General features: G+C 44.4%; 2 protein-coding genes across 2 annotated transcripts; one reads left to right on the plus strand and one right to left on the minus strand.

Moving 5' to 3' along the window:
- Nucleotides 1-448: 448 nt before the first annotated feature.
- On the plus strand, nucleotides 449-15,544 carry CAPN12 (calpain 12). Its single transcript, XM_066638118.1, has 21 exons — nucleotides 449-679; nucleotides 1,970-2,048; nucleotides 4,701-4,822; nucleotides 5,226-5,359; nucleotides 5,624-5,792; nucleotides 6,424-6,507; nucleotides 7,214-7,299; nucleotides 7,730-7,804; nucleotides 7,906-8,069; nucleotides 9,869-10,065; nucleotides 10,284-10,295; nucleotides 10,749-10,957; nucleotides 11,269-11,311; nucleotides 11,523-11,591; nucleotides 11,829-11,886; nucleotides 12,029-12,093; nucleotides 13,645-13,713; nucleotides 14,097-14,175; nucleotides 14,651-14,767; nucleotides 15,059-15,117; nucleotides 15,459-15,544. The coding sequence occupies exons 1-21, from the start codon at nucleotides 449-451 to the stop codon at nucleotides 15,483-15,485; spliced, it is 2,148 nt and encodes a 715-aa protein (XP_066494215.1). The 3' UTR covers nucleotides 15,486-15,544.
- A 2,766-nt stretch (nucleotides 15,545-18,310) lies between these two features.
- Nucleotides 18,311-51,002, minus strand: BICRA (BRD4 interacting chromatin remodeling complex associated protein). The gene is made up of 14 exons (XM_066638119.1): nucleotides 50,962-51,002; nucleotides 49,890-49,932; nucleotides 48,977-49,042; nucleotides 44,757-46,757; nucleotides 42,878-43,186; nucleotides 39,995-40,702; nucleotides 38,616-38,934; nucleotides 35,329-35,456; nucleotides 33,838-33,963; nucleotides 32,544-32,605; nucleotides 31,082-31,230; nucleotides 29,001-29,092; nucleotides 28,174-28,276; nucleotides 18,311-26,269 (listed from the first exon to the last, which is right to left on the minus strand). The coding sequence occupies exons 1-14, from the start codon at nucleotides 51,000-51,002 to the stop codon at nucleotides 25,059-25,061; spliced, it is 5,358 nt and encodes a 1,785-aa protein (XP_066494216.1). The 3' UTR covers nucleotides 18,311-25,058.
- Nucleotides 51,003-71,728: the final 20,726 nt, after the last annotated feature.

Consider the following 71,728-nt stretch of genomic DNA (forward strand, 5'->3'; position numbering starts at 1 on the left):
ACGCAAAGTTGTTTCAAACCTGCACTGTCTCTGGGGTTGCCAACTTTTTAAACTTGGCTCACTCCTGTGCCATTCTCAGTAGCTTCTCCTGCAGAAATGAAGCAGGATAGATAATATTGCTTCCTCTTCTAAGCGTCTCAATCCTACTTTGGCTGCTAAACTTCTGCAAATTAGGCTGATGCTAACAGCACAGGTGCAGGGCAGGTGACAAGTGCTGGTGACTGATGGCAACATCGGAATAGGCAATCTCAGTGTTTGTTGCCAGAGTGGTTGCCAACTTTACTTCCTCCTTGGTACAATATCAGAAAGGGTTAACCCTGTGCCCAAGTCCAGTTTGCTTTGAGCTGGCAGGAACAAGCTTGTGTCAGAAAGGGTGCAGCCTCCGAGGCTTTTTTTGTGTACTATAAAATCAGCCATGTAACTGATATAGCCATAGTTTGGCTCAGCCATGGCTCCTCCAGGCATCACCGTCTGCCTCAGCAAGGACCCCGATGCTGCTGGAGCGGCCCACATCCTTTCCTACTGCGGGCAGAAGTTCAGGGACCTGAAGCTCCAGTGCTTGCAGCAGAGATGCCTGTTCACCGATACATACTTTGGAGCCCGCCCTGAATCAGTTGGGTATGGCGAACTGGGGCCCAGCTCTGCGGTCACCAAGAGGCTGGTGTGGAAGAGGCCAAAGGTGGGTGAAGATATTCTTGCTTTTCCTCCAGGTGACATGTTATCAGAGCCAGTGCACAAGCAAAGCAGGCAGCTGGCGCACCTCTGAGTATGCCATCATGGATGGCATTGTTTGGATTAGATCAGTGGTTCCCAATCTTTAGGAGCCCGCAAACACTGAGTTTGTCATGGGCTACATGCAACCTCTTCCATCCCCACCACACAAAAAATACAGTCAATTTGGTAACCCATGGGGGAGCGCTCGGTGAGACGCTGGCGATGTCAGCTGTGGGGCGTCCATTCTCCATTCTCTGATGGTCTATGGCAGGGGTGTCCAAACCCCGGCCCTGGGGCCACAGGCGGCCCTTGAGGCCTTTCAATGCGGCCCTCAGGGAGCCCCCAGTCTCTAATGAGCCTCTGGCCCTCCAGAGATTTGTTGCAGCCTGCACTGGCCCAACACAACTGCTCTCAGCGTGAAGGCAACTATTTGACCTCTTTGCATGAGCTGTGGGATGAGGGCTCCCTCCACTGCTTGATGTTTCATGTCTGTGATGCAGCAGCAGCAGCAAAGGAAAGGCCAGCCTTGCTTTGTGCAAGGCCTTTTATAGGCCTTGAGCTATTGCAAGACCTTCATTCATTCATATAAGTTCATCTTTAATATATTCATTTATGTAAACTTATGTAAATTTATTCAAATTTTAAATGTAAATTGATTCTTTCTTTCCCCGGCCCCCGAACATAGTGTCAGAGAGATGATGTGGCCCTCCTGCCAAAAACTTTGGACACCCCTGGTCTATGGGGAAGCATCTCGCCAAGTTGAGTGCTCCTCCTCAGACTACCGGAAAGGATGGAGAATGGCACTTCAGCAAGCATTGGACCACCAGAGAGGGCAGAGAATGGACTACCAACATCCACAGCTGACACTTCAGTGGTCTGTGAGGGAGCACTCACTTGACGAGCCACTGGAAGTGATCAATGGTGATTACCTTTTTTTCCTGAGACCTCAGGGACCACTTCTCAGATTCACATGGACCACCTGTGGTCCCCAGACTGGATTAGATACAGTGGCCAGGCCCAGATCTTCAAACTCACCAGGTGGCCTTGGGCCAGTCTCACCTCCCTCACAGGGTCATGTGGGGATCAAATGATCTCTTTTGAGGAAAGGTGGGATTCCAAGGCACTGCTAGATAAACAAATGAAACTGACGGCTTTTGACAGTTAAGCTTTGGTGTTAATTTCCGAGTGCAGGTATTGTAAGAATATAGATATACCACATCTGATAAAGAACCATAGCCCTTCACTGCCTCTATAGGACATCTGCAAGCCCCGGCCACCCCGGTTTATCCATGGAGGAACGACTCGGTTTGATGTTTGCCAGGGGAAATATTTAGGTAAGTGTTCCTTCTCTGTGACCTTGTGGCCTTGCTGTTTGGATTGCCCCCCCTTCTATTCATTTGAGAGCTATAAGAGGGGAAGCTTCAAGGTGAGGCTCTCACCATCCTTGCATCTCCGCTCTGGAAAAAAGCTTTACCTACTACAGTGGCGTATCTAGAAGGGGTGCAAAACACTAAGTTGTGCAGGGAGCCTCACTGCAGTGTGCAAGCCCCCCCCCCCCCGAGCCATTCCAGGCAGTGGGAGCAAAATGGAGGCGTCATACATAATCTTGCATTTGTAGATCCTCACACCAGGGTGGCCAATCCTTTTTTTTTTTTTAATTAACAGACACAAACATACAAACATATACATTTAGGAGTGCTAAATACCATATACCACTGTGTTGGCAACCTTCAGTCTCGAAAGACTCTGGTATCGTGCTCTGAAAGGTGGTTCTGGCACAGCGTCTAGTGTGGCTGAAAAGGTCGATTCGGGAGTGACAATCCCTTCCACACTGGGAGCAAGTGCAGTCTGTCCCTGGCCTGTCTCCCTGGCTATGGGCCTTCCTTCTTTGCCTCTTAGCCTCAGACTGTTGGCCAAGTGTCTCTTCAAACTGGGAAAGGCCATGCTGCACAGCCTGCCTCCACGCAGGCCACTCAGAGGCCAGGGTTTCCCACTTGTTGAGGTCCACTCCTAAGGCCTTCAGATCCCTCTTGCAGATGTTCTTGTATCACAGCTGTGGTCTACTAATTAATCATACTTTATCTCCTCAGCTACTTACTCATCTATTTCTACCTCTTATTGATTTATCCATTTATTTATATAATATACAATAAATTTTCCCTAATGCCCTATTATATTTTCTAAATATTCACTTTCTACCAAGCGTAAACTAACTTCAATTGCTCATTAATATTAAAACAAAATCATCTGATTACCAAAATTATCACCTCAGCTATTTCAACTCCAATCTAATTCTCCAATCTAATTACACTTTTTTCCTTTGACATAATAACCACATATAAAACAATTCTTCCACATGTTTACATTTCCAGCTATATTTTTTTAATACATTCTAATTCATATTTATCAATTTCATACGTATTCTTTTTTTTCTTCTTCAAATAAATTTGGGCCATTGTTATTAGCTGAATAAATCCTCCAATTTTCTTTAACCCTCAAATTACCCTCAGGGTTTTTTCTTTCTTTCCATTTTTTCTCCTGTAATATCTTTAATAATTTATCTCTATAACAGAAGCCGATAGATCCACACTTTCTTATATAGGGTGTGTTCATTCTTCCAGTTAACTGGGATATATTTTCTCCTTCTTGTTCCAACAAATTTTGTGATTTGTGCACTCCTGTTACTCTGTCCATCTTATCTTTCTTGATCTCCATCAGCGCCTCTTCTTCATCCTGTTGATTTTCCTCCTTGTCCGCTTTTTCACTCCCTTGTTTATCTTCTGCTTGTTTCTTCACATCTTCCAATTGTTCCTTACACACATCTATCTGTTGGGAAAGAGTCTCCAGACTGGCTTGAATCTGTGAGGACCAACTCAGCTGTTGTCGCTCCATAACAAGCAATCTCTCCGTATTAATCAAGATTTTCTGTATCCACATTTCTGGAACAGAATCCATTTTGCAATTTCTCTCTAGTCCACTAGATGTCCACAAGGTATTATTCTCCTTACTTCCACCACATCATTACTACTCTGCCATCCGCATTCCTTACATACCTCTTGCAGATAACAGTCCAGTGCGGTTAACGGAGAGAGAAACAAAACGTAAGAAAACAGTCTCACCATCTCTGGTGCAGACAAAACAAAGCTCTTTCAAATCTAATGAGAATTATGTTTATATCCAATTATGTCCAAGAATAATTCTGGATTTTAGTTCACACCCAAGTTATAGTTGTAATTATAATCCACCACCAATTTATTCCATGACAGAGAAAAAGAGCACTTTCAACCTCCTTAAAAAGTCTCTTGTTAATGCCTCCAATATATCCAGGGCTTTTAGCCAAATCAGTCAATCAGAGCCGGGGACAATATTAACACTTGCTTATCTTAAATTTCCAGCTTAAACTTTACACTTCACGCTTTTTCTTCTTCCTCCATATGGCATCTTGATTGCAGTTCACTGCACCCCCCAATACTGTCACAAACGGTTAGATTTCTCTAAGAAGAAAGCCCCCCCCCCAGTGGGGCTTTCAGTTTCCCAGATACCTGCACCAATGAGGTTCTTGTCTCTCCTAACAAAGATCTTCAGGTCCTCTTCAGACCTGCAGTATTTGGGGGAAAACAAACTGTCTCCCAGGAGCTCCTGGGGACATGTCTGTTTGTCCACTGTTGGCTCCTCCCCCCCCCAGGGTAGCCAATCCTAACTGCACCGCTATTTAGACTGTCCAGAAATAAATCACGAGTCTTGTAGGACACTTCCAGTTTCTAGACACGTATCTGAGACGGCAATCCTACACACCCTTTCCTAAGAGTAAGCCCAGCTGAACACAATGGGACTTCCTTCTGAGTAGACATGCCTAGGATTGTGCTGTTAACATCTTTACGAAAATCTAAGTCACAAAAGAGAGCTGTAGCTGCTGACTCCTCCAGAAATATCCACTGCTTCAAACAGTGCCGCAAAAATGGATGCCTCCCCTTTGTCCACCACAGGTGACTGCTGGTTCCTGGCCGCAGCTGCATCCCTGACCCTGCACCCTCACCTCTTGCACAGGGTGGTGCCCCAGGATCAGAGCTTTGACAGCGAGGATTATGCTGGCATCTTCCATTTCCAGGTGAGCGAGCCGCTCAACTGTGTCTCCAAGGGCAGCCCACCCGTCAAGTCAGAGCTCCTGGGCTTCTTCCCTTCTTACTTTTTCCTTTCCTTTCCATCCTATGCATTGAACCCAATGGAACTTACTTCTATGTAAACATGCTTAGGATTGCGCCTTTAGCTGCTCACGGTGACTGCCGATGGTACCTGGTCCCAGCAAAGGTGAAGTCCCCGGCAACATTTGTCCCTGTCAGTTCATATACACCGAGCCATCAGTCCATCCATAGGATCGAGAGGGAGGAGGGAGCAGAGAGCTCTCTTTCAGCTGCTCTCTCCAGCGCTCTGAAACAGTGTGGGGTTTGCCTCCAGCCTCATTGACTTGTTCTCTCTGTCACTCACCCCCTGCTTACCATCTGCCTCCCCAGTTCTGGCAATATGGGCAGTGGGTGGACGTTGTGGTGGATGACCTATTGCCCACCGTGGACGGAGAGCTCTTCTTTGTGCATTCTGCTGAAAGAGATGAGTTCTGGATGCCTTTGTTGGAGAAAGCCTATGCCAAGTGAGTGAGGCAGCCGAGTGAGTGAGGCATCGTTCCTTCCTCCGGGGAGCCCCACTTCTCCCTTTCCCAGGGCCACTGCTTCTGCAACACGCCATTGTTGCACTTCAGCCATTTATTGATTTAGGGGGCCCTGCTCTGGTAGGCCAACTGGCGGGTTGGATTTGACACCCGTTCCCTGGAGGCGCCTCTTGGTTCCTCCTCCGCCCATCTCATCGTGCTGCTCTCTTTGGGGCATGATTTCTCTACTCTTCGTTCTCTGCCCAGGCTGAATGGCTCCTACGAGGCTATGAGTGGTGGATACATGAACGAGGCCTTTGTGGACTTCACTGGTGGTATCGGGGAGGCCCTCCCTCTGAAAGCACCTAACCGAGGCCTCTTCAAATCCATTCAGGCGGCACTGAGCAGGCACTCTTTGATGGGAGCATTCATCCAGGTAGGGACTGGCACATAGAATGCCCTAACCCCGACTCCGGATTTGTACTGGTTTTTAAACAAAGGAAGCACAGTAGTAGGTTTAACATCATGGGGGACAGACGGAGGTCACCAACTGTTAAGTGAAGGGCACTTTGTACATGCTCAGAGGTACTTTTCCTTATTGTATACAGCAAGAATTCTGCAGGGAGTGAAACACAGAGCACCCACATGCAAGCCTGCAGGTTCTGGCGTAGAACTGAAGCAGCTGCTGTCAGGTGCTTAGTTAATAAAATACATTCTGAGGGTGTCATCACATATTGCTAACCCCCAATTCTCCACGAGCCTATGTATAGATTTTTGATGGCACCGGTGTTAAAACTGAGCTATGTCTCCACCCCAGGAGGTTGAGCTGCTGTCTCCTACGATGACTGATGGCTCCTGACTGATAGCTTTCCAACCCCAGACATACTGGAACCCCTCAAAAAGCAGACTTGACACTCCTTTAAGCTTTCAGGCTGACAAAGTATCAGGAGTCCAGCAGTGTCAAGAGTGGAGAATCTCCCTGTCTCAACTTCCTGGCATAATAAATCATCTCCCAGACTTGGGGGGCAATTGGTCTGACTGTGCTCTGCCCTTCTGACTGCCTTCAGGTTAGCAGCCACCAAGACAGGGAATTACAGACCGCAGAGGGACTGGTGAAGGGACATGCCTATTCCATCACTGGGATCCACAAGGTAGGTTTTGGAAAATCCCCTAACAGCTTCCTCTTTCTCAGAGGGGTATATTTCCTGGAGGGAAGCAGGGGAAAGGTGGCCAAGGGAATAAGATGACGCCAGTGCCCTGGTGAGTCCCGTGGAAAAATAGGGGCAGGTCAAGGCATTGCTTTGTTTGGAGTGAGGGGCATCTGGGGTTCCTCTGCTTTGTCTGCAGGAAGTAGCTGTGAGCATACTGGGATGACCAGAGTCAAAGGGGGCATGGGATCTTGCAAGTGTGTCTCATGGCATGTTCAGCTGGCCTTGCAAAGCTGAGAAAAACTGCACCGGTGGAAATCAGGGCTGGCCCATCCTAGAGGCCACCTGAGACAGCAATCTCAGGTGATCAATTACTAGGGGCACCTGACTGCAACTCTTCCTCTTTCCACACTCCCTGGTTTCAAAACTATAGAGAGGAACTCAGCGGAAGACAAAAACGTGGAGGGGTGGGCTAAAGCATTGGAGACACTCTAGCCCACCACTCTTCTCTCCTCCACCCTGTCTTGTTTCCTCCAAGGAGTGAGAAAAGAATTGGCAGTGGTAACCATGCTTAACTGCGTCTATCAAAAAGGTACAAGAGCTCCATCCTCCGTTGAACCTGCTCACAATCATGCACTCCTTGACTCTCTTGTTTTAAAATGCAGCAACACACACATACACACACACACACTTTTGTGCTTGCTCCTAGCTCGAGCTGGAGGGCAAGAAGGTAAGGCTGTTGAGGCTGCGGAATCCATGGGGCTTCCAGGAATGGAACGGTCGCTGGAGTGACAAGTGAGTGTGTCCGGGGGGGGGGGTAATGTTGGGGGCTGGTGCTACAACAGGGACATGGGGCATCAGGGCTGGCCCATGACCTCCTGATGCAGCATGCCAAATGCTGCCCCCCCTCACCCAATGACCATTTGCTCCAGAAATGCTTGATGGACATTTGGGTGTCTTTTCACTGCTCATCTGATTTGTTCTATCAGAGCATTGTTTTAAAGTGCATATTCCTGATATATCTGTAGGCCTCCTTGTAGCCCCTCTGGCCCAAGTGGCAGGGTAGAACTACCTCAATGAAACCAGAGAATGAGGAAGTAAATCCTTCTGTCGCCCCACTGCCTCTGATTCAGGGATGCAGGAGTGTATGTGATACCCTCACGACCCAACTCTTGCCTTGGCCTTCATTCATGCCGGTTGTTATCCCCCTTTTATCTGGCTTCAGTTCTCCGCTGTGGTCGAATCTAGATCCTGTACTGCAGACAAAGCTGTGCGCGAACAGGGAAGACGGAGAATTTTGGTGAGGGATTTTGCCTCTGCCCTTACAGAACTGTAATCACATCACACCGTTTTAGGGGTACTGACTACATCCTTCTTTTTTGGTTTGCATCCTCCATCTAGGATGCAACTGGTCGATTTTATACATTATTTTGATACCCTGGAGATCTGCCATTTGAATGCTGTTGTGCAGGAGGACGCCCCCTCTTCTTGGGACATCAACTGCTTCCAAGGGCGTTGGGTCAGAGGCCATACTGCTGGTGGACACCAGTCCTTCTACCCATGGGGTAATTTCTGGGCTAGATGGCTGAGGGTGGAACAGAAGGTCTTTGGTGGACCTGGGAGAAGCTTCGGGGCAGGGCTTAGATACCAGTGAATGTGGAATTTACAGCATAAACCAAAAACAAAGAGAAGACCAATCTCTGCCCCAATTAAGCTACAATCTCAATTTTGGCAGTGGGGGAAGAAAGGAAGAAGCAACATGGGGAGAAAGCCAACAAGTACATGTGCCTCCATATACAAGCAGTTTTAACTAACCATGGGTTCCAAGCCTGCTATGGAGGCTGCACCTGAGCTACCAAACATGACCAGAAATGTTCTGTGGTTGCATCTGGGAGCCTTTCTGAGGCCCCTTTCTGGACATGTCAAGTTGCATCCGGAGGTCATATAGTCCAGACCCGTGTGTTGGCAACCTTCAGTCTTGAAAGACTCTGGTAACGCGCTCTGAATGGTGGTCCTGGAACAGCGTCTAGTGTGGCTGAAAAGGCCGATTCGGGAGTGATGATCCCTTCCACACTGGGAACAAGTGCAGTCTGTCCCTGGCCCGTCTCCCTGGCTATGGGCCTTCCTTTTTTTTCTCTTTGCCTCAGACTGTTGGCCAAGTGTCTCTTCAAACTGGGAAAGGCCATGTTGCACAGCCTGCCTCCAAGCGGGCCGCTCAGAGGCCAGGGTTTCCCACTGTTGAGATCCACTCCGAAGGCCTTCAGATCCCTCTTGCAGATGTCCTTGTATCGCAGCTGTGGTCTACCTGTAGGGCGCTTTCCTTGCACAAGTTCTCCATAGAGGAGATCCTTTGGGATCCGGCCATCATCCATTCTCACAACATGACCGAGCCAACGCAGGCGTCTCTGTTTCAGCAGTGCATACATGCTAGGGATTCCAGCTCATTCCAGGACTGTGTTGTTTGGAACTTTGTCCTGCCAGGTGATGCAGAGAATGCATCGGAGGCAGTGCATGTGGAAAGTGTTCAAGAAGACCAGACCCATGGATTTGTTTATGCAAGGGTTTCAGTATCTGCGGGGGGGGGGTCCAGGAATGGATCCCCCAGGGATACCAAGGTCTGACTGTATTTATTCTTTGCTTCATGAAAAAGCTGCATTTTGAGGAGGGATTTGAAGGAAGGGAAGGTGTCCTGGGGAGATGATCCCAGCATAAATCATGGGCAGCTCAGGTAGAGTGTCTTTCAGCAGGAAACCCCCCCCCCTTTCTTTTTGGGTGCTATATCAGGTCCCCTACATAGGTTACTGTTCCTTTAGTAGGAATATGCCTTGCAAAAGAGTTGAATGAAGCAATATCTCCATCTGCTGGCTCTTAAGTAAATAAGCATATTTGGGGCTCGATCCTAGCCAGCTTTCCAGGACTCATGCAGCCGCAGCACAGCCCCAAGGTAAGGGAACAAACGTTCTCTTACTTGAGGAGACCTCCATGACTGCCCTCCCCCACTGCAGGATGCAGTACGTGCCCCACTGGCCTGGCTGCATCAGTGCTGGAATGCTGGATAGGATTGGGTCCCTGGTGGACTGCACTGCGCTTCCATCCTGATCACCAAACTGCAAAACACTTCCAGCTGCTGCAGGGCCATCACATAAGCACAGGGAAGGTTGGGAAGAACCCCAAGGGGTTCCCCAACTGTAACTGCCACAGGACTCCCAGCATTGCCTCGTCTCAGACCTGGGGTGATCATGGAGGGAGCAGGGAAGGTCATGGATCTAGTTCTTCTGGCTCCTTCAATCCCTAAAATCTGTGCAAATATCTGAGTGGTCTTAGACCAGCTTCTGAGAGACACACACTCCCCTCCCCCATGCAGACACCTTCTGGATGAACCCCCAGTACCATGTTTCCTTGCTGGAGCCGGATGAGGCCGAACTGAAGAAGCAACACAGGAAGGAGCGTCGAGCCCAGATTCCCACTTGCACCCTGCTTGTCTCTCTAATGCAGAGAGACCAGCGCAGGAGCAGGTGGAGAGGAAAGGACTTCCTGCTCATTGCCTTTAACGTTTTCCAGGTGGGCACACGGGGCCTGGAAGGCGGCTGCTTAACTAATATTGTGCTGGGTGTTTGCCAGAGGGCAATTTGGCCCCCAAAGGCCAGAGCCAACAGTGAAAGAGCATCTGCACTTCTGTAGCTCCAGAGCAAACAATGGAAATGTGTTAGATTTATTTGCCTTCCTAGCGATTGTTCTAAGTTGTCCTTCTCTTCTTCTACACCCCTGTCCTCTTGTAGGTGCCCAAACAGGTAACCACCACCCACATGGATTTAATTTTTTGAGAAGTCTCCTATCGTTACTGCACACAGAAGAAAAAAAAAATTGATTGCAATTTGAGTGGAATGAGAAGCACCATCACATGAGAAATTGAACAAATCAGGGAAGTGAAAGAATCACTCACATAGACTTCCATGATTCTTAGCTTTAGGTTCTGATAAGTCAGGAATGGGCAACTTCTATAATATTGGGGCTATTCCATTCTGCAGGCAGTGGTTTAGTGGAGGGAGGGCAGTCTAGGAATGGTTAGCTTCAGAATAAAATTGGCACCAAGGATCAAAGTTTTCCCAGTTCCAGAGCACAAATGAAATACTATGCATCAAGAACTAAAAATATGGACATTTGCACCTGAAAAGTAGCAGTGAGATCTTGCATTACAAAATGGCCAGGTAGAAGAACCTCATTGCACCTTTTTTTCTTACTAGTATCTAGAGCTGAAGACCACAGCCCACAGAAGGGAACTGCTCCCCAGACTCAAGGCAGTCTGCCCTCTAGTCTGGGGGTATTCCAGGGATATCACAGGACACCTCAAGCTGCCTCCTGGGGATTACCTGATCATCCCCAGCACCCAGAAGCCTATGGAAGAGGCCAGCTTCACCCTCCGCATCTTCACTGAGAAAAAACACCAATTCTTGTGAGTTCCCCCAAGTTCCAGGGCTTTTATTCTATACAACTCTATGTATTCTGGGCCCCACAATGACTTTGAACCTGCCTCTCTGCAGTGTCCTGAGAGTGCTGACGATCGTCAGCCCTATCAGGAAGGAAAGGGAGGTTTGGTTTCATGAAAGAATGGCAGATTGGCTGTTGGTCATTACGCAGTTGTGTTTTTATTCGGGGTGGGAGGGCCAAGACCAGCCCAAGGCCTCCTAGCACCAGAGGCAGCATGTCAAATGTCCTTCCCCCATGTGTGCAGCTGATGCTTAACAGTGTTAAATGGCCTTTCAGGGAAATTGATGATGAAATCAGCATGGAAGAGAAGACACTGCAGGTAACAGCTTCTTCTGTGGCTGCATTGGAATAGTCCATAGGGGAGTTTCAAGAGCTGGGCTGGGTGCATTTGTCAGCCTGAAATTTGCCACCCCTGAAAAACTTGAAAAGCTGGAATAAAATGCAGCGAAATGAGCAGCAAAGCCTGTAACGTGGTGGCAGGAAAGTAGGCAATTGAGGTCACTCTGACACTGCTCTCCTCAATCTCCCAGGTGATGGCACCACCCAGGACTGGATTAGACCAGGTGCTTGAGGAAACCTTCCTGGAGTGGGCAGGGCAGGTGAGGGAGTACAAGATGGTCACTGACCACAGTTCTCCGCCAATTCAAATATTTGTACAGTAATCAGTTTGGCTGCTGACTGATCAGCTATTGCGCAGCAGATCTGCATCATTGATGGTGCCTGATACTGAGAATGCTCAAGGAACGGCATTTGATGGTAGGCTGGTGGAAGGGCATTTGATAGCGCTATTGGTGAATAAGCCATGACCCAAGAAAGCATGCTTTGTTTCGTTTTAGGATCAGCAAGTAGGCACTATGGAACTCCAGGGCCTTCTGAACAGAACCATGAGCACTTGTGAGTATCAGCTAAAGCTGCCTTCCTGTTTGGCCACGCTGTCTTGCACCTCATTCTACTCTTGGCTATCCCCTCTAGGGCCAGTGCAAGACCTTCTAACTCCTCGACCCTGTCCAGCTCTTAACAAACTTTTCTTCTTCAGTAAGTCAGCTGAAGACGGGTGACTTCTCCACGGAGGACTGCCTGAAAATCATCCAGTGTTTCAGTGTATCCTTCAGCAGGGAAGCAGCAGTCTGCTCAATACTGAGCGGGAAAGGAATGGGACTTTCTGGCTTGGGCTACATTGTAGAATTGGGGTGCAGAGGGGAGAACTGGCCCTTCATTCTTCATCCCTGTCTGCAAAATGACTCTCTGCCTCAAAATCAGTGATGCTGAGCAGGGCATTCGAGGCACAGGAGGCCTGTCTTAGCTTGAGGTCCCCAGACTTGTGGTGGTTGGCAACCTTCAGTCTTGAAAGACTATGGTATAAGCCTACAGCACCCAATGTTCCCAGGCAGTCTCCCATCCAAGTACTAAACAGGCCTGGCCCTGCTTAGCTTCCATAAGAACATAAGAACAGCCCCACTGGATCAGGCCAAAGGCCCATCTAGTCCAGCTTCCTGTATCTCACAGCGGCCCACCAAATGCCCCAGGGAGCACACCAGATAACAAGAGACCTCATCCTGGTGCCCTCCCTTGCATCTGGCATTCTGACATAGCCCATTTCTAAAATCAGGAGGTTGCGCATACACATCATGGCTTGTACCCCGTAATGGATTTTTCCTCCAGAAACTTGTCCAATCCCCTTTTAAAGGTGTCCAGGCCAGATGCCGTCACCACATCCTGTGGCAAGGAGTTCCACAGACCAACCACACGCTGAGTAAAGAAATATTTTCTTTTGTCTGTTCTAACTCTCCCAACACTCAATTTTAGTGAATGTCCCCTGGTTCTGGTGTTATGTGAGAGTGTAAAGAGCATCTCCCTATCCACTCTGTCCATCCCCTGCATAATTTTGTATGTCTCAATCATGTCCCCCCTCAGGCGTCTCTATTCTAGGCTGAAGAGGCCCAAACGCTGTAGCCTTTCCTCGTAAGGAAGGTGTCCCAGCCCCGTAATCATTTTAGTCGCTCTCTTTTGCACCTTTTTCATTTCCAATGTCTTTTTTGAGATGCGGCGACCAGAACTGGACACAATACTCCAGCTGTGGCCTTACTATCGATTTGTACAACGGCAGTATAATACTAGCCGTTTTGTTCTCAATACCCTTCCTAATGATCCCAAGCATAGAATTGGCCTTCTTTACTGCTGCCGCACGTTGGGTCGACACTTTCATCGATCTGTCCACCACCACCCCAAGATCTCTCTCCTGATCTGCCACAGACAGCTCAGAACCCATCAGCCTATATCTAAAGTTTTGATTTTTTGCCCCAATGTGCATGACTTTACACTTACTGACATTGAAGCGCATCTGCCATTTTGTTGCCCATTCTGCCAGTCTGGAGAGATCCTTCTGGAGCTCCTCACAATCACTTCTGGCCTTCACCACTCAGAAAAGTTGGGTGTTGTCTGCAAACTTTGCATCCTCACATGTGCAGGTTAACAGTTGCTGCAGGACTGTATTCTTAGGAAGCTCCTAAAGGCATGCAGCCCAGAGCTTAAAGAGGCAGAGGACCCATAAAAGCCAGTCATGACTGGAGTTTTTTTGATGTCCCTGTCTGCAACTCCTTCCTAACTGCCAGCATTGGCTATACCATTAGCTTGCCCTTAATTTGATCACAGGACGGTGGGACAGGCAGGCTGACACTACGTGAGTTTAAGCAAGTTTGGATCAAAATGGAAGAATGGGAGGTGAGTGCATGGGGATTGGGTATAAGAGAATTCTTCCCATCCGGGGCCTGAACCACCCCTGCTGGGGATAGGACTGGGCCATGGAGGCAGCCACATCAAAACCAGACGTGTGCAGGTGAGTGTGATTTATTTCTTTATTGTGATACTCTTCCCATCTTCAACCTCCCCTCTGAAGACAGCCAGAATTATTGACTCCATTTTGCAGGTGGGAAGGATGAGGCTGGAAAAACACATGCCTTTCCTCAGGCCACCTGGTGAATATGCAGTTGGGGTGAAACTGAGACTAGGGGCTTCTCCATGTCACAACACTTGGCCACTGCACCAGTTTTGGCGTGTATCTCACGTGCCCCAAGAGGCTGACCTTTCCTATTTCCACTTCGCAGGGTATATTCGTCAAGTATGACCTGGACAGGTCTGGCACCATGAACGCGCATGAAATGCAACTAGCACTGAATGCAGCAGGTAAAAAGGGGGTGGAAGCGAGTGCAAGGGAGGACTCTTCTCTTTAAGAAATTGGACAACGACAAAACATTGATCTGTAGAATTCACAAGGACCCTTCCAAAAAGTTCTCCCGGGGGGGGGGGGAGAAAATAGATCTCCAACTCATAGTGCCATCATGTGGCTTCCTCTTCCAACAGTGGCTGCAGTATACACGACTGCAGCAAAAATTCTCACTGAAAAAGTTGCCTGTTAATCCGGCATGCATGGCTCATGCATGCAGCCAACTGAGACAGGTGCCTAAAGGGTCAGGTTAAGAAGCTGCATCGTCCTCTACCACTCCTCTTCCTGTCCCTTACATTCCAAAAGAAAGCAAGGAAAGGAGCAGAAGGGCAAATCTAGAGGAGTGGCAGGTTAGAATGTCTCCAACCTTTGATGCTTCTTTCTTTTTAAAGCACACGGAGCCCTGCTAATATTGCTGTATTTGTTCTCACACAGGATTCCACTTGAACAAGCAGACAACAGAGGTCCTTCTGAAAAAATACAGCAACCCCTGGCTTCAGATAGATTTTAGTAGCTTTATGTCCTTCATGGTACGCCTGGAGCGCATCTTCCGTAAGAGTCAACATCTTCCAAATTGTCCTATTCTGGTCAATTGCATTTGTATTTCTTCTTTTCTCCCCAGAGCCAAATGTGTCCTATGTCAGGGTCATGTTAGTTTATCCATGAGCAAGGTCAGGCCAATCCTGGCCCAAGGGCATGCAATGAGGTCTGTGGGGTGAGCTGACATTTGAATCCAAGTTCCTTGTGCCAGTATATATCATGCTGGCTAATCCCCCCAAAATAACCAGCTCAGAATCTGTTGTTTGCAAAAGAGCAATTCATTGAACTGTTTCTTTTCTACAGGGCATTGCAAAAGTCAGGATGTTAATGGTGATGGTCTGATCTACATGACCCAGAAGGAGGTAAGGAAAAAGATGACAGGGTCTGGGCTAACTCTGAATGCATTTTCCCCCAGCGTCTCTCTCTCTTCCCCAGTCTCCTTTAGAGCAATGGAGTAGAAACTATGCAGAATCAGCATGGATTTGATTGGGCTACACCACCCACCTTGGTAGCTTCTTCCACAGGGTGGGGGTAGAGTAGGAGAACAAGTGTGCATCTGCCACCCCAAGCCCAAACTGGCATCCCTTCACCCTCAATAAATTATCTTTCCTCCTTCCCTTGCAACTTTTGGCAATTTTCAGCTTTCTTACATTCAGCACAGCCCAAATGGGAAAGTAAAGCTCTGTTGTTTGCTTCCTTTCAGTGGATGGAACTCTCCACCTCCTGCTGACTCACTGCAGGAGACCCAAACCAACTTGCTCCTGCCCCCATTTCGCTTTCCCTTCTTTGTAGTCTTCCTTGCATCTATTTCTAGATTGTAAGCCCATCAGGGCAGGGACCTGTCCCTCTTACCTGATGTAAAGCACAACATATGGCACACATTAAACTTTGCAAAGCCTTCCTGCTGTTTGGGAAGGTTAAAGGATTGCTGGGTTTCTCTTTTTCTTCTCCAGTCCCCTCCAGAAAAAAAAGTCAGTGAAAACTAAAATATGAATGAAAATTGCTTCTTAACCAATTTATTTCAAAGTACTCTAAAGGCTCAAGGACAGCATTTGGATATGCTTCCCCCAGGGAATGAGCCTTATAACAGCCTTAAATTAAGCAATGGCACCACCTGCTGGCAGTTCAAAAAATCTCCCCATACAGCACTATGCAGGGTTGCTCAGAAACTGTAGAACTTAAAGGCTTCCTCAAATGATCACAGTCCTGAGACTCAAAGCAATATCAGACTATCTCAGCTCAAAAATGGAATAGTGGGCAGAGTGAGGAAGCTTTATTCTAATGGTCTGATCCATGAACTCAAACACACCCAAGTATCTGAGCAACTACTTTCAGGTCAGACCTGATTCTGAGACCCTGCTTCTTCCTACCAGCAATAGTGGCACCAAGCAAGATGTGCCCGTGAGCAGCTGCATCGCACATCTAGCAGCAGTCAATGCAGGAATGCAAACAGCCCTGTGAGAACTGCAGGTCATTTGTGCCCAGGTGTCTGTCTGGAAGCACCCCAAGCATCATTCAGTGTTCTGCACCATCACCTGAAAACAAATCTAGTATCAATCACAAACCTGGGCAAGATGTTGTGGCATAAGGCTGAGTGGTGGCATGACAAGATTTCACACTTTAGGTATTTCAGGGCAAGTTCTCCAAATAATGTCAAAGGAAGAAGAGGCTGTGCAGGAAGAGGAAGAAGATGCTCTCTAAAACAACACAAAGGTCCCAAAGACAAGGGCCTGCATGGCAGTTGGACCATCTGACCCAAAAGGAAGCCGCTTTATGGCTAAATCTGTACATACTCAGAGGGACTTTTCCTGTCAAAGAACAATTGAAATTATAAATATGATTTCTCCATCTATGACCCAGACAGATGTTCTCTGCATTATATGTACTTTGAGTTGTATCCTAAGGTTTCCTTCTCCTTTTTCATCACTATGAAGAGAAGGCCCTTCCTTTGCCCCAAGGAGAGCAGGGTAGCAACATGAAGATGCCTATATAAGAGCAGGTGGGAACACTCACTAACTGATCAACTTAAAAACCAGTAGTATGGCCTTTTCCCTGAGATGAACATGGTGGACCTCCATCATGAACAATCTCTCCTCCTCTTCCTCCCCTTGTGATCTTTGTCTACTGTTTATGCTATTTAAAGCATAATACAAACGGAAAATTAAAGCTCACCCAGTTTCATTTCTCCTGTTTAAGTGTACAGAATTTTCCACTTCTCTGGTTCAGAAGAGGTGACCCTACCACCTCCTAGTCATCAACAGATTGTCCTAATTAATTGTAGCCAGAAACGCCAATGGAATTTCCACATTAAGGTGCTCAAATTCTGCAATCGCCCCCCAAATCTCAATTCTGCAATCAGAACAAAGTAGGTACTAAAGAAAATGCTGTACTGCTGTCATGCAGCATATGATTAAAAAAATATATATATTAGTGTTCACATCAGGTTTATCACCACTACTTTTTAGTCTCGACAAAATAACCTCTACAATAAATTCTTTTCGGTGATTGAAGACATATATGCCAACCCCTTTTTTGTGCCATTCTTGTTGGCCCTTTCCCAGCAGATTCCGCCCTTCCACCCCCCCGCCTGTCTTCCACACTCTTGTCACCCTTAATAATGCCAGATCAAGCAACTATTCAAGGGTGAGCCTCCTTTCCATTTCTGTAGGACTCCAGCAGGTTGAGTCACTTTAAGGACCTTCTAAGAAGCCTGTCCCGCAACCTCTTCCCTACTGCAAAACAATCCTTTTGTTTTCCAAAAGAAGAGCCAAACCAGTTCCTATACCGTTTTTAAAAAGAAGAGCAATTTAATTTACACAGAAGTACTAAATGTACATAATTCTTTTAAAAAATTGTTATACACAATAAATACAGTACAAAATTATTTTATAGTACTATATTTTGTTTCTGAACTGTGATGAAGTTCAAACTGGTACCAGCAGGGGGAGGAAAGAAAACTTTTTTTTAATACTAAAAAGGAGTGGGGTATAACTTCTTGCTTCCTTTTATTTGCAGAGCCTTCCTGTTATTTGGTGTCAGGCGAGAAAGCAGAAGGATTTAGAAGGATCTCAGTGGATTTTCTTAAACTTTCAAAAATGATCTTTTTTCAAATTACCTCCTAAGCCCAATCAAGATCTAAGATTGGCAATGAGTTACAGTGGGCAGGTGGAAACTTCTCAAAAGTTGAAATATGCATATCTTCTTGCCTTCAATACCCAGCCCTTCCCTCCCTAAAAAATAAAAAAAATTCAGTGAAAATTAAAACACACAGAGAGATGAGAATTTTCCCTTGACTCCTGCACTTATGAAACAAACCAAAAAAAATGCATGGTCGCTTTCATTTATTTAAAAATACTGGAAAGGCTTAAAGTAAAAATTTGTATATAATCCCTCATAACAACATGATAGCCAATGATATTCACCTTTAATCTGAAAGGGAAGCTTATTTTAACTTAACCATCTTTCGGTGAGGAGAGGCAGCAATCAAATCAAGTCATGATCCCAAACCCACGCTTCTTAGAAGGAAAAAAGGACACTAAACAAAAAGCCAAACAATTTCATATACATTTTTATATATATTTATATATAAAAAAGAACAAAAAACCACCGGTGCGGGAGTCTGAACATCCCTTATTGCTTCCTAGCCATATATATTGCCCCCCCACATTACAAGATAACCGGGGAGGGGGGTTATAGGTGGGGAGCACTGTCAGCTTTTGTAAGTAGTGTTTCAAGACCCAATCCTTGTTCTTGCTTGGGACGTTCCTCTTATAGCTCTTCACAGTGAAACAAGGAATTATTTGCCCCAAATTAACCGTTTCATTGAAGTGCTGGAATTCCATTTTGTGGCAATGGAACACACGTGCACACTCCATTGTGCATCAGCTGGGGAAGCCTGTGCAAGCAGATACACCATGCATGCACCAAAGTACACGCAGGGCTCTGGATCAGTGCCACAGAGGTTGACCATGCTCCTTGCCCCCTTTCTAAAAGGCTATAGCTACTGCTCTGTAAAGAAGGCCACCTTAACAATAGGAGGGAACAGGGTGATGGACAAGTGCTTCGGAATCTACCAAAAGGCTTCCTCTATCCACAAGAATGGTTTTTCCCCCTAATGCCACACAGCATAAAGCAAAACTTAAATTTATAGAGACAGTTCTTGAGCACTACCACAGAGCGTGATGAGAGAATAAAGCTGCCATTTTCTCTTGAAAGTAAAATGTTCTGGATGCAATTTGCTGGGGGATACAATCTCATGCACATACCCCACTGACATGAAGTGCACAGGAGACATTTCCAGTGCACCACATAATAAATTAAGAAAATTCGCAGCCTGATCCAGTGATCCCTTGTGGAGATTCTGGTGAGGACAACAGCACCTGTATGAAGCATTACTTATCACATGACAGAACACGCAAAGCTTGGACTCTGGTATACAGTATCCTTAAGCAAATTTGCAGCATTGGTAAAATGGGGTGAGTTCTGAAACACATTTTGTTGAAGACAAAATAAAATTTAGACCTTTTAACCCTCTTTTTGGTTCAGTTATATTCCTAAAAAATTCTTTTCCAGCAGACTGCATTTTTAAGACACAAACTTTTCTCTCTCTACTTCACAAGACACAGTAAAGGTTAAAGGAGGAGGAGGAACTGATGCTAAAAGAAAAAGAGAAGAGGCTTGGACAGGGCTGACATTATCTAGAATTTTCTGCCTTTCCCCATAATAATGTGGTGGGGTAGAAGGGCCACTGGCATCGCCTCTTTTATCTTTAGGGCAAGAGAGTGGAAACCTAACAAGAACCATCAACCGGAAGATACAAAAATGAACACTGAATACATTCAGAAATAACTCCAAGGGGAGAAAGAAAACACAGAAAGTTAATACTGGGGCTACGTATTCTCTGTCCTTGGCCAGAGGGTGTGATGGGAAAGCAAAACTTTTTTTTTAAAACTCAAATTCAATCTCTTTATCCATCTAATTAAGAACAAGAAAGGTAATAACCTGTATCTGGTCAGCTCTCTATCTTCACACCCCGGAATTACCTGATCATCGACTTTTTCTCTTCATCAAACATGTTTTTCAGCTGAACAGTTAAACATGAGATGTTTGCATGTGTACATGTCTTGATGAAGCAAACCTGCATATACCCACTGAGTGATGGATGGGACAAAACCAACCAAAACTTCAATAAGCAGCTGCTTTAAGGGAGTTTGCTTAGGAGCTGGCCAAGCCCACAGGCTACAAATCATAACTCCCCCACCGGCACTTTTAAAGCAAGTTATCCCAGACTGTACTACTGTCCTTTTGCAAAACTGCAAAAGCTGTTTCGGCAACAGGAGGCAACACACACACACACAGGTTTCTAGAATAAATATATTAAATGAGCACATGGATAATGTTAAGGCCTCACCTAACTGAGTTTGGTATTTGGGGCTGGGAAGAGGGGAGGTGAGTAAAAACAAGAGGCTTGAGAATGTTCAAGGTTTTCCTGCACCCAAATTGGCCAAGGCTTTTTCATTATTCTAACTATCCTTTTGGAGGCCCTGGTTTGCATTTAGTAGTTTTGGAAATCTAATTTTTAGCCCTTTAAAACAAATACTTCTAACCTAGCAATGGAAATTCTAAAAAGACCTGGTTTACTTTGTCACCGTTTTACAGGAAGAACCTAGAAAAAGGTGCTGCATCTGTTCTGGTTTCTACAGGATTTTTTCCCCCTCCAGAAGGCTGATTCTTTTACTTTTGAAGCAGTTTAAAACTTTTCATGATAATTTATCATATGAGTTTGGCTAGGGACAGGGCGGTGGTGATGGTTGTGAGCACCAGGGGATGAAAGTATCAAAGAGACTTTGTTTCAGGGTTGCTTGCAAGAGGAAAAAAAAGCAGAAAGGAATTCAGAAGGCAGCTGCAGCAAATTCCCAAACCTTGGACTCCAAAATTAACACATTTTTTGCCTTTAAAAGAAATAAAAGTAGTCTGAGGGGAGAACAGAGAAAATAAAAGATGCATAGTTAATGGCTGAATACAGATCACTTGGCACCATTCCAAAAGAACAAACAGCTAATCTCCAAGTTGGACTTGTTGGCCCTTACTTCTGCTCCTGGTTCATACCTGGGACAGCAGCCAAAAGAGTAGGCTGGCCTGTGTTTAATCTGACGTGGGATGTCATGAAAGGTACTGCTCTCTTTACAAGCCAAGGATGGGAGGATGAAGAGACACAGAGCAAGAAATCCAATTTCGGCAGTGGATAAACTGGCTGGGTACTACCAAGCAAATCTGGAAATAATGAGCAACAGACCACAATTTAATAATTAAGAAGATAACACATTTTGGCAGTACCAGTTGCTTTCTGACTTGCTAAGACGGCTTGTACATCTGTTTTGATTTTAGGTAACATACATAGTTTTAGAAAGAAGAGATAGGAGAAGGCAAAAGGGGTACAAAAAAAAAGGCTGAATACGCACTGGACTCTCACAACTGAACCAGATCCAAGAAGCTGCCAAAATTGTCCATGACAATTTGGCGAGCTAAAAAAAATCATACTAAGCTGGTATGTGTGATTCAGGCTATGAACTGAGAGAAAAGAGCCATCAACAGATATCCTAAGGATCAGGGTTAAGAAAGCCCACTTCCAGGGCAGCAAAACTTATAGAACACAAAGTAAAACCAATCTATCAAGAAGGAGGAGCTGTGAAAGTAAACAAAAAAAGGAATAAAAATCTACACTTGGCATTTCAAAACACTGAAAATGTCACCCTTTTAGAACATCAAGCCAAGAAGGCTCTTTCTCTGGGCATTTCAGGAGCTTGGTGCCCCCCCCTCCTCTAACTCCTCTCATACACAAACACCTAGGTAGAAAACTCTCCTAAACTGCAAATACAAGAAAAATTTCTGTGTGTACAATACAGATGGCCTATAAACTCCCACTTTAAGAGATTTGATCTGCGTGTTTTTTGCACTTGTGACCTCTTGCACACCCACTGCCATCCACAAAACACATTCCTGAGCTCTGTATTTTTCAAGCCACATGATGCACAGTTAGCAAGTGTGCATGTCACAGTACTGCCTTTATGCTTTCTTGGCCACATGCAAGGCTCAAGGTAGCAGAAATCCATCTCTCCCTCTCTAGCTACCCGGGGTGGGGGGGGGGGGGGAAGAAGAAGACAGAGACAGATGCTTTTGGCACCTAAAATCAGACAAGAAGAATCCAAGGGCTGGTTGGTTTGCTTTTTACATTAAATCTTTCATTTGAAAATCAGTTTGTCTCTAAGATTGCAAATATCAGTATGGATCACATTTTTGAAGATGCTGCAAACCAAGCTTGGGGCTGCATTACAGCTCTAAGATGCACAACGATTAAGGAATAATCAGCCCCCAAACCTTAATGGTAGCAACTCCAGCCCACCTATGCTCTTCAACAAATGTCAGCCTGCAAAACCTTGTCCTTTGGCTGCAGCTATACTGGAGTCAGTAAAAAAAAAGAAAAAGATATAAATAGGAAAAGGCACTAACTAAGCTTCACTTAGTGAAAACAATATGCAAGCCTTCTAAGTTGTGCAGAATTCCTCATCAGAAAGAAGAGCAATTACATCACAGTTTAAATCAGAGCAAGGATGTTTTAAGTCACTACAGGTAGATAAAAAGTAATCCAGCTTTGCTGAAGGTAGCATCACTTCTAACCATTTCTATCCAGTCAACATGTTGATTTTTAGGCCTCTCGTGCTAGGAATGACCACATAGTCCTCTTGACTATCTCAAGAAACTAAAATATCTGATGAATAAGCACACTGTCTTGTCAAAAAGCTCCAAGGACGTTCTACCTTCCCACCTGCCTGCTGAAGAGTTCTCTGCTAATTCAAAAGCTTGCACATCATTTCAACAGACGGTTGCTGATAAAGTCTCTTCTTGCCTGTTTAGCATCTTAATCCATTTTCTCCTTACACAATCCACCTGTGGAACAAAAGAAGCTCCTTTTGGAAGAGGGTAAAAGATATCCCTTTGGAAGAGGGTAAATGGTATCAGTCAAAAACAGTAGGTTATGTGTTTGACAACTCAGCAACACTTCGGTGCAGAACAGCCTCTACCCCTAAAAGAGCGAGTCGCAGTTGACACCTATAAGCTGCAGTGAGAATAAGAGCTGACACACAAAGTAAACGGCAGTATCTTGCAAGAACAAGAAACCTAAAAGTGCAAGAGGAAGGACCACAGACTGAAGAATATCACACATTAAGGCTGCAGATGAAAGCAATGCACACAGAGGACTCCATGATACGAAACACTTTTTCAAGGCTGGTATGATGTGCCATTTGGGGATCAACAGCCCTGTTTCAGGGCATCCTGAAATCCTCTTTACCATCCATTCAGGGTGAAAAGGGGAGCCTCTTGATTCTACATGCAAGGGATGGAGAACAGCTCTCCATACATTAGTCTCTTGTGTGACTGCAATACCACCATGTGCATTTGGCAACGAGGATGACAAAGATCCTGAGTTGTGCAAAATTCTCCAGTAACACTGCCAACCTGGCATTACCAGAGGGTTGAATCTGATTCTAGCTGTTCCAGTGAAATGTACCATTTCAAAGCTTCAGTTGAGCTGAAAACTGAAATGTGAGAATGAAGACAGAGGTAGGCCAAGAATCTGGAAGCAGCCCAGCCTACTAGCAAATGAGAGAGAGAGAAAAAGAAAAAACCCCGACACCCTAAGACCATCTGGAATGTTCCTGTAAATCCTAAAAACACAATGCAGTTTGAGATCATTGCTATTCAGTTGGCACTATCCATAAGAGTCTTAACAGAACTCGCATTATAGACAAGCCAAACCTTCATGCTGATACTCACATTTTATACCAGAAGTTGTGCTCCAACTGAGTTCTGTGTGTCATGGGGAAATGCAGAAAAACAAATGTAAACAAGACTGAAAATTACTGATAGGAGAAAAAAAAAACACAAAAGGGGTAGAAAGTTCCAACCTGAGAGAACTGAGCGAGGCTCCAAGGGTGGGAGGAGCAGCACTGTGATCACAGGCCCCATAGGGGCCACAACAAGCCCATGTAATTTAAGAGCTACTTTCTTCCTTACCCAACCACAGAGAGATGCCTGCAGTTTCCATCTAAGGGAGTTCCATCTTATGACTCTTAAGCATGTGTAGATAGTAGAAAGAGATAACAGAAAGAGTAGAGAGGTGTTTTTAAAAGAGATATCAAGTTAGAGAGACACCAATAAGAGTAACCGTGAAGGGATGGTTTAAAACTGGGGAGGGAGGGCCAGAGATGAAAACACCGACAGCCACAGCTAAGAGTGAAAAAGTACACGAGAGGAACCCGTGTACTTCTGCCCTTGCCTGAGTTTCCACGGTGAACACTCACCTCACATCCAACATGGGAATGCTCAGACAAACTGTACTCCTATTGCAGCTTAAATAATTCCTTCTGGACAACATTTGTCCAAATATCAAATTGATGTGGTTTTCGGGGGGGACGGGGACATATACCCCCTTACCAGAACTTTCCTTCTCCCACCCACCACAGTGGCACTGCCCAGATCCACCCAAGTCTGAGAGGGGACTGGTTTCCTCTTTGAAACTGGTTTATTTGTGGAAACTCAACCATACTTTTTCTTTTTAAGTATCTGTTTATATCTTTTATACTTTCTCTTTTTGCATTTTGTTCAGAAGTTGAAAAAAAAGCTGACATTTTATATTAAATAACTTAAAAGAAACCTGACAAAAATCAATGTCATAATTGCCCCTTTATCACAACTCCTCTGAGTTGTTCCCCACTCCGTTCCTTTGGCCTCCCTGCTGGCTTTGGACTTGGGATTTATGCAAAATGTCCTTAAGATAGTTGTGGCGTTTGGGGAAGTCAAGGGGCGGGGAGGAGGAAATAAAACCCAATCATCATCATTCAGAGATTCAAATTAGCAATTTGTTACAGAATCTAAATATTACACAGCCAATACTACCTATGGGCCCCAATCCAACCCCCTCCCACCTGCCTGCCTGGCATTTGCTGAATTTTTAAAAAATGGTGCGTGTGATGAGACGTGTATTGTAAATCCAGCCGCAGCATGTACTTTACAACAACGAAAAACCATCATATAAACACTTGGATGGATGAAGCCTCTGTAGGACATTCTTGTTGCCCTCCCCACCCCAGACCCCTGTTCTTCCACTTCTGGTGTCAGGACCATTCTGCTGGGTCTCTGGGAAGTGACACCTCGGCTTCCAACCGTTCTCCAGCCAGCAGAAGCTGCTACAGCTTCGGTCCTTGGCTCTCTTTGTACAGTCACTGCTTGGTTTAGTTTTCTGTTATCTGTTCAACGTCCTTGCTCCAAGGCCGCCATTGTGATTGGGGGCAAGGTAAGTGTCTGTGCGGTGGACAGGTGAGGAGAAAGGGGGCGAGGATGAGTTGTATGAAGAAGAGGGTGTCCGGGTGTTCTGGCCCCCAGCCTGGGGTTGCTGCAAGTTCAGGATGCTATCAATAGCACTCTGCAGATGCTCATTAAGTGAGTCGTCAGGAGGGCTGTCGCTGGAGAAGCTAGCATTGTCCACGTCGAAAGACTCTGACTTTCGACGCTTGGCTGGGGGCACAGGCACCTCCCACGTGAGTTCAGAGGCAGAGCCATGGTCAGGTGGCTCAGCCTTTATCATCCGGTGATAAAACTCATCCTCAACCTCTGCTAGTTCCTTTATAAGGCCACTGGTTGAATCATCGGTCTTAGGAGGGGCCGGGCTCTCTTGCATCACTAGAGAACGGGCGTCACTCCGGTTGAAAAAGGTATGCTTGGTGTTGTCCTCTGACCTGCTCTTCTCTGCCACAGCAGAGCTCTCATGAGTTTTATGAGAGGTGATGACGCTTCTGGACCCACCATCTTGCTTGATGATGAGGGTGCTTGGCACCATATCAGCTTTTGGGGTGCTCCCTTTTGAGCAGGTGTCTGGGGCTTTGTCTGCTACAAAAGCATCCACATTTTCCCGGTAAGTCTTACGGAGAGGAAGCCTGCAGTAAGTCACAATGGGCTTTTTTTCTACTGGAGCTGCACTGATATGGTCAACTGTCCCATTCATTTGCCCCGCCATGGAGGTGGTGGTGTTGGCAATGGACGCAGTTGATGAATGTTGCTCAGTTGTTTTGATCACTGTGCACACAGGCGGTGGGGTCTGGTGAACTGGGTCCAAGGCAGTGTTGTGAACTACTTTGCTAAGCCCTGCCTCCTGCTTGATCTTCAGCTTCAGTCCAATCCTGCTCCGGGCTTCATAGGTTTTGATGGGTGGTTTGCTCCTGGAGGGCAAAGCATCCTCATCACCGTCCAAGGAGGGCGAGGCCTTGGCCCATGTGACAGAGGGGGAGCCCCCGCTGTGCTTGATGACCAGTTTTGTGGGGTTGATCGGAGTTGTCATTTGCACTGGAGGTGCCTTCAGGTTGTCAGAAGTCAAAGCAATGCTGCTGGGCACAGAGCCCTGACCCAGAGATGAAGCAGCAAAACTCTGCGACCGTGAAGAGGAGGAAACGTACTCATCTGCAAAAGAAGAGCATATGGCACCATTTTACTCAAAGGCAGGTGAAGAGGGTCTTCTCATATCACCACTGTCATGGATAATGGCCATTAGGGAGGTATGTGGGGCGGCGGCAAGAAATGGGGCCTTCTCAGTAGTGGCACCAACACTATGGAACTCCCTTCCCCTTGACTTAAGAATGGCTCCCTCTCTTGAGACTTTTCGGCGAGGCCTGAAAACCCTTCTGTTTAAACAAGCCTTCTGAGTTCTCGGCCTTTTTAACATCTTTTATATTTTTTACAGGCCTGGTTCTTTTATGATTTGCTGCTGCTCTATGCTCTTTTTACCGGACTATTTTTTATCTGACTGCTGTTTTTATGATATGTGTTTATTTGTTTTAAATTATGTTTTTAATCTGTTTTAACCTGTTGTAAGCTGCCTTGAGTCCCTTCGGGGAGAAAGGCGGGGTAAAAATAAAGTTGTTATTATTATTATTATTATTATTATTATTATTATTATTATTATTATTATTATTATTATTAGGGACACCATACCAGAATCAAATGCAAGACTGGCCAACTTATCAGGGGCCACAGTATTCTCTGAATATAAGTTGGAATAATCCAGTTGCACTCATGGATGGCCAAGCTCTATCATAGAGCCTGCAGCAGAAAAGGCTTCATGGACACAGAGCACAGGCACTCAGACAGCAGGAGGTTATTGACTTAGAAAGGTGGGGCTGAGAAACAAATGTGCTTCTGCCAATATCCTCTCAAGAGGCAAATAGTTGCTCCTCAAACTAATGGGCCTTTGGCCTTCCAGACTGCACCTTTGGAATGTCAAGAACATAACACTTTGCTGAAATACTTATGCAGACACTGCTTCTTTTCCTCACAAGTAAACTGCATTTAAAATATGTTTATCACAGCCTTGAATTTCATCAGTCACAAGTGGCAAAGTTGTGAAATTTTTGAGGGGTGAATGGCAATTTTTTTTTTCTTTTTAAGAACTTCTCTCTGCCTTGCCCCTGCAGGTGGCGGCGGCTTCAGCAGCGCTTTGATCACATAACTCAGTGGCCAAGTCCTGCCAGTCACCCCTCCCCCCAAAGCACCATGAAGTGGTCCTCTGACATGATGTAGGGCCATTTCCTGAAGCATTCAAAAAAGAAAAAAAGAATGCCAAGAGTCAGCTGCTCTCAGAGCTTGAAAGACCGCTAAGACCCCCACTGCTGCTGCCCACAGAGGCAGAGCAAAAAACCTTTTTGTAAAGAAGAGAAGAGAAAAGCCAGGCTGCTCAAAGTGCAGTGGAAAACAAATTTTGTTAAGCCCCCTACTGCTGCAACCACTACCAGTTGGCAAGCTCCCTGAAGCAGGAGAAGGACATTCTTGGTAGGTAGGCAAGTTTTTAAAACTTGAATTACAAGGCTGTTTCATCACACCTTGATTAAATTTAAATTGGTAGGAACAAGGAGGGGAGCAGAAAACATTGCTCTGGGAGCTCAGATCTGACCTGTGGGATGCTGTTTGACCATCCTTGCTCTGCCCTTTCTTTGATTTACAATGTCTCAACCCACATTATAAATGTTAAATTGGATGTACTGAAGGCAGTCCCTTGCTAATCCTTACAGTTTATATTCTCAACAGTTTGATTAACACACCACTGAACATCTGAAACAAGAACTAGAGGTGAAACCTGCCTGGGTGTGACTTTTCCTGGAAGACCTCACCTTTATGATGCCAGGTGTAGAACCTAATTGTGATCACACAGTGGTGAGAGAAAGGCACTTGGGAGACATTCAAAGGCACCCTCTAGTTTATTACTACTTCACCTTTTGCAGGATTTTGTTGAAATTTAAGAACAAAACTCACGTTTAGAAGAGAGAGGGATAAATAACACAACCCCCTCCCCCCAATAAGGTCTTCATTACCTGGCTTCTCCTTTGCCAGCTGTTTATCAAGAGCTAAGGTAGTCTTTTCTTCCTGTATGAACATCCGATCAATCATCACCATCTCTGCTGAAGGACTAACTCTCTGCCAAAGGAGAATAAAATGAGTGGGATAAATGAGTGGGATAAAATAAAATGAGTGGCAGGTGGAAAGAAAAGCAGATGCAATTATTGAGCAACCTGCTTGAGCTGTGGGACCCTCTGAAAAGTGTGCAACTTCCTTCTTTCCTCTCTTTTACTATCTACTTCACTGTGGAAATTTAGACTGTAAGCTCCTCAAGGCAGAAGCTTCTTTCATTGAGGAAATGGCAAAACTCTGTAAACTCTGCACCATTGATAATGCTATAGGTGTGGCAAGGATGAATGAAACAATTCTATATTGCCTGATGTTATTCCTCGTCCTCCTCCCCATGAAACCACTCTTTTGGGAAGGGAAAAAAGCTCCTATACGTCAAGTTCAGAAGAAAGCACGCAAACTGAGCAAGGTTCAGCAAAGAATGTGTGGTGGCATCATGATTTGATTTGCTGCAATTCCATCTGATGCACAAGATGAGGTTTCAGCAACGTACGAACAGCTCTGTCTATCCCACAAAATAACTTTTTCCCTTCCATTTATTTGCCATCAAAGAAACACATCAAACTTAGGGTGTAAAGGAGTATTTTTTTCTGCTCTGCTTCTTGGCAAATGAATTTAAATGCTGAACTCCCAGTAGGTAAGAGCTAGACAGAATTACATCAGACTTTTTTCTTTCTTTCTTTTTAAAATAAGTTACATGTGTACTGACAACACTATAGAAGGAAAATCTTACCCGGGATTCCTCCAAGAGCAGCAGGCGGTATTTGTTCAGCATGGCTTGCGTGCGTTTCAACAGTTGTGTGGACACCATTTCAAACTCTTCATCTACAGGAAGGAAGGAAGGAAGAAAGGAGGTGATATGTTTACCTCCCTTTAATGGAATCTGATATAAGGAAATGTCTTCTGAGTTACAGGAAGACTCTTGCACTGCAGTGAATATGGATAAGCATTTCCATAAGGGTAGCCATGTTAGTCTGTCATATGGAACACAAATTGAGTCCTACAGCTTCTTATTAAATAATGAGACAGTTATTTGCTTGTGAATTCTCATAGGCAAGAGCCTATTTCATTTAGTAGGTACATAACTGGTCAAAGAGGCCTGTGGTGGCTCTCTTAGATGTAGCAAGGAGCTAGCGACTGTTCCTATTCATCCTATCAGTGTTCATGCCAGTGGTTATTTGCTGACATCTCCCTTTTAAGATTATGAGCTGATCTGGAACAAGAAACAATCATCTCATTTATTTTGCTGTATTTGTTTTGCCACTTTGAGAACTGATATGGATATTTTAAAGAATATATATACACACACATCACTTTTTGACAGAAAGGTAAAGTAATACATTTCTTAAATGAATAAATAAATGGGTATGCAAATGCCAGAACAGTTATGCGCAGCAGAACACAGAGGAATTCTAGATTCAACTGGGAGTATGTGTTTTCCCCTCACTCCTATTACACCAAAAAGGTATGGGGTTGTAGTGATCTCCAGTATAGTGCCAAAATGGAGAACAGTTCCCTCCGGGCGATCTCCCCACCCAGAGATCATGTCAAAACCACACATCTAGTCATGTTCTGGCTATACATGACTATACATACACTGTCACCAGAAACACAGGATCAGGGTCACACTTCTATCCTTTCACCCAAGTTGGGGGGGGGGTCTGTCTGTCAGCTGACAGTCCTCACCCTGAGAAGGGAGAAGGATAGGGAGTTTCTTGAATGACCTCTTTGCTTTAATTCTCTCCCTCTCTCATTCACACATCCATATACAATCACACAGAGTCCTCTCTTGGTAGCATGCAAAGGCTGAGAAAGGCATCAGAGCCAGGAGGGAGGTCAATTGCTCAGTGGAGTAAAGCACTATGCAGGCTAATTGTATTCAAAGGAAAAAAAGATTAGGATTAAAATGGAACAAGGAAAAGCAATCAAATTATATACTTGAAGTCAAGAGATAAAGTTCAAAACAAAGTAAAAACAGCTAAGATTTCCCTGACTTAATGAGTCCACTTACCATGCAGCATTGTCCTGGCACTAGAGGGACAGAGATCCCTAGGAGTTAACTCTTTGCTAGCTGGACAGCATCAGGGCTTGGCTGGCATCTTGCAAAGCCAAATTTCCTGCATCTCTCACAGATCATGCTCTCTCCTGAAGCTGAGTATTTTATCCCATTTTTGAAGCCTAGCCCCCAAGCTCTGATAGGCTGATTTGAAGTTAACAGACTTTCAAATCTCCCGCTCCCAAGTCAGGTGAGCAAATTGGACCAATGACCAAGTGTGAGCTAGGTTTTGATCAAGGCTATTGTTCTTTGGTGATAACCAGGCAGTCATGGGACTCCAATTTACATTTGAAAGGAAGGCTATGTGTGATACGTGACCTAGAGATCTGGTCAGAATGGAGAATGCAACAGGTTGTTTCTTGGGATGGCCTCACTATACATAGAAAGCTTCCTTTTGGGAGGGAGGGAAGAAGTTTGGTGTACAGAATTCACGGCAACTATTGTTCAGTCTGCATAGCTATAAAAATGGACCTCAAGGACAATTGTTTCTAAGGCTACAACAATTCTAATTTAGCTCATATGCAACAGTATCACGTTTCTTAATGAGTTCTAACCCCAACATATTTGAAATGCTTTGAACACAAAGGAAAATATGGCAAAATGCTAAATATGTACTTCTCATCAGTAGATCCACAGAGTAGTGGAATTTGACAGGAGCTGATTTGAGGAACTGATGCCTGGATAACTAAAGAAACAAGACTGAGCCAAGGTGATTGGTCCAGCTGCATTTGGTGTCATGCAGTCCCAGATAAACTCACCTTTCCGATAGTCGTGGGGAGAAGGCAATGTTCCCTGGTAGACATGGTATGGAAGAAGCCTCTGTAAGGCATCTTCAAATGATCGAAATGAGGTTTTGTAATCAGGATGCAGCACTGCTCCCTGGTGTTTATGCAGCTGTTCTAAGAAACTAAACAAAGCAGCAGAAAAGGAATATAAGTTAGTTTTACCCCAAGAGATCATGGAACCTGTTCTTACATCACACCAGAGAGAGAGAGACAGCAGTTATGCATCCCTTGTCGTCCCAATCCCTGTGGCTGAGGTCCATACTAATGGTGGTTGCAAAACAGATCTCTTGAGTTTAATATACTCTTGGCACTGTAGCATGCTAGGACTTCTTAGATAGGGACTGACTAACTGGGGTGGGTGGATTATACACTATTCCACATTCTAATCCAATATTCCCCTGTATAAGCAGCAAGGCCTGGAAAAGGCATGACCTCAAAAGGCTATTTTTTGCATTGTTTTCTATAGTTGAGTCCTGGTATCAAAAGGAACTTCCAGGAATGAGTCTAGATTTATTCTAGTCTAGGGGTATTTGAGGGACCACCTCCTTCCCTACAATCCTGTCCGTGCTCTTAGATCATCTGGGGGGGCCCTTTTTACTGTGCCGCCACTAAGAGATGTGAGAGGGGCGGTGGCCAGGAAGAGGGCCTTCTCGGTGGTGGCCCCCGAACTGTGGAATACCCTCCCCTTAGAATTGAGAAATGCTCCCTAGTTGCTAACATTTCGGCATGGACTGAAGCTTTCAAAAAGCTTTTAATTGTTGACAGGCTGGCTGGCATTCCTGCTTTTTTATATGAGAATCCATGGGGTTTGTTTGTTTTTGTGAGATTTTTAATTATTGTAAATTGTTTTAATGATTGTTTTTAATGTTGTATTTTAGGCGGGGTATAAATTAATAATAATAATAATAATAATAATAATAATAATAATAATAATAATAATAATAATAGATTTAAATTAAGAATGTTATTGTTGCCAAGGCTTTGGGGTCTCAAGTATACCCTCACAACCTCCAGTTTCAATTCTTACATTAATTGGAAGCTTCTAATTCATAGAGTTCCAGTTAGAGTACCTCACTGTGGTTGGGGTAGTTTGTTTATGTCACTTTTGCAACATGCTCTTCCTCCCAGGAAATGTACAGTGGAGTGCAGGTGAGAAGTATTTTTGTCCTCACAGTCTGAGGAGGGTTAAGATGAAAGCATGCTCACCCAGTCTCATGTGGCAATTCAAACCCTGTTCTCCCCAATCCAATCTATACATGATAAACTGCAGTGGCCCAAAAGTATGGCCTTCGACAAAGCCTGACAAATTAGCTTTTTTTGGCCAAGGAAAATCTAGTGGGGCTGGCTGATTTCTGCCAAGGTTTTGACATATTGCTCAATACTGTTCCACTGCTTGATTTCTGTATTCCATTTGCGTGCTCTGGTATAAACTTACCAAGCTTCCTTGCTGGGCTGTAGCATAGGAGGCTTTTTCAGACTTCCAAGCTTGCTATCATACTGGTGAGAAAAGGAAACACAAGAAGCAACATAAGAACGCAAGAAGAGCACTGCTGGATCAGGTCAAGGGTCCATCTAATACAGCTTCCTGTATCTCAGTGGCTCACCAAATGTCTCTGGGAGGGCACACTTCTAAATACTTGTATCCTGTTGCCACTCCCTTGCACCTGGTATTCCTAGAGATAGGATACTTCTAATACACAGAGGCTGCATTCTGTCATCAAGTCTTGTAACCTGTGATGGACTTTTCTTCCACAAATCAAAACAGGTGAGCTGAAACCCATTATGCACAGTGCGGTGGTAAAGTTAAGATGGTAAGAGTTCTGGAACAATAGTCATATTTGCTGGTTTACTATATGAAGGATATTTTTTGCATGGGGAAGGGGGAAAAAAGACTCTCTACCTAACAGTCCAGAATTGTTTCACCTCAGCTCCCCACCTCACTCATGTGTAGACTGGGTCTAAGAAAAGTGCGTGGGCCAGGTTGAACAGAGGCAAGCACAAGAGCTGGTAGGGGGGTTGGGGGATTCAGGTAACTGCAGAGACCATGCTTTTAATGAGGCAACCTCCTGATGATAGAAGACAATGGTGCTAATAAGGATTGACCAACATGGATTGGATTATATAGAAGAACAGTATTCTAAGATACATTATTAGAAGAACAGTATTCTAAGATACATTATTAGAATAAACAGGGGTTGGCCAGGCAGATGTTTGGTAGTCATTGCAAGGAAAAACAAGATAGTGACAGAAAGTGATTGGAAAGTAATAGTTGATTCACTTCTTGCATTATTTTATAATTATAGTTAATAACTTAGCAGCAAGAATTGGAGGTAGCATAGCAATGGGAAGAATCAAGAAATTCCCATGATAAAGTGATTGATTGCAAAGAGTTTGGAAAGCTACGAATTGATAAAACTGATGTATTCAGTAAGGGTGAGGGAACCCCAGCTACTAATGAATCTGTTTATAGAGAGATAGGACAAATCTTTGGAACCCTAAATTATGCATATTAGACCTTAGAAATATGACAATGACGTATGTACTGCATGATGAAGGAACACACAGCAAATGATTTATGTACAAAGTATACACTACTCTGTTAGCAAATAAAACAAAAAAATTAGAGAAAATTATAATACCCCCCCCAAATGAACCAAGTTAAAAAGGAAAACAAATCTTTTTAAAGATTAGGTAAGTAAATCCTGCTGCATTCTATTGCAGACCCTCACCTGCTGCTGGATTTGGGCAGGGGCTGAAGGTATAAGTTGTGGCAAGCTCTTTCCAACTACCTGGAGCTGCAATTGACCTTTCCCAAGGTTCAGGCCTGATACAGAGCTAATGACTCCAGGCTTGGTCTGCCAGAGAAACAAGAAGGCAGCCTTACACCAGATGAATTGGAATGAATTAAAAACAAACATGCAAAGTAAATTTCTTGCAAAAGAGATAGCAGGAAACTGAACGCTAAGACACTGCCAACAGAGATGGAAAATACCGAAATTATTTGGTGCTGGAATTATCTGGATGGATCAACGCAGTCTTTTTAAACCCATGTACACACATTTAAATTAGTTTGGTTAAGCCAATGTCCACTCCCAAGGAACATATTTTCAGTAAAGCAGAAAAATACCCATATGTTAAACACAATCTTTGCAACTAGAGCTGCCTAAAAGGATCCGGTTGGTGGTAAATCTGGCCTAACACTTTCTTCTCTAACCATGAGTCACAAGTATCAGAGAATGCTTCATGGAAATAGTGCACAAGAATCTCAAACTGTGGGGTTGATTCACCCATTCAGTTTATCTGCATTACTCCTGGAAGCTATCAGTAAACCAACTGTCCACAGAGACAGATCTATGGAGTCAAAGGTGAATGCATCAAGTATTTTATGTCTTGGTACATGTGTTTAACAAATTAACTTTTCAAGGTTCAATTTGAAAAGAGTTGTGCACATGGATCAACACTAAAAGACAGCTATGGAAGAACGGCATTAATTCATTCTAAGAAATACACATAAACACCATCTAAAAACCTACATTCTCATGGACAAACTTATTTTGCTCTACTCTGTCTCTAGTGAAGACAACCAAAAAGGGGGGGACGACCTTCTTCACACAGTACATAATTAATTGTGGAATTCACTGCTGCATGGTCACTACCTTGGATGGTTTTAAAAGGGATTGAACAAATTTATGGAAGACAGGGCTATCAATGGCTACTAGACACGATGGCTATGTGCTGCTTCAGAGTTCAGCAGCAGCATGCCTCTGAATAGCATTTGCAGGGAAGTAGTGATAGGAGAGAAGTATTTCTTTCCCGTTTGTGGACTTCCCAGAGGCAGCTGGTGGGATAACTAATAGTTTTCTCTTTGTACCTTAAGAGGTCACAATATTCTTGAAGCATACAATAGGTATCTTCTGACTGGTTCAGAAATAGACCATGGATCTATTCCATACAAGCAATACAGCCGCTTCTGAAGCAAGTTCTGAAGCAAGACAGTTCCTGCCTGAGGACTGTACTACCTCAAAAAATATGCAGATGAGAACAGGTCCCAACTGCAATAAGCTCTGACTGCCTCTATCAGCAATAACTTGTCTGGGCTGGATGACATTTAACAGTCAGTAGCCATGCAAAACTTATGACAATGGTGGTTAAAAAAGAAAAGACCATGACAGTATGAATACATTTTGCTACAAAACATCACAAGCTGGCCACAATCCCACCTGAACTGGCTGCTGTACGGCCAGAGGAGCTGCAGGTTTTCCTTGCCCGGTGCTTCCTTTCCCACCAGAAATGGTTGTGGGGCCACTGGGAAATGTTTTGCTCTCTGCAGAAGCTGTAGAAGCCACAGCTGGAGGAGGGGGGAGAGGAAAAACAACAAACAAAGTTACAGAATGAAGCTCACTGAATCATTATTCTCCATTTGTACACACTACTCCCCTTCAGTCAAGGAGTAATATCTCTCCAGATTAGCCAAAGCCCCCAAAGCAATTTTATCTGACCCCAAACATTCCTACCAAAGTTTTAACAAGAAAAACATTTTCAAGTTATGCGGAAGAATGCAGGAGTGCAAAAACTATGGATGACCAGGCATCACTGGCACCTAGAAAATGTTTTCTTCTGGTGCCTGGATTTTTGAACAGCACAGAAAGGAGGTATCTCCTCCTCTCATGTTTACTGTTGCGGGTTGAACTTGGCTGCTATACCTTCCTGTTACTTCCTTAGTCCCCAATTGCAACCAGCAGCCAGGCATGGAAAAAGTCTCCCAGGTCAGGCTATAAGTTTCAAGCAGGCTTGCAGCCTGGCTCTTCTTAACTGAGCATTGCCTGAAAGAAAGGGAAGAGACCAGTACACAGAACAAGGATAGGATCTCTCCTTTTCTTGGCACTAGCTCTTGCTACTATTAGAAAAACCAGGCTGGTGCACATCCCTGATGACAACCAGTTATGCCTAAGCAAATAACTGTGAGCGCCTTACTGTCAGATGGTAGCAACTACTTTATGGAGCCTGACTATCCTTGAGGTTATTCCTGCAGAAAAATACATTTTTTGTGCTTACACCATTTTCTGTTGAGCAGCCACTGACATTACAGAAGCTGGTCATCCTTGCCCTCATACCCAAAGCCATCTCTTTGATTGCTTTACCAGTTAAGCAAAGAGAGCAAAGAGTCTGCCCTTCATATTGCATGGGATTGGGAGAATGCTATTTTTCATATTGGAGTGTGGCCAGACCACCAGGGCTAGCGTTCCTACTCGCAAGAAATGTGCCAAGGAATCTTTAACAAACACACTGGGGGGAAAAGGGCTAGACTTTTCAATCTCATGTGCAAAAGGTAGTGGCGGGGGAAGCAGAGCAGAGAAAGTTGAAAGCAAATGGAAAACATAAGCATGTTGCAAGCTCTCTTTTGTGTGTTTTTTTCTCCAGACAAACTAAGGAAAACAAAGGCGGCTTTCCTTCTCACCGCCACCCCCCCAGCTGTGGTAAGCAGGCCTGCTCACCTTTGGCAAGGCCATCCAGGAAGAATTCCACATGGAATCTGGATTCGTGAGGGGAAAAAAATCTCTACTTTTTAACCTTTTTTTTTTTTTTTAAAGGTTCTAGCTCTCAGAGACAGCATCAATTCCTTAAAAAAATCTCAAAAAAATATGAACAACTGGTATAACTCATTTAAGTAGTTAGCTAATGAGGAAGCTGGAATTTGAACTGGAATTTGAGAAGAGCCAGCCTCCCAATAGAGGGGTTAAAAATGCCAGGGCAACTGAGGGAAGGAATAAGAATTCCACAGAAGCTGAGGAGTTGTTTAAGTTGTTCAGTGTTCACGTTGTTTAATAGTCTAATGATTTTCTGTAATTACATATATAATAATGTCTGGTTGTTATTCAGGCCTTTAATAATTATTCACAAGTTTGTTTAGAATGAAAAGATGCCAGCCAGCTCTAGGTCTAATGTACAATCACCACTTGCCACACTTTCAAGCCAGACTAGTGAAACTGAGGGAGAATTAAGATTCCAGGCAGTCAGTAACCATTGTTCCAGCTCCCTCTCTGACTACCCACTTTTATGCTAGTTTCACAGAAAGCTTTCAGTTGAACAACGTTTGTGCGACACAAGAACATGTGAATGAATGTTACTGATTTAAAAGCTTTTTTGAGATTAAAAATAAAATTATAATACAGTATCAACAATCCTAATTATAGGTTTCTTTATTATAGTGCCTGGGGCAGGGCCACTTACTACCATTGCTCTTTCCCCATGCCTGGTCTTGATCAACTTCATAAAACTTAATGATAGATATATGCCTTGGGATGAAATTAACAAATAAGAAGTGTATACACCTGGACAGTTAAAATACCAAAGCAGCAAAACAGCATGCAAACATTCGCTCCCCAACAGATCTTCATTTCTCTGTCCTTTCCTCACTATTGCAAATGATCATGCATCCCTACTTGCCGATATAACAATAAGGAGTTTTAAAAATTTATTTAGGCCATTTACACCCTGTCTTTTTCCCCAATAAGGCACTCAAGGCGGTTTACAAAATATAGAATGAATACTCATACAAATCAAAAAACAAAATATTACCATAAATGTCACATAAATCCACAGTGCACATAGTTCAACATCAAAGAGGAAAAAAATATAAGAGAATAAAAGAACAATGACAGCATGAACATGATGTGAATGAGTTCTTGGGTTGTTCCAGATTCATACTTGAATCTTAATCAGCCCACACATTTGAGGCTTGGGCAACGTGTGATAAGTCACAGACCTCCTGCTCTCTATGAGGCCTGTAGATCAGTGGCAAAAGACTGCTAACAAGGCTGAAATTCATATTTAAGCACAAGTGTCAGTGTATTACTGAGATCTTGTTGCTAGAAAAACTTAAGGGCATGCAAGGGGGGCAGGAGAACTGCAAAGTATGGTAAAACTGTTGCGGAAGGCTTTAATACTTTACTCTGCCACAGTTTTGATCCTGATTGCACCCCTTCACATGCTATTAATAATGAAGAAAAAGCAACCATTGAAAATAACTGAAAAATTTGGTCCCCCACTGAAAATATTGGGTGCTGCAGGAGGAGTTTGCAGCTAGACTCAAAACTGTAGTGGGAGCAAATTATTGAAGTCTCCCACCATAGTTGTGTCATGTCTCATCCCCCCCACCCCCAGCACTGGTATGCTGTGAAACAAACTACTACCCGCATCAGGCCCTTTCCCAGGTATGACTAGATTGTCCTATATTTCTAAGCAAAAATTTTGCATGCAAACACCAGGAAAGGTGGTGAAGGGAAAGGGCGGAAATCCCTTTGCCCTCTTTGTTCCCCACATGCAGCAACTGGAGGAGCAGCTGGAATAGAAGGAAAGAAACTCTCCCTTTGCCCTACCCCAGTATACTGCATACATACACAAATGCACAAAGTAAAAAATGAAGCACAATAAAAAGAAAAAAAGCTGACAAAAGATAGTTCTTCCTTTTCCCAAACTTGCCATCACCAGAGTGGTGTCAACTTACACACTGATGCCGACTTGACCAAAACAGGTGTCTGCTGCTGCTGCAGTGCTGTGGGCTGTGCTGGCTGTCCTCCTCGCTGCACTTGGCCTTTTTCAAGCACAGGAGTCACCTTGCTCGAACCTGTACTGGAAGGCTGAATTGTGGCAGGAATGGGCATGTGGCCATGGACTGGTGGTGCCTGAGTTGTCGTCACTGTGACTGGCTGCCCTTGACTGCTAACCAAGACAGAGGAGGACTGACTGCTGAACTGGCTCAACACTGGGGGTGCTTGGCTTGTGGAGATTGGCTGCTTCGTTTGTAGGATTATCCCCTGGGGCACCTGCATAGGATAAAAAGGCAGGGAATATAACTCAAATATTCAGGCACCTATCTTTTCCAAGTGCATTGTGAGCCAGGATCCACGAGAACTAATCCTCAGAGTCTACAGGCAATGCTGGGGGGATCCAACACGTGAGTCAGCCTTTTTTGAAGATGTTCAGATAACATTTTCTCAACCAGAGAGTAATTGCAGCACTCACCCACATGAATGGAAATATGGGTAAGAGGTTATAGGACTAGAGGATGCATCCTAAAGCCTGAGGAAATGTTATTTTAGGAAATGAAATGGGACAAAGTTCAGGTCTGCATGTGCAGCAGATTAAAGTGGGAATGAAGTGGTATAGTTCTGAGGTACCAGAATGGACCATCATGTTTAAACTGCAGGTGAAGGAAGAGAGTCATATTTTTAAATATTTCCTTGTGCAAAAAGTTCCTTGCAAGAAGAAAACCAGCACATCATGGATTGGGTTGATCTACCACTTTCTCCTTGATATGCTTAGGGTTTTCCATACTAGCAAGAAGTTTGTTGGTTTCTTTAACCCATTTTTGCCCAACCCACAGGTGTACACATTTGGTCCCTGTTGCATATATGGCTTAAATTTGGGGCAGAAATGGCTTAAACATGGGGGAGCATTCAAAGAAGGTACTTAACTAGTGGAGCAATTAACACATCAGCTGACGTTGCACTGGACTGTTATTGACATGGGGAATTTCCAGGCCTTCTAGTGGTAAAAGTTAGTTCATGCAAGCATTAGGAGCATAGGGTAATTAGCTGTAGCAAGCAGTTGTACCATTTGAAAGGAAGCTGGTTTACCCTGTGTTACTGGAATAAAAATAGAACTTGCTCCAGGGTTAAGCGTGAAACAGGTTTATGGAGTGAAGCCTCTGTGTTACAAGAGATTAGTTCACAGGTATGTCATAAATGTCCTGCACAATTTGGTAGAATTGAGAAGGCTGGACCACACTATTTTGTCCTGATGAAATTACTGTGAGATCTTCAGTCGTGTCATAGCTAACTTGAACCCTATCTCACCCATTTCTATTCAACATGGATACGTTACCTGCTGAAACCGATCCATTAGCTGCTTCTGCTGAGGTACAGGGGCTGGAATCGTAGAGAGAGTCTGGAACTGATTCGGAACCATCTGAAAACTCCTCTGTTGTTCTGGTGTCAGGTGAAGGGTCTGGGTTGGGGTAGGTGGTTTGATAGGGCCCTGGGCAGGGAACTGAAGCTGAAAATGGGGTGAATGGGTATGCTGCACCTCAGATGTTGCCTGAATCTGGGGCTGTAGGCGGGTCTGAACCTGAGCCTCAACCTGTGGCTGAAGTTGAGGGGCAAGTTGAACCTGTAGCTGCAGATGTGGAGGGGTGGTCAGCTGAGGCTGCCCCTCTGGCTGGGTCTGTGGTGCTTGGAATGGTACCTGAGGCTGTGAGGGAGGGCGTAGAGGGTGCTGATTGGGGCCATGAGGGGAAGATGCAATTTGATTCTGAATCACATACAGGTTCTGCATCTGTGTCTGGGGGGTACAGGACCGTGAAAGGGGCTCAGAAGGGGGCCTGGACAGAGTTTGAGGTTGCGATGGAGGCCGTGAATGAGGCCTGGAGGGTGGCCGGGAAAGAGGCTGAGGCTGTGATGGAGGACGGGACTGATGTGGGGATTGCATCTGTGAAAGGTGCGTAGACTGGAGCTGGGGGCTTTCCCCCATTGAAGGATGAGGTAGTGAATGGGACGGGGAAGCTCCAGTAAGTTTTTGCTGCCCTGAAGGCAACTGGAAAAAGAAAAGGAAAGAAAAAAAAGGAGCAAGTTGGGTTAAAAGTCTCTTGCAATTATGCTCTGATGTGCCTAGGCATCAGAATCCAACAGAAGCAGCCAAGAGTTATCAAGTCCAACACACAGAATTGCCAGCTTTATGAGTGAAAGAGACTGCTTGTTCCCTCCCTCCCTCCATCTCCAATTCACACTGAGAGAGACCTTGAGCCCATGAGGAGGGAAGATTTCAGGGTTAGACTGTCAGACTTTCATGTTGTCCTGCTGAGAATACTTGTGGGCACCTGCCAAATTTATTTCATTGCCTCAGCTTGTTTGCAAAGCTTGGCTGTAGGAGAGGCTGCTTTTAAAGGCATGCTTTTTAAATCATAGAGAAGACAATAAAGACAAAATTGAAATAAAATGGAAAAGGTACCTGGCATCCCCAGGAGTCCTAGCTTAAAATGCATTACCTCTCTGTATTACTGCCTCCCTCACATAAACAGCTGCAAGGCTCAACCAAAAGCTTCTCACCAAAATCTTCTGTTGGACCAAAGGAGTTTTTATTTAATGCTCTTTCCTGTCACCATGCCAGAGAAGGTAGAAAGATGCTAGCTTCTTTCAATAGCTTGGGGAAAGGGGAGAAGGAACCTCTTAATCTCCACATTGAGTAAACACCTCTCTAAACCTCATAACATCTTCCTCCCTGAGGAAGAGAGGTCTAGGTGACAACCCTTCCTGGTCCCTATCAGCCTAAAGTTAACTATATTCTCAGATTAGTTATTATTACTGTTTCACGAAATACCTATGCTCCACTTTTAATCCCAAAGAGCAAACCAGAGCAAGTCACGGTCTCCTGGGTAAGACAGCACCATGTCTTAGCTCCACAAAGACTGTGCAGGGCAATCCCAAGATAGAAGTTGGGCCTCTGCTAATTGATGCACAGGGAATACAATCAGCATGACAGCATTGCGAACATACAGGCACAAAAGTGATTATAAGAGAATCAAGTTGACCAGGAAAAAAAAACATTGTTAATACTCTTTGCTTAGACACAAGATGTACAGGGAAGAAGAAGTGCAGCCTTGCTTGGAAATAGAAAAGGACCACGAGTGCCGCATTCAGCTCTGAAGGGACAGAGAAAATGGGAAGAAAAGCAACAAGAGGCAGAACCACCACCAACCACCACCTCCCAAGGTTAGTTAGGATCAAAAGGGAAGCAAGCAAGAGCAGCAACAGGGAAAACAAACGAACAGGTGAGGGCCACAGACTGGCAGCAGGAGCCAGGAAGACGGGGGGGGGGGGGTTACAATTCAAAGCTCTCGTGGTTCAGCAGAGACTAGGAACATTTGTTGGTTTCTGAGTGGTGTGCATGCCAGGTGCCCCCAATCATCCAAACCCTGTGTGCAGGCACCATCGTTCACATTTGTTTTTAATCTGGGCATGATGAGAGAGGCAGGTAAAGCTCTTTGTGAACAATACCATTCTATACTGACTCACGCAATTATTTCCTTCTACTTCTTGCTTCCTCAAAGTACAAGAAGTGACATTTTCCTCCAAGATGCAGGGAAAGGTCAAAAAAGATGTGGCTACTTTGATTCAAGAAACAAGATTCCATGCTGGTTTTTACATGGCTATACTGCTCAAAAGAAAGGAACCACTAGTGAGTAGGTAGATTTTCCTACTTCTTTCCCCAATTGCAGCTTTTTGTATTACTTTATTTTCATGCCAGGAGCAGACATGCTGTGTTTCTGTATGTTGGGCTACTGCTAAATGAGCAAGAAAAAATGAAACACGTACTGACAGGGTAACTTTGCGCATAGGAGTCAATGTTTGTGCCAGTCACTAGTCAGAAAATAAAGGCACTCATGACAGTATCGTCCACCCTCTACCTGTACAGTTCCTATCTTTCCACAAGGGGGAGACTTCCATTGCTATTAGTGAGATCATGTCACCACCCACCCAAGCCTAGCCTTTGTTTTGAAGTGTGGGAGAATGCAAGTGCAAACCTAAACAAGATGCTAATATTTCTCTCTCTCTTTCTCTTTGTGTTCTGCACAGAGAGTGCACAGGAGAAAGCAAGAAGCTGAAGGGAAGACTAAGAAGAATGGCCAGACGTGTTAGACAGGAGGGAGCGAGGCAGGAGGACAGGCCAAAGCAAGGCAACTTTGTGGATTTGCAAACAGGTAAGTGCTACCTGGCAAGCCAGTGCCTGCTGGGGAGGGCCGGCTGAGAACTGAGGTACTTTGGACTCCACCGGTGGCAGGTTGTGGTTCTGGCTCAGCTCTCGGCTGGCAGGCGGCTGCAGGGCTGCGCCTACGCTGCTGCTGACTATCACCGAGGCTGGGACACTGCTTGTGGTGCTGAGGGCGGTGGTGGCTATGCTGTAGATGGGCAGAGGCATTGGCAGGTGGGGAGGTACTGTGGATTCGTTCAAACCGCTCTCCTGCTGCATTTTCAGGGTTGGCGAATAAAATTGCTGCTGCTGCTGCTGGCTCCGATCCTTCTGAAATTTCCAAGAGATTTAGCATGGACCACATTTATGTTAACTGCTCACTTTTCCCACCCACTGCTTGCCAATGCTGTTTACTATACATGAGCACACATTCTAAATCCATACCCCATGCAGAAAACATGTATGGCCTTAGAATCACACCCACAGTCTTTCAGAACATCCCCCCAACTTGTCAACTGGGTTGTGTGAAAAATACAAAAGGAGAGTATGTAGAAGGTCACATCTGATATTGATGGGATTTTCTCATCCCCCCTCACCTTTAAGCCAAACCAAAAAGAAAAGTTTATTTGTAAGCTATGAAGTTCACAGTCAACCAAATCTATTCATGTGTGTGATCTATACTACACACGCAGATAGGACCTTCTAGATTATTCTGCATAATGCAATTTCTAGTTCCTGAACAATCCTCACAAGAGCTGATACTACTGACAGCACATGCAACTGTCAAGCAAGACCACCACAACTCTTGGGAACTGATCCTCTTTGTGAGCAGCAAACTATGGCGACTGGAGTCTACTCATGCTATTAACTACTGAGCCAGACTTCCATAATGCTCCTCCCAACACCTCAGTCACAATTTTGCATTTGTATTGTATCATAATAACTTTTCCTATAATAACAACTGGCATATACCTAGTTAAACTGCATTATTTATTCAGCCAAAACAGGATTGGAATGGGGGCTTGCAAACAACGAGGTGGCAGAGGAGAATGGGGATAGAGGTGAATGGGACATCATAAGAACATAAGAAGAGCCCAGCGAGATCAGGCCTAAGGCCCATCTAGTCCATGTTCCTGTATCACACAGTGGCCCTCTTGATGCATCAGTGAGTACACAAGACCACAAGATTCTTACATCCTGTGGCCACCCTTAAGCATTCAGAGACAGCCTACTTCTAAAACCAGGAGGCTAAACATGCCCATCATGGCTTGTAACCTGTAATGGACTTTTCCTCCAGAAATCTGTCCCATACCTTTTTACAGGCATCTAGGACAGATGCCATTACCACACCCTGGGGCAAGGAGTTTGACACATTAATTACCCACTAGGTAAAAAAGTATTTTGTTTGTTCTAACTCTCCCAACACTCAATTTTAATGAATGCCCCCTGATTCTGGTGTCATCCCCAGGGTAAGGGAGGAAAAACAGGAAGTTATGCAGCACAAAGACTGTCTTGGCCTTCTGCTGCCCCCCCTTTTTTTTGCCCAGCCTGCAATGGGCATTTTAAAAGTTCTCCCAACCACAAAGGAACTACAAGCCTGCTTCTTTAAAAACCACAACAACATTTAAAAAACATTACAACACGTGCACGCACAACAACAAGCATTCTTGACAAATGCTTTCTTAATAAATCAGAGCAAGGTAAGTAATCTTACCAATTAATATACTAAGGACTAGATCCTCCAAAGTTTAAAGAATAGTAAATATCAGTACTGCTATGAAGCTAAGCTTATGGCCACCTGTAATGTCTCTAAACTCCACCATGCTTTATTTGTCTTCTCTCCAATACATTCAGACAAATAAATAAGACTAGCCATCATTCTAGGAAACATTTCACTTGCCTGCTGTAAGAACATCTGCATGGAATCCTGGGAAATGACTGTTCCAGAAGCTGCCTGGCCCAAGATAATCTTTTCTGGACTAGAAGCCACCAAGTTAGGGCTAGGCTGAGAAGTAACAGGCAGCTGTGATGACTGCTGAGGTGGAGGAGTTTGTTGCTGTACATTCAGCTGAAGCTGGGAAGGAGCAGAAGGCTGAGAGGCAGACTGGACGGTTAATATGCTGGCCTGCTCGCTGCTTGGCAGCAGGCTGGGATTGGAGGTTGGCTGTGGCTGAATGAGGCCTGGGCTCTGGCTACTGGCACTGGGAGGTGCTTGGATGGTCACAGTTTGATTGAGGTTCTCAGTGGCATTTAACATGGCCACTTGGTTAGGTAGGGTGACTCCTTGGATAACAGTCTGACCGGTCTGACTGATGGCACCACTGGCCAATGAGGCTGCAACGGTGGGCTGGCTCTGAGTTGTCAAGCTACCAGCTAAAGAGACAGGCATCTGGAAGAGAGTCTGCTGGCCAACCTGCCCAGGCTGCAGCTGGATAGGAGCAGAAAGAATGTGGGCGGTGCCATGTGCATTCTGTGATGTCAGTACCTGCCCCAGGTTAAGTTGGCTTGCCAGGTTCTGATTCGTAAGGATTTGGGCAGGCAGCGCCTGATTTGTTATTAATTGCCCGCCAGGCCCTTGGCTGGTGATGATATGGGTTTGCCCACTAGGATGGGAGGTTGTTAAAATCTGACCCCCCATGTTAGCCTGCAAGGCTGATAGCTGTTGAGGAATCTGAACAGCAGATGTGCCAGTCAGCTGCCCTGGGAGAAGGAACTGGTTTTGACCCTGCAACATGGCTTGAGGGACATGCTGTGCTGGGATAACGATGCTGCTTCCTTGATTCAGCAGGTGGACACTCATGGGCTTGCTAAGGGCCTGCTGTTGTGGTGGAGGCTGTTTGAACATGTTGGCAGGAAGCCCTGGTGGGAAGCCAGACAACACCACATTCTGCCCTGCCTTGCTTGCCATAAAGGTTAAGTTCTGTTGGGCTTTCTGTTGTTGGAGCGCAGCTTCGTTCTGAATGGTCAAGGTTGTGTTGTTGGGGCCAAAGGGTTTGGGTGTGATCTGGTATAACTTTGGTGGGAGGACTCCTGTGGGTTTAGGTTGAATTGGTGTGGGTGTCCGGTGAATTATCACATTCTGTGCTTGTACCAAGGAACTGCTTAAGTTTGATGTGACTGTGAGAGGCTGAGAGCCCTGGGTGGCGGATACACTCCCAAACATAGAGCTTCCATTCAGTGTCGTCGTGGCCACTGCTGGGAGATTCTTCTGGATGACAAGGCCAGCATTTTGTGGAGACACTCCGGCAGAGGCAAGAGTGACCTGTTGCTGCTCAGGTGCTGTCTGAGTTATGTAACTCCCTACTGGCATAGTAGCCACTTGGGAAGCCTGAACTTGCTTAGCGATGATTTGCTGAGTTGGCTGGTTGATCGCCATCACTGGCTGGCCAACCACTTGAATCGGCCCAATGCCCAATGCCCCACTGGGACTTCCATTGGGCAATCCTTGAAGGTTGGAAATTGGCTGTAAGGTGACATTCCCCAAGCTATGGAGAAAAGGCTGTACACTGATAGCCTTGTTGACAACATCAGCCCCGACTGACTGCTGCACCAGTGCTTGATGTGTTAGGACAGCAGGTTGCTGCAATCCAATTAGGTCAGCTCCACTGGAGAAAATCTGTGGAGTGCCGTCAGAGGCAGTGTGGACCACTGGCTGGAGTGTAGGAAGCTGAAAAGAACCAAGATCCAGTTCTGCCTCTGCCTCCAGAGTCTGCTCAGTGATGTTTGCCTCCTGCAGGCTCTGCTGGAGGATGTCACAGGGCTGGTCTGAGTTCTGCAGGCTGGCCCCGCTCCCTGAAGGCGATCCCAGGATGTCATCTTCCAAGAAGTCTAGGTCAACGCTGGTTGTGGGCTGGCTCTGTTCAGTGTTCAGATGATTGCCAGACGATTCTTGAACGTGCAGCTGAAAGGTTGAACAAAAAGAAAAGTTCAGCAAAATAAACACAGCAGAATTTTTAGATCTTTCTGCGTTCAACAACTTTTTAAAATGTGGTGTTTGTGCTCAACAGCTTTATATTTTTACTGGATGCCACTGATGTCTTTTTCCTGCTCTAGATTCAGTCTCTCATTGTTATGTGTGCAAATGGTGTATTACACTTATCCGTGTGTGATGTTTGCCTTCTTAATACATTTTAATCTTGTTAATGACAACCTCAGACACAGTTTAACCTTCTTCCCTGTGCCATCTCCCCAATTTAAAATCGTCACCGTTACCACCACCAGTGCACACAAAGCTGTGATAAATTAAAGGACCACTCCATGGCTAATGACACTTTTTTTTAAATAAAGGGGGAGGAGTGGGAGCAATTTAGGTAAGAGAAATTGTGCATGTGGAAAGAGTTTAGAAAAGCCTCCTCCAGGCCACAATCCCATCTAAATCAGTGCACATACACACATCTACTCACCAATAATTTTAAGCAAAGAAAAATTTATCAAGAGATCTGAGCACAGATTTTTCATGTCACATCTAGTTCAACCCTTAATATACATTATTACAGCATCTCATTCCATGCATACAATAGCCCACTGGCTGCAACTTATACTGCAGTGGTGGTTATTTTTCTGTCTTATATCAGAACCATAAAAATACATCTGGTATAAGGTAAACGCACTTCAATATCCAAGTTCCCAAGTCACATAAATGGAAGTTCTTGACCCATTCTGAAAGTAATCTTGCCTCTGCTTTTGTGACCCTCCAACCTTTACTAAGCTGATCACCGTGATCAGACCCTCCCCACAGAGCAGGACAAAACACAAGGATGGGAAAGGACTGAGAATGTAAAACCCACAGGCAACCAAAATTACAAACAAATGGTCCAAAGTAAGTGTGGCTGGTCATGCACTGAATAACTAAGGGCACAATCCTAACCACGTCTACTCAGAAATAAGTCCTATTTTGTTCAATGAGGCTTACTCTCAGGAAAGTGTGGTTAGGACTGCAGCCAGTACCAATAATTGTATGAGTGAAATCAAATTGCCCTTCAGATTGCAGAACAGAAGCACACAGGAAACTGTGGGAAGGGTCTGAACAGACTAAAGGCAAACTCTCCCTATACTGGTCCCTCCACTTCCAGCAGCTCTGTGCTTTCTGTTAAGCTAGTGGGCAGCCCAATCCTAACCTGCACTGAAAGAGGCAGGCCACAGTGGCCTGCATTTTATCCAGCATAGGTTAGGTGGAGACTGGAGGTGACCTCAGGGTAAGAAGATATTTTTCCCCTTATCCCATGTTGTGCCCCAGCCTGCCCTATGGGGGCTATTTGGATCTATGTCAGCTAACTAGCTGCAAATCTGAGCAACCAGTGTAGGCCAGAGTTGGGGTTTAGGATGTGGCCTGTGCTGCTGCAGCTGATTCCACCCGCATTCTGGGCCTGATCTGCCTCCTGTCCTCCCCCTGCCCAAAACAACCCTCACCAGCCCTGGAATGCCCTCTTGCCACCCTCTCCCATCCCCTGTGCTGCCCAGTGCAAACTTACCTCGTTGGGCTGGCACAGGATCTGGATTTGGCCCTCCCAGGCTGGCATGGGCCCAGCACTGGCCCAGTCAATTCCTGAGTCAGTGCAAATGTGCCTTATGGCATGTTTGTGACATTTGGGAGCCAGGGCAGGCGACCTGCCCTGGCTCAGACCACCGTTTGGATTGCACTCCAGGTTAAAAAGCATAGTTTACATATCTTGCCAGTTTCATTATAACACATGGATGAATGTCAGGACCAGGATCAAATGTAGGAACGTGGGCCAATTTATGGGACAAATTTAGAAGTTTCCACTCCTATGAACTTTGCCTACTGGTTGTCAATAAACTTGACCAATCTCTACAGATTTCTGACTTATAGCAGCGATACCTGAAGCAGGATGTTGCTATTGCCTCTCTGCACCATTTCAGCAGTTTTTAACAGGGAGCCAAGGCACCCACATGTCTTTCTATGCCTCTGCATGTTTCTTAGAACCACAGCTAACTTTTTTGTTGTCATGCCCGTGCATGGTCATGAGAGCATAACCTTGCACCCTGTGCTACTTCATCATGCATTACAAAAATTATAAAATTTATGAAGAAAGGACACCATGCTTCTAAGATGAACAAAAACTGCTCAATTTTAAAATTAGGTTAAAATAAAATACATACCCCAGCACCCTCAAAAAAGGCACTGGCTGCATCTCCTGGGTTGTCCAGGAGATCATCACTGTCAATCTGTAATAATAAAAAGATTTAAATTACTGTATGTGAATGTGAGTTCAAGATTGACAGTATTCAAGGAGTCAGACTGATGTGAAATGGAGACTAAATATCACTTTATCTATAGTCAAAGGCACTACATAACGTCTTCTCAGTACAACAGCTAGCTTTCTTTCCCAGAGTGAGAAATAAGTTCCCAGTTGTGCTGGTGGGGTCGATTTTACTAGGAAGTGAATAATTTTTCATAGATTACTATAGAGAAGAGTGATATTTGTAAAGTTCTCTGACAAAAACAGACAAAACAATCTTCGCAAGATGTCATTTCTCACACTGGCACCACCTATATTGTCAGTTAGGCAAACAAGCCAAAGGAGGCATTCTGATTTATTAATTAAATATGAATCGACTCAAGCATTTAAAGAAAAACACACAAGAGGATAGAGAGGTGATCTTTACACTCTCACATAACATCAGAACCAGGGGACAACCACTAAAACTGAGTGTTGGGAGAGTTAGGACAGACAAAAGAAAATATTTCTTTACTCAGCGTGTGGTCGGTCTGTGGAACTCCTTGCCGCAGGATGTGGTGACGGCATCTGGCCTGGATGCCTTTAAAAAGGGATTGGACAAGTTTCTGGAGGAAAAATCCATTACGGGTTACAAGCCATGACATGTATGTGCAACCTCCTGATTTTAGAAATGGGCTATGTCAGAATGCCAGATGCAAGGGAGGACACCAGGATGCAGGTCTCTTGTTGTCTGGTGTGCTCCCTGGGGCATTTGGTGGGCTGCTGGGAGATACAGGAAGCTGGACTAGATGGGCCTAAGGCTTGATCCAGTGGGGCTGTTCTTATGTTCTCACCTTTTCAGATCCATGTAAAAAATCATTCAGGGCCTGAGGATCACTGGAAACAAAAAACAAAACCATAGAGAATTGCTTAAAGAATCATTCAGAATTTGCATTTCAATAATATAAAGTTACTAATGAATTACAAGTCTAGGGAAGTGCTTCTGTTCATTGCTAGGGAATTACTGCCTTTATTGAGACAACTATTAACTACATTCCAGTAAGGAACTGACACATGAATATTTCCATGGAATTTACTAATACATACACATCCATACTATATTTAATTTCCCTCTCTCACACAGACCAGGACCCAAAGAGCTATTTTGGACACTGGCTGTCCAGTGGCATTTTTTTTTCTTTTTGAACAGCCCCTGTACCATATGGCAAGCTTCCTTGCAAATTCCTCTCGGATTCAAAACAGCTTGCTTTCAATGAGAGCGTTGCAATTCACTTTAGCTGGATCAAGGCCAAAATATTTTACAGAATATAGTTTTGTGTTCTTTATTAATGCTTACAAAATATGCATACAGGATCAGTGTAGTGATTTTTGGCATATTGAAGTATCTGTGTTCGCTAACATATACTTACTCTGTTCTCCCCCATAAACCTAGGTCTCAGTTACTAAGCCACTAGCAAAAATTAATTTATGTGCTCTTTACTGAAGATAATATGGTCCTAACCATATTTCTTACTAAATATTACTTAAGCTTTTTTCCTTTGACTTTGGCATAGTATTACCCAACACCCCACTGAATTTGGACAACAGTTCTGCAATAGCCACCATCCTATCTGGAAAAGGTCTGTCTGATTCCTGATGTTAAATATAACTGGAAAGCCTTTGGGTTAGGCTTCACCTTCATAATGATCCAGGAAAGGCCAAGTTCTACATGGATAGCAAAGCAACAACCAGAGTAGGAGGCTTGCAGAGAGGTTCCAAGACTTTGAACCAAGAATGGATGAAGTACAGCATATGATATTTGATAAAGAACATAAATTACCAATGGAATTTTCAGGTTTTGAAAACTCTTTGCTGCAACAGAGTAGAGAAGAAAATATACAAGTCACAGGGAAGGCAAAGACTTACCAAATTACATCTAGCAAGCATCGGCCATCTTCATCATCCATGTCAACTGAAAGAAAGGTTAGAGATCACATTACAACCAGGAAGAAAGCATGTAGCACATTACACTATTGAAATGTTCTTTCCTATATTGTCTATAGTTCTGCAATACAAGATTGTTCCATCCCATTCTAAGCAATGCCAGCTGCAGAGTTTGGGGGCTCTCTTCCTCAAGGAAACCTCAGATGGACACCTTAAGACCAGTGTTATTCAAACTGTGAGGCGCGGCTCCTTAGGGAGGCGCCAGGAACTCAAAGGGGAGGCGCGGGATGTCCTCTTGCAGCCATACAGTCACACCCCTGGGCAGAATATGAGCCCCTCTGTCTTCTGCGCTTTTTTTAAAGCGGAAGAAACAGGAATTGCTCAGCTGCTCCCTCTGAGTGAGAGTGGCTGCTGCCACCCTGCCCTCTTCTCCCTCCACTCCGAGGCTGCCACCTTCGTGTTCACTGCATGTTGTTTCCCAAGCTCTTCAACTCCAACCCCCAACTAGCAAGTACCAAGCATCCTCATTTTGCAGTCCTTGCCCTTGCTGACCATCAAAAAGAAACCCTCCTTGATCCTTGTCTGGTTGGTTCCTAGTTCCCAGCCTGGGATCGCTTCTCATCAAAGTGAAATCTCTCTTTTCAACCCCCTCTCTCTTCCACTCCCCCCTTTCGATCTCCAAACCTTCCCGCTTTCCTCCCCCTCCCCAAATAAAACACTCCCTATTTTACTAGTCATCAGAACTCTTAAAGTTGCTTCCATGCAGTTGGCAAAGGGGGGAGGGGAAAGACAAGCACACACTTTACTTGGCCAGGAGCAGAAAAAGGGTACTGTTTTTAAAGTGATTTATTAATCTTGTTGTTTGACTTAAGAGGAAAGGCTGTATTTTTAAAGTGATGAATCTTGCTATTTGAAGGGAATACTTATCAGCCATTGATGAAGTGACTGCCAGCCCAATCCTATTCACACTTTCCTGGGAGTAAGCCCTATTGACTCTAATGGGACTTACTTCTGAGTAGGCAGGTGTAGGATTGGGCTGTGCATCTCTTAGTATAGGAGACAAATCAGCTTCCTAACCAAACCCTTATCAGCTCTATTTTCATGGTCTATTATTGTTTTCCCCACCAGCTGCTGGAAAAATTTAATTAAATTAAATTAATAAAGGGTTCAATCCTATCCAAGGAGAATGGGATAAATGACTAGTTGGACTGGGGTCCACAGGGGTGTGTGTGTGTAATGTAGGTCAGACTGGTTGTTCACAAAGTTCATTTGATAAAACAATTTTATTGGTATGCTTACAAAGTTAAAAAAAATGAGTCTTCCTGGACCAGACAAAATCTACCTACTCCAGCATCCTGTCTCCAACAGTGATCAGCAGCCGATCATTCATAAAATATGTATATTGCTGTGTATTAACAATATATTTTTAAGATCTGCATTTAATTAATGATATGATTAATATAATTAATATTAATATAGTTAAAATTTCTGGCCACTTCCTGTTTAATGATGTCACTTCCAACCCTCAGGAACATGATGGGGAGTCATGGCCAACAGCTACAGGGGTCAAGGGAGCCACTGGCCGGAAAATTTGAGTACCACTGCCTTAAGACAATAGTAGTGGGATATACAAACTGAAAATTTTCTCATGCTACCTCTGACCTTTTTAGCTGCTTGGTGAAAAAAATAAAAATAGTGCTGTTGGACTGGTGAATGCTTTGCCAGTCTTCCGGGAATGACAAATACCCAAATTCAAACCCCCCCCCCAAACTGGCACTGCATCCAAACATTAACTCTATCCCCAACAATTTTCTTGCCATTGTTAAACCAACAATGTTTGCTAAATACATCTCTAGTGAAAGAAATGCAGCATAGGTCCATTCCTGGTCTTTGCCACTGAAAAGGAACCATTGCAATTTCCCCCCTAATTGTCAGCACAATACCATGAGAAGAAAAGTAACTCCCAATTCGCTCTCCATCCCCAACTCCTCACCATACAACATATATTAACAAGTTAGAGATCCAGCTTCAAACCGATTGAGAAATGGAATAAACAGGAAGATCTCAGAGCTACACCAAACAACTCTACAAGGACCACTTTGATCTTCCAGATGAACTGCTCTAGAGATATCCATGCTACTTTTATACAAAGTGCAAGTATCACAAGGAAAAGGCCTAGTGCTGTTTCAGACAAAAACATTAAAATGAATCCAGTAATTTCTATTTTAATGGGAAGCCACTTCTGCAGATATAAAAGATCTGAGAAACATGAATTCACATTTGTTTAAAATTTACATTTTAGAAAAGTCACAGAGCAGTGTTTATTGAACTTTTGGCTTGACTAAGCGATTCCTAACATCCTTCCATTGAGTCTTCATGCTATGATTCCAGAAAAAGACCTTTGAGGTCTCTTCATGAAATCCTGTCTGCATATATCTCTCTACAGTTTTCTCATAAATACACAACAGGTCCATCCAAGTTTGAACATCAAATTCCAAATCCTTATATGCAGCTTTTGATGACTTGACTAGTGGTGTACAAGGGCAGCAGATATAAAGCATGCAACATAGCAAACATGATACCCAGCTTGCATGGTGACCACATGGTAACTCTCCAATGGAAACACCTGTAAAATACACAACAGACCCTTGGGACTTCTCTGAATCTGAATGCTGGCTGCTTGGTGAAAAAAAGCCAGGCCACAAAAGAAACACAAAACAAATCCCTGCATTTCAGACTTCTTACTCAGTGAAAGTGCAGGACAAGAGTATAATGCATTTTCTTAAACACGCTTCAATTGAATGTGCTTAATTATTCTCCATTAATTACTGCCCGCTCATATATATGAGTAATTGCTTAATTTTCACAATGCTCCTTTACTCTTTCAGTAGGAAACTGGACACTGTAATATGTGCTACAACTCACTTGCCTAAGGGCACAATCCTTGCATGGCTACCCAGTAGTAAGCCCTATTGAGTTTGATGTGGCATACTCTCAGGAAAGTGTGGAAAGGATTGCAGCCTAAGATAATTTTGCACTGCTAAAGCGAGGCTTTGCCATACAATTGTCCCAGAGGCAAACAAACAAAACAAGCAGCAGTAAGGTTCTCCCACATCTGGTATGTACCAAAGTTAAAAAGGTCAAATGTTAAGTGACTTAAAGAACACCACCAGGTTATCTTAACAGAGATATGTAATATCTCTTTATGACAGAGAACTCTCACACTGAATCTCTGGAGTAGCATTGTCAGAAAGACAGGGATATTTCATAGTCAAAAGGAAAATCCTTCTGAATTCTGTAGCTTGAATTTTCAATAGCTTTGCCAAGGTCAGAGTCCAGGCCATATCTGGAGGATATTAATTTTCTTGTTTCTGAAAAGTTATTTTCAAAAATCCATAAAAATGACAGCTTGATCATTGGCATTTATTCATTAGCTGACCAAAAGGCACTGAGAAACACATCAGCTTAGTAAATCAACTGATCACAGCTCCCTTTTTTCCTTGTAGATGAAGCAGAAAAACCTTTATAAAAAAGTTTTATTCAGGAACCCACAAATTCACTTGCCATAAATATGCCGATGACACCCAGCTCGATCTCTCCTTTCCTCTATCTCTCCTTTCCTCCAGACTCCAGGGTGGCGGTTGAGGGCCTGGAGCGCTGTCTGGAGGCAGTGAGGATCTGGATGGGGACTAACAAACTGAAATTAAATCCGGATAAGGCAGAGGCTCTCCTGGTTCGGAAATCCTCGATGCAGGTGCTGGACTATCGGCTTGCGCTGAATGGGGTTGCAGTCCCCCTGAAGGAGCAGGTCCGCAGCTTGGGGGTCCACCTGGACTTGCAGCTGCTCCTGGATTCCCAGGTGGCGGCTGTGACTAGGGGGGCCTTCGCTCAGCTTCGGCTGGTGCGCCAGCTGTGGCCGTACTTGGATTGTGCAGACCTGGCCACGGTGATCCATGCCTTGGTGACATCGAGGTTAGATTACTGTAATGCGCTCCATGTGGGGCTGCCCTTGAAGACGGTTTGGAAACTGCAACTAGTGCAGAATGCAGCGGCCTGTATGGTTACTGGAGGTAGGCGGTTCGACCCTGTCAGTCCGCTTCTCCAGCGGCTGCATTGGCTGCCCATTCGTTTCCGGGCCCAATTCAATGTGCTGGTTTTGACCTTTAAAGCCCTATACTGATCTGGGCCAGGATATCTTAGAGATCGCCTACTCCTGTACAATCCGGCTCGTCCTCTTAGGTCATCAGAGAAGGCCTTTTTACAAGTGCCGCCGCCTAGGGAGGTACATGGGGCGACAGCAAGAAATAGGGCCTTCTCAGTAGTGGCACCAATGCTATGGAACTCCCTTCCCCTTGACTTAAGAATGGCTGCCTCCCTTGAGACTTTTCGGCGAGGCCTGAAAACCCTTCTGTTTGAACAAGCCTTCTTTCTTGGCCTTTTTAACATCTTTTTAACATCTTTTATATTTTTTACAGGCTTGGTTCTTTTATGATTTGCTGCTGCTCTATGCTCTTTTTACCGGACTATTTTTTATCTGACTGCTGTTTTTATGATATGTGTTAATATGTTTTTATTTGTTTTAAATTATGCTTTTAATGTTTTAACCTGTTGTAAACCCCCTTGAGTCCCTTCGGGGAGAAAGGTGGGGTAAAAATAAAGTTATTAATTATTATTATTATTATTATTCACTTGCCCTGAAGAGAGCCCTCCACGATTTGGAGACTATGTGATAAGCCCTTGCCTTCCTCCCAACCTCTGAGCTGGAAAGCAGATAGACGGCTGTCCCTGCAGGTGTGCTGTGCTTAGGAGTTGCTCTGAATCTCTTTGAAGTCCAGGACAAGGGGAATGAACTTCCACCCTTCTCCCAAGATTGGACAGGGGTGGAAAGGAGGTGCGGATGACTGTCCCTGACCTTCTGCTGAGCTTCAATGTCACTTGGAGCACCTCTGTATTTCAGTATGACATCATAGATGAGATTCTGTCTTTCCCCAATTTGGCAATCAAAATGTGTAAATACATGGTTTTACTGGAGTACACTAGGAGAGCAACAGCATCATACTTATACCATGGATCCACTTACAACGGATAAGAGTTTCTACACAAACCAAGAACCAGTAATCAAAACATCACTCAGGGTTGCTTCACATATAGCAGTCATGTAAATAACATAATTCAGGTAGAAAAGGCTTGGACTTGCCCTGATCTGCACCATGTTTCTATATGCATAAAGGACAACATTGTTCAACTTCCATAGTGTGCCCTATGGTACAAATAAGAGGCCATGCAAGCCAGGATTAAGATGCATCACCAAAACCCTTCTGGGAAAAGTCACAGCAGACAACCATACTGCATGCTGGTCCCTCTGACACAGGGGGAAACTCTGACGTCCTCCTTCCAGGCTGCAGCCATCAGAGCCATCTACCGTTCTCTCCCTGCAACACATTGCAACGACTCTTTTGGTCTTGCTTGCCACAAATGCTCTGCCTCAGGCTCCTGATTCTGCTAGCCTGTCTACTTCCATCTCTGTCCAGTGCAGCCTTTTTGAAGCTACTCTCTTAGTAATGAGCTGCAGCTGCCTCTGGCAATGACAACCCGTCACGGCAAACAGGAGCGAGACAAAGAAAAGGAAGGTGACTTCAGATTTGGTTATTGCCAGGTGAAACAGCTGTCAGGCAAAAGGCTGATAGTTTCCCTCCCCTGCCCCCATGGCATCAGTAAGGAGTCCCAAAACCACATGTCCATGGAGGTGAAGCACTCTTCTTCTGTCATACACGTGTGTGGAGACAGGGAGAATCGCACCAAATTAGAGATTAGACATTAATGGAGCAATGAAAATAAGCCTGCACGTTACTGCCTTGTACTACACCCATTTGGGATAATAAGATCTTAGCCTCAGCAGCAATCAGAGGCTTTCATTATGTTCGCCCTTTTCTGAGCTATTCTCAGAGGATATCATCAAGAAACTATAGCTTAACTGACAAGAACTGGCCAGAACTCCCCAAAAGCACTTTAATAGAAATCTAAACAAAGGGAGGAATCTGAAAAGTTATTAGCAAGATACAGTATATAAAATAACAAAAGAAAAAAGAACAAATTCCCATAACTAGAACACATTTTATGATAGACTTTTAGAATGAAAGCTTGAATTTTGGCTTTATCCAACCCAATCCTTTTAAAATGGAGGTAAGGTCTACCACATCCCCAAGGAGTATGGTGTGAAGGGAAAAGATGAATTAAACTAGTAGGCATAATGAACTCCTGACTTATGAAGTGAAACTTGAAAATAGTAATATATGAATGCTTTCACATGCATAAGAACATAAGAACAGCCCCACTGGATCAGGCCCATCTAGTCCAGCTTCCTGTATCGCACAGCAGCCCACCAAATGCCCCAGGGAGCACACCAGACAACAAGAGACCTGCATCCTGGTGCCCTCCCTTGCACTGGCATTCTGACATAGCCCATTTCTAAAATCAGGAGGATGCACATACACATCATGGTTTGTAATCCGTCATGGATATTTCCTACAGAAACTTGTCCAGTCCCCTTTCAAAGGCATGCAGGCCAGATGCCGTCACCACATCCTGTGGCAAGGAGTTCCACAGACAGACCACACGCTGAGTAAAGAAATATTTTCTTTTGTCTGTCCTAACTCTCCCAACACTCAATTTTAGTGGATGTCCCCTGGTTCTGGTATTATGTGAGAGTGTAAAGAGCATCTCTCTATCCACTTTATCCTTCCCATGCATAATTTTGTATGTCTCAATCATGTCTCCCCTCAGGCGTCTCTTTTCTAGACTGAAGAGGCCCAAATGCCGTAGCTTTCCTCATAAGGAAGGTGCACCAGCCCAGTAATCATCTTAGTCGCTCTCTATTGCACCTTTTCCATTTCCACTATATCCTTTTTGAGATGTGCGACCAGAACTGGACACAATACTCCAGGTGTGGCTTTACCATCGATTTGTACAACGGCATTATAATATTAGCTGTTTTGTTCTCAATACCTTTTCTAATGATCCCAAGCATAGAATTGGCTTTTAGTGCCGCCGCACATTGGGTCGACACTTTCATCGATCTGTCTACCACCACCCCAAGATCTGATCTGTCACAGACAGCTCAGAACCCATCAGCCTATATGTGAAGTTTTGATTTTTTGCCCCAATGTGCATGACTTTACACTTACTGACACTGAAACGCATCTGCCATTTGGCTGCCCACTTGACCAGTTTGGAGAGATCCTTCTGGAGCTCCTCACAATCACTTCTGGTCTTCACCACTCGGAAAAGTTTGGTGTCGTCTGCAAACGTAGCCACCTCACTGCTCAACCCTGTCTCCAGGTCATTTATGAAGAGGTCGAAAAGCACCGGTCCTAGGACAGATCCTTGGGGCACACTGATTTTTAACTTTCTCCATTGTGAAAACTGTCCATTGACACCCACTCTGTTTCCTGGTCTTCAACCAGGTCTCAATCCAGGAGAGGACCTGCCCTCTAATTCCCTGACTGTGGACTGTTTTCAGTAGCCTTTGGTGAGGGACCGTGTCGAACGCCTTCTGAAAGTCTAGATATATAATGTCCACAGGTTCTCCTGCATCCACATGCCTGTTGACCTTTCCAAGAATTCTAAAAGGTTTGTGAGGCAAGACTTACGCTTACAGAAGCCATGCTGATTCTCCCTCAGCAAGGCTTGTTCGTCTATGTGTTTTGAGATTCTATCTTTGATGAGGCATTCCAAACATCTTAGATGTTAGGCTGACCGGCCTATAGTTTCCCGGGTCCCTCCTCTTTCCCTTTTTAAAGATCGGTGTGACATTTGCTATCCTCCAATCCTCTGGCACTGTGGCCGTTTTGAGGGACAAGTTGCATATTTTAGTCAAGAGATCAGCAACTATTCTTCCATTCCTTAATAACTCTTGGGTGGATGCCATCAGGGCCTGGTGACTTATTGATCTTTAATTTATCAATGAGGTCTGAAACATCTTCTCTTTTAACCTCTGACTTATTTCCTTGGTCAGGAGGGGCCGTTCGAGCAGCGGTATCTACCTGAGGTCTTCTGCCGTGAAGACAAATGCAAAGAACTATTTAATTTCTCTGCCATCTCTAAGTCTCCTTTTATCTCCCCTTTCCCTCCCTCACCATCCAGAGGGCCAACCGCTTCTCTGGCGGGTTTCCTGCTTCTAACATATTTGAAGAAGCTTTTATTATTCCCCTTAATACTACCGGCCATGTGTTCCTCATAGTCTCTCTTGGCCTTCCGTATTACCTTCTTACATTTCTTTTGCCACAGTTTATGTTCCTTTTTATTCTCCTCATTAGGGCAAGACTTCCATTTACGGAAGGAAGCTTCCTTGCCCTTCACAGCCTCTCTAACTTGGCTGGTTAGCCATGCGGGCACTCTCCTGGATTTAGTGGAACCCTTCTTTCTTTGCGGTATACACCTCTGCTGGGCCTCTATTACTGTTGTTTTAAGCAGCCTCCATGCACTCTGGAGAGATTGGACTCTTTTTACCCTTCCTTTCAACCTCCTTCTAACCAGCCTCCTCATTTGAGGGAAGTCCGCCCGTCGGAAGTCAAGGGTTTTTGTGAGAGATTTGCCCGGTATTCTTCCCCCGACGTGCATGTCGAAACAGATTGCAGCATGATCACTGTTCCCCAATGGCTCAGTAACACTGACATCTCTAACCAGGTCCTGAGTACTGCACAATATTAAATCCAGAGTCACCTCTGGTGGGCTCCATGACTAGCTGCTCTAAGGCACAGTCATTTAACATGTCAAGAAATCTGGTCTCCTTTTCGTGACCAGAACACAAATTGACCCAGTCTATATGAGGATAATTGAAGTCTTCCATGATTACAACCCTGTCCCCCCTTGTCACCTCCCTGATCTGTTTCCTCATTTCAAGGTCCCCTTCTGGTTTCGGGTCTGGAGGACAATAGTACACCCCCAGTATTACATCGCTCCTCAGGCCTGGCAATTTAACCCACAGAGATTCTATGGTAGAGTCTGACCCGCCTTCAATCTCTACTTTGCTGGATTCTATCCCTTCCTTAATGTAAACGGCCACCCCACCACCAACATGCCCCTCCCTGTCCCTCCGGTAGAGTTTATAGCCGGGATTGCGGTATCCCACTGATTCTCCACATTCCACCAGGTTTCCGTTATGCCCACTATGTCAATGTTTTCCCTTGTCACCAGACATTCCAGTTCTACCATCTTTGTTGTGACCCAACAGATCAGGGACTAATCTTGGCGACCCACTGTGTCATCTGCGGTGGATCCAGGGCCCACTGAGCAATCTAAAATGGCACACAATCCAGAAGTTGATTTTTGGACCAGGAAGCAAAGTGTTGTGGCCACTGAAGCAGGTCAAACACCATTCTAGGCTGAAGCTTCCTGGTCGTGGAGCCCATGACCCACTAAAAATTGGGTCAACCCACAGTTTGAAAAATGCTGCCATATATTTTAAAAATCCAACATTTTTTAACCTGCACCACACCACAGTGCAAAATTCTCAACACTGATTTCAACCAAGTAGACCAAACTGTTCTGTGTTTATATAATGAAGCAATTTGCAAGGGGACCCAGAGCAGGACACGAAGAACAGCATTTAGAAAGAAGAACTTCTTCAGCTGGAGCATGAAGTACCTCAGATATTCTTACTTCAGCTTTCCATAAAATAAATTTGTAAGAGTTTAAGGTTTGTGCCCAGCACTGCTACATGTCACATGCTGAAAGAATGAGCATGTTTAACTGAAAGAAAAGATAAAGAGGAATCATGACAATAGTTTTCAAATATTAAAAAGGATATCAGAGAGAAGGAAACATATTTCACTGAGAGATGTATTAAAAACACCATAATGGGTTTAAACACTTGCAGAAGTAGATTTTGTGCACTTCAGGACCCTTAGAGAGGCTGTAAAATATTGGATCACAAAGCTGCTTTGTGCAGAGTCAGAACAAAAATCCACTACGGTCCATTCTGACAGGCAGGTGCTCTCCAAGACCTCCGGCATAGGTGGTTAACCAAACTGGGTCCCGGGGGGGAGAAAGACAGGAGATTTTATTTATATAAACGCTGGAAAATGTTGGGTTCACTGCAAATGCTGGGTCAGCATGCAAAAAACATGCTCTCCTATTGAGCAAATGGTCATGACTCACCACCATAACTATGAAAGACCAATATAAGGCACAGGTGCCTAATGTGGCACGAAGGTTTGAGATATGTGACAGTGTCTAGCCAAGAACCGATAGGGTTGACTGTACATCATAGTCAGGTCAGCCACTTCTATAAAGCTGCCTGCCTGTCGCTCCAGCACTGCATTGCCTGTGTGTACATTACAGTGTGCACTCGGGTGGCACTCTCTTGCAATCTGTGGCACACCTGCCAAAAGAGGTCATTATCATTACCACCACTCACAACACACTGGAGGTTTTCAGTCTTCCAGGGATTATTTAGTTACAGGGCAACCTGCAGTGGAGTTCAGGGCTGGGTGATATCACCCCTGAAATATAATTGTCAACTAATGTTCACTGCTACTCTGATTCTATTCCGTATGCGAGATAATTATTTGGTGATTCAACATGATTGGGGTTTTTTGCTCACCTCAATTTTTTTTAAAAAACATTTTTGAATGAAAGGTTATTAAGCAAATGGAACAGTTTTGCCATCCACCAGCTCCTTTCTCACAAAAACAAACAAATCAGCCAACACCAGATATCAGGAAGGTGCTTAGAAAACAAAAATATTTTCCTGCCAACATGGACACTTGGCACCTGACTGAAATGAAAATCACCTACTATTCACTTGCTCTAATGCTACCAATATGTGCTTCCTAAGAAACATTTAGTTTGGGGTAGTTATTTTCTTCAACTTTTGAAGTTAAGGAAACTTCAAACAAGCACAGGAAGGCCTCCAGATAACCCTAGAGCAGCCATTTTCAACCACTGTGCCAGGGCACATTGGTGTGCCACGAGTGCTCCTCAGGTGTGCCACAGTGCTTTAGGGGGAAGGTCATTTATTAGTAGGGCCAATGGAGAATGCGAGCCCCCCACAGGCAGCATGGTGTGCCTTGTCCATTGTCAAAAACCTGATGGTGTGCCTTGACAATTTTAATGCCTTGTCAGTGTGCCATGGGATGAAAAAGGTTGAAAATTGCTGCCCTAGAGGAATTGTCTTTCCCTTATTGTGAAACAGCACTTTTAAGATGTCTGGATAAAAAGGTGAGTACAGTTGGCTTCATAATCATGCAGCATATTGAAATATACGTGTTGAGGAAGATAAAGAGGATGAATGAAGCCATATAGCCCATTATTGGAAACGCTAGATACTCCACACCCACCTGCCATTCTCTTCATTTGCCAAGGCAGAGCTCTGGTTTTCCTTATACTGTACTTGTTAAAGTTCCCTTGTGAGGCAGCAACTGGCCCTCCACCACTGCCTCCTTCAATCTCCCACCCCAGCCCCATCCAACAGATTTCTCATGGATTCACTCCAAGCAAATCAAAACTTTGGCAGTCAAACCCATCTTGGTTCACACAAGCCCATATCTTATAGAGCTAGCGATTCCAAACAGCAGGCAAATCAGCTGCCACATCCTCTTTCTTCTTCACAAAGCACTTCTGCTACATAATGGTCACTCTCAGGTCTTGTGTTCACAGGAATAAAGACACATTAGGTATTTCTATAGGAGATACTGCTGCTGTATAGCTAGCTCAATCCATCATGTTTACATACAGACCCAATCATCAATGGAAGTGGCCCATATGAGCACAGTACCTTGCCTTAAAGAAAGCAGATACCTTATGTTACACCTTGATTAAGCTCACCTCCAAAAAGCCCCAGGGGGCTTCCTCAGGCCTCAGGCTTTCCCAGGCCTCAGAATGCCTTAAAAGGAATTAAAACATCACTTCTGGTTCCCTTGGGAAACCGGAAGTTGCGTTTTTCGGCTCTAGGAGCCAGTCTGAAGCCTGCAGAGGGAACCTGTGCACAGATTTGTTTATCTGTGACTTTCGGTATCTGTGGGGGGTCCGAAAGCAGATCACTATGGATACCAAGGCCCCACATGTATATCTTTGTTACAGTTGCAGACCAGCATAAAATTAAAACCAGTACACAACCAACATAACCATCATTAAACAGTACAGGAGAATATGACAAATTCATTTTAAAAGAGTGACTCATGAGATATAGTCCAACACAAAAATGTTATGCAGAAACAACAATGCATGCAAACTTATTCTCAGAAAGGGCCTCTGCTTAGAAAGTCTCAAAAACCAACCCTGCAGTTCATAAGCTGTCATTCTATTTGTGTGCACTGTCATTTTTTAAATTATATCTCTACATATTGTTAGACAGGGGAGCAAATACAAGAGTGGCTTAAAATATAATAGGGAAAGCAGTACATTTAACAGACAACAGATACTGGATTCAGACATCTGAAGGGATACTGCAAAGGGCACTTTGATTTAATGAGGCAAGCAAGAAAGTTGAATGACACTATGCTCAAGAATCTTCCAGGATACCATGTTAGCTTAAATTAAAGCAGTTTTACAATACTCTGTGCCAATGTTTCTCCAAAGCTGTACCATAGACTACAGTAATATCTTCAACATTCTTCAAGCCAGCCAACTGTACCTGTGGCGACATAGGAGCCAAGCTACCCCAGGCCAATAAGTTTGAGTCACTAATAACTCAGGAGAGGGGAAAGCATAATTACTAGTAGAGAAAAGAAGTTGGCTCTCACTGGCCCAATTGCTCTCAGCCAAATAGTTCCTTTCAAACTCATTTTCCCAAAGAAAGCTCTAGGAGAGGAGAGTCTGTGGTTTAATTGGCAGCACATTTCAGCAAATTTGAATAATTAGGTTATTTTCAGGTGAGATCCTGCACAGTCTGATCTATCTAATCAGAATTTTGTAGTTCACTATGGCTTATTTTCTCCCTTCTTCCATTAAATAATATGTTCTTACCAAAGCAGTACCAGTGTTGCTTCTTGAAAACTACACTTTTTCTACACCAATGGTTCTCAAACTGGTGGGTCGCAACCCACCAGTTTGTGTAACACTTCCCCATCCCTTTAAGAGGTGGGGGAAGGGGGAGGCAGCGACACGATTCCCCAGGATCGTTTCGCTAAGGGGGGGCGAGGGGGTGCTTTGCACTTACATTTAACTAGATAGGACTGCTGGAGTCTGCAAGAGGTGCAGGGAGACCTGCGTAGACCTCCACAGCACTTCCCGAGGGTTGGAATGTTCAGGAAAAGCAGGAGCAAAGCACCTCCTGTAAAATGGAAGTGCTTTGCGCCTGCTTTTCTGAATGTTCCAAGCCTTGGGGAGCACTGCAGAGAGCTGCACAGGGCTCCCCACACCTCCAGCAGTCCTACCTAGTTAACATTTGTACAAAGCACCCCTCTCATCCCCCCTGCGCAGGGCTGCCCTAGCCCCCTCCCCCCAGGACTTATTGAGGGAGTAAAGCTGCCTTGAAGTTTGAGAAACACTGTTCTACACTATTTGGAATACGGTTCTTAGCTCCAAAGGCAAGGAAGCGGGGGGGGGGTAGAGCTTTGCTTGCTAAAAACTTAAGAGCTTAAATGTTCCTCTTCTTTGCAATCACAGAATGAAGGCAGCTTATAAATTAAAACCACAAGAAGACATATAATCAGGAGTCTGAAACAAGGACCATCTTCTTAAGGAACTGTGAAGTGAATTTCTTAATAAAGTGTCCTGACTCCAGCAGAGGCCTTCCATGCTGGTGTAACAGGTGGCATATTTTCCATTCATTCTTCAAGCACAGACATAGGAAAAGGTCTGTTTTTAAAGACATTTTCTGAATAAACTACCCTTCACCCTACTAACTATAATAGGTCAGGAGATTATTCATAAATTTGTGCTAGAAAGATGTTTCAAGTTCCAGAGCACCAGAATTAAATTTCTAGACAGGAAGTTGGGGTCTGGGTAGGCTGCATGTAAAGCTCATTGGCATTTAGACTCTAAGGAACCCTTAGGTTTCTCAGAAGCAGGGCTGGCTCAAGATCTCCTGGCGCCTGAGGCAGCATGCCAAATGCTGCCCCCCTTTACCCAATGATGTGCCATCCACTCCTCCTCCTCCTCTCAGGTATTCTAGTTCAACACACTCCTCCTCTCTGTTCACCTATTCCTTTTCCAATCCAGGGAGCGGAAGGAGAAAGAGGAGCAGAGGCAGACAAAGGTGGTGCCCAAAGGTAGCATCATAAATCTGCTGCCAGAGGCGACCTATTCAGTTGGCCTCATGGATGGGCCAGCACTGCTCAGATGATTAGTAAGATTCTTCAGTAATGGCAGTCAAACTTCCCTATAAAACACCTTGCCCATCCACTACTGATCTTCCTCTGCAATATGCAGTCACAGAAGTGCTGAATTTGTTCCTCATATGTGGAATGCATTCCTGCAAGGTTTGAAAACCATTTCTGAGGTAGGTGCACAGACAGTTTATGTACAATGGGAGATAAATTGTGCCTGCCTATCACATCTTGGATGTCATGTCTGAATATCTGCAGAGCTCAAAGCATGTAGGACTGATCCATACAACTATAATCCAAGTCTGCAACCCTCACAGTTGAGGAGTTTTGGATCAAGGCTCAAATATCAGTTGTCTAGCACAGTGTTTCTCAACCAGTGATACTCATGCCACTGGTGGTACTTGAGGTGATGTCTGGTGGTACTCACAAGACCCCCAGTACCCTGCCATTTGCCAGTGAGACCAACAATGCAATGTGACAAGTGGCAGGACGCGGTTCAGTTTGGAGGGCAGAGCTCCAGCATGTGCCCGGAAAAGCCCTCCTGTCCGTCCCGAGTCTCTTACTGGTGTTTGTTGCATTGCATTTAGCCTCCCAATCTGGAAATAATTGGTGATGGCATCATCACCAGCTACTTCTGATGGTACTTCCTATGGGTGGACCATGCAACGTGGAACAGTGGAGGACAAATGTTGAAAAACACTGGTCTAGCACCATGCTTCCACAGTTCCTCTGCGCAATTACCCGGAGAGCAGAAAACTGGTTGCCAAGTAGCCCATATCAGCCACCTTTGCCATGTGTGTGAAAACACATCCCTTTTCCTCAGAGCTCTTCACAACTGCTGAGAACCTGGAGGGGGCTTTTCACAGATACAAGAGCCTTCCTCTCCTCCAAGCCCTCTGGAACTCACAGAGAACTGTAAGAATGGGGGAGGTTTGTCTCAAACTTCACACCAGACTTGGGAGATGCAGTATCAGCAAAAGGAATTCATGATGCTTCTGTCTTCTTCAAAACCCAGTGCAAAAGTGACAGACTGACCTTTCCTCCCTAGTGTTCTCTGCACGTGTTATACGACTGGGGAAGGGGGTGGAAATGGTTGGTAGGAATCAAATAACAGCTGGTAAGCTGAACCTAAATCTGTGGACGCCTGGACCTGCTGCTTTTGTAGTACCCCATGGCTGTTTTATTCCTTCCACACCATCATTACAGATTTCAAGATGCTGTCCATATTATGCAACAAAAGCATTTTAGTGAGAAACGCAAATAAAATTGTGCAAAATGGACACTTTGGGGCTTGAGTGCAAGTGTGTTTGCACACGTATGCATAGTCTTGCACTCACAATCTGCTTTGACCCTTTTGTACATTTTGCAATTGTGATTTATTTCTATGAAGCTTATCCTGGCTAAGTGGTTTTTCAAACTGAGCAGAGATTCTCTCCATGGGTAAAATCTCCACTCTGCCTACTGAAAGCTTACGTAAATACAGGTACCTAAAAAAGAGAGCAAACTGGAGGAAGGAAGTCCAGCTATTTCTTTATGGAGGTTGGAGGGGAGAGAAGCTATCATCTTCAACTAGCATATGAAAACTAACACACATATAAATGGGTGGGCGGTAGGGAACAATAAAGCTTCACAGATGGCAATGCATTTATTACAGGATAGAACTGCAGAAAGTATCTAAACTATCCTACAAAAAGGCAAAAGAACAATGCAATGGTACCTTCTTAGAGAATTACCTTCTCATTTACAATAGTACAGTGCATGAAAAATTACCCAGAACACCATCTCCTGTTTACACTTTCATCTACCTATCAGTGGCTTTATTTTTACAGCTCTTCTGCAGGGGCTGCTGAACAATGAACGATGCCTGGGGCAAAAAAGGCTTCCCCATTATGAAAACCTGCATCTGGTATTGTGTGCCAACACATGGTGTGTGTAGCTCTTGCTCCCCTCCCCCGCCTGCACTTTAGCTTGGCTGGGATTCATGTCCTGACCAATGGCACCAGGCTTGAATCAAGGCAGCCCTCAAAAGCGGCAAGGCTGCCTGCAGAGCTACAGCAGGGGGGCAAGGGAGGGACTGAAATGCCACTATAACCACAAAGGATTGTTGCAGAGGGGGGTCTCTGGCTTGAGAAGGGAGGGGTATAACAGGCTATTGATGGCTTTACTGAGAGAGAGAGAGAGAGAGATGCATTTAGATTGGGTAGCATCAAGGGAGTGCCCAGCTGTTTATGAGAGGAAATTCAGTTTATGCTCAAGTGTGAAATATAGCAACGTCAAAACAAATATAGGAGTGAGATAAAATTGGGGAGCCCACAGCTTTTGGTGGACCAATTTCTTTTATTATTGGAACATGCAAGCTTCCAAGTTACACAGAACGCTTTATCAGAGAGAATGGAAAGGGAAGCTAAATGTTGAGTAACTAGAAAGAGTAAGAATTTTTAACACTTAAGACCCACTTTGCATGTACAGCAAGAACATGATTTTAATTAACTATGGCAACACAGGTTTCGGTAAAGGACAAGGATCAAGAAAGGGAACTGGTATTCCTTTATAACAATACTTTACTGTACCAATATCTTCTAGAGCAGGGGTGTCAAACTCATTTCATACAGTGAGCCGAATAGCATTCATGATGCCTACTGAGGGCCGAACATGATGTGATTAAGCAGGAAGTGACATCATTAAGCAGATGATGACCAGAAAGAAGCACTTTGTTCTAACTTAAGAACTCATTAGCTGCAAATGACAGAAAATACACAAATCTTGATCATGTTTTCAAATGGGACAGCCCAATTAACACCAGACTGCCCTTTCAGCAGTGACACCTCAGCACAGCTCAGCAGCTCAGAGGGGCCAGGTAGAGGAGCTTCTGCAGCCCCCAGGCCTGATGTTTGACACCCCTGTTCTAGAGTAATACAGAAACAACTATCCCTACTTAATCAGGTATGCAGAAAGATAAGGTCTGTGCAAAATGTTCTTTTGGAACTCCAGCAACATCAAATGCAAACCAAGTAACACCTCTGGTTATTCCAGTGCATCAACAAATGAGAGAATGCTGCATGTGCCCTTAACATTCCTTGCTCATATATCTGCTGCAATTTCCCAATTTCTCTGGACCAGCTACCACATATTGAGTTCCACCAGCAATTTGGTGAGGTATTCTAACCTCACTGCAACATCAGAGCACCAAATCTAATGATAAAACTGTTCTAGAACTGCAAATCACCCTTTTAAAAAGTAGGGAAGGGGAAGCCCCCATGTCTTTCAGATTGCAGCATGCTTGGGGTGGGAGAAACCACAGAGGCCTTTAAGGAATCCTAATTGTGGATAAGGAAGGTGGACAAGGCAGTGAAATCCAAGTTGCCTGGTTGAGTGACTCATGCCTCCACTGGGGGCTCCAGGAGTTAGTTGGTCAGGTCCCTTGAGACTCCAGTGACCCTTAGCTAGGCTGACCTCAGATGTTGCCCCATCACAAAAAAAAAAAATCAGAACTCCACTGGTCCCCAGAAGACACTAATGCTACTTGAAACATAGTGAAAAATGTGAACTGTCCATCTCTTACTCTTGTGCACAGTGAAATTGAAGTCAAGGATGACAAACAGCTTGTGCTGCATTATGTGACTAGGATCAAACTGTTTCAGATACAGGCAGCAGGGGTGTGTAACATACCTGATCAGAAGGAGGAGGGCTTACAAGCACAGTCAGATCTTCATTGAACTCAGGTGCAGTAAGTACTATAATATGTCCTAATGGGATAGGAGGAATGTGGGCTTGGTTTTTTTTTTTTTTTTTTGTTAAGCTTATGTCCTTAAAGGAGCCACTTCACCTCTCCATGACTCTGTTTACCAATCAGAATATACTTGACAACCTCCCAGAAGAACTGTGAAGCTTGACTAATTAATGACTAGAAAGCATCTATAAGTCTCCTGGGATTAAAGATGATACATGGAAATCGAGTATTCTTAGCATGCTAGTTTTCCTTTTAAAATCTGATAATAAAAACTAACAGACTGAATACTGTATTTTGCCTGCTTAAATAAAGCCAGCACAATTTTTTACAAACTGTAGTTGCTAAATTCTGCAGACGTTTTTGGGATCATGAGAGAATGTGTAATCAGGAGCAGATCAAATATTTGCCCTGTTAAATAACTACAATTTGTACTCCTGTGTAGTGACAAACACATGTACTGTAGACATTACATAAGAACAAACACCTGTAAAGTGTTCAAACCCATAGCAGAAGTTGAACCTGGGGCCCATGAGATATCAGGCTGGTCACTGTAAATGTTTCTGAGCTTCTTTTCAGGACTGCTTCTTGCTGTCCCATACAACAGATCTTGCTTTGCCTCACTTCCACTTCACTATACTCAATCTTATTCTGCTGCTGGGACTTTGCTCTCCAACTACATACATAGTACATAGGATAGAGTGGAGTTACTCTCACTAAATAACTGCAAAACTAGAAAGGCCCACTCACTAAATAACTGCAAAACTAGAAAGGCCCATGCCACTGTTGCTTGATTTGAAGTAAGGAAATGCTTGGTATTTGCTTGGTGTTCTTAAACAGAGGTCTTTTAGTCCTAGCCTAAAATCTACAGCTGGTTTCTGGTAGGGAGAAATGCTGGGAGGGGGGATTTCCTACAACCTCCCTCCCACTTCTAGAAAAGGCAATGCATGGGTTAAGGGGACTTCAGACTCAGCTATTTGGGATGGGAATGGAGCAACTGCATAAGGGTTAGTAGGGAAGGGAGGGCACCCCCTGAGCTCTGCCTCAGGTTAGCTACCAGCACTTGTCAACCATGGGCTTACATCTAAGCTTCAGCTGGGTTTAGCTTTATCCAAAAGATCTTGGGATAAGAAAAGTAACTTCTCTTCAAACACTCACCATTCAAAATAGGAAGAAGTTAGAAGTAACTAAAGATTCTCAAATGAATGTTACTCAGAAAAACAAAATATAAGAAACAAATGAACAGACCTTCAAAAGTAAGCCTGCTAATCTCTATCAAAAATATGGGGAAAAATCTGTTATTCAATTGTGATGTAAACAATGACACTTTTTAAGGATTCCAAGCTCTCTACACCATTATGACAGAAGGTGATCCTTGAACATGAAGATTCAGAGCTGGCAAGAGGTAAAAAGAAAGAGTCTGTGTATTTGCTTCTTCTTTCTACAAGCCATCACCGTGGATTAGCAATGGCTTCCATCAGAACTGCACTGCTTTTTTACATAGCTCCCAACTTAATTTCTCTGGCTTTGATTATCCATTCTGTTTTTCAAACTGACTGACAATCCTTCTACCCTTACACAAGCAACAGAGAGAAGGGAGTGAAATGAAACCACTCTTTAGCTTCAGAGGAGACACTGGCAGCTAACAGTTTTAGGTATGCACAGGTCCACTGAAAACAGCAAGATCAGGTGTGCTCAACTCCATACAAGATAATGACATAAAGCAGAGTTTCCCAAACTGGGGCGTTATGACACCCCAGAGCCAGGCCATGCTGCTGCCCCCTTAAGGGGGAGGGATGATGATGGTGGGGCCTCTGTGATTGCTCCACCAGCAGGACCAAAGGGCTTTTAAAAATACCTACAGGGGCCGGTGTTGGCCCTCCGGCAGGTGCAGGGAGCCCAGGCCTGTTCTGCAGGCCTCCCCACACCTTAGAAATGCTCAAAAATGCTGTCACAACCCACTTCTGGTTTGCTTCATGAAACAAAGTGGGTCACAACAGCATTTTTCACAATTGCAGAGGTCCCACACCACTGTCACCCCTCCCCCACAAAGACTTATAGTGGCCTAAACTCTCCCTGACAATTTGGGAACTGCTGCTAAAAGGAGGAACAACTAAGGCTGCAATCCTATGCACCCTCACTTGAGAGTAAGCCTCACTGAACAAAGTAGCATGTACTTCTGAGTAGACAAGCACAGGATGGGGCTATCAATTCTGGACAAGCACAAAAGATGATAGTCCCACTAATAATCCCACCATTTAACTGGTGTCAACATTAGGAGGTGGATGTACCTGCTGTTAGGAGAAGGTTGGCACTGTGATCATTAACTGAATATTCCAAGTCATGGTTTCCATGCTTGCAAAAATGAAATGGTTGGAGGGGAAGAAATAAGTACAAGAAACAACTGACTGAAAATATTGCACTTCCTGTTTCATGTCAGTGTATTTTTCACAAGGAACCAACCCTTTAAGTATTTTACATCAACATCATACAAACCAACTGCTGGTTGAGTATTTCGTGGCTCTCCCTGAAGAGTGGAAGGACTACAGCATGTACTATTCAACAAGAATAGTATAAACACATAACTTTGCATGATTTTGCTCCTAGCACAAACCACAGCTGCTAATTATTTGCTGTCTAAACTATTCTGTGAATTAATATTCTCTATGTCTGGGGCTTATAAAAATATAGATTCACCACCCCACCTGGCCTGTTCCTGTCACAGCTTTCTTTTCTACTTGGCAATTTGCTT

The sequence above is a fragment of the Tiliqua scincoides genome, chromosome 10 (assembly GCF_035046505.1).
Source record: "Tiliqua scincoides isolate rTilSci1 chromosome 10, rTilSci1.hap2, whole genome shotgun sequence".
Taxonomy (NCBI): domain Eukaryota; kingdom Metazoa; phylum Chordata; class Lepidosauria; order Squamata; family Scincidae; genus Tiliqua; species Tiliqua scincoides.

Coding starts and splice junctions, on each gene's coding strand:
- CAPN12 (XM_066638118.1), top strand. CDS start 449: ATGGCTCCTCCAGGCATCACCGTCTGCCTCAGCAAGGACCCCGATGCT. Junction 6,508..7,213: donor CCATCACTGGGATCCACAAG/GTAGGTTTTGGA, acceptor GCTTGCTCCTAG/CTCGAGCTGGAGGGCAAGAA. Junction 13,714..14,096: donor TCAAAATGGAAGAATGGGAG/GTGAGTGCATGG, acceptor TCCACTTCGCAG/GGTATATTCGTCAAGTATGA.
- BICRA (XM_066638119.1), bottom strand. CDS start 51,002: ATGGATGATGAAGATGGCCGATGCTTGCTAGATGTAATTTG. Junction 28,277..29,000: donor TGCTCTTGGAGGAATCCCGG/GTAAGATTTTCC, acceptor CTCCTTTGGCAG/AGAGTTAGTCCTTCAGCAGA. Junction 26,270..28,173: donor GCTGGCAAAGGAGAAGCCAG/GTAATGAAGACC, acceptor CTTCTTTTGCAG/ATGAGTACGTTTCCTCCTCT.